The sequence below is a fragment of the Phacochoerus africanus genome, chromosome 11 (assembly GCF_016906955.1).
Source record: "Phacochoerus africanus isolate WHEZ1 chromosome 11, ROS_Pafr_v1, whole genome shotgun sequence".
NCBI classification, from domain to species: Eukaryota; Metazoa; Chordata; class Mammalia; order Artiodactyla; family Suidae; genus Phacochoerus; species Phacochoerus africanus.
This window is the reverse complement of record NC_062554.1, coordinates 51,513,123-51,582,858: the sequence shown is the minus strand read 5'-3', so window position 1 is coordinate 51,582,858 and position 69,736 is coordinate 51,513,123. Positions and strand designations below refer to the sequence as shown.

Below are 69,736 nucleotides of genomic sequence, written 5' to 3'. Positions count from 1 at the left end.
GGGTGCCAGGTGAGATTTCCCCAGATCTCACAACACAGTGGGTTATCCAGATTTTTTTTCTCTGCCAATCTGACAGGAAAAAAATGACATCTTCTGATAGTTTTAATTTGTATTTCTCATATACAAGTGAGATTGGGAATATTTTATTTATTCAAGAGCCAATTGTATTTTTTCCGCTGAAACTGACTACGTTTGCCATTTTCCATTTGTTTTATAGGCATGGCCAAGCATCTCTGAGCACACACATGAGCATCAGCTAGAACACATATGTGTTGGTAGTCGGATACGATTCTGGGACAGGCTGTCTTGAGTCTCTGCACTCAAAACTTCCTTATATACCCTGGTTTGGTCTGGCTGAGGCCACAGACTCCTCCTTTGGGAAAGGCCAGTGGCATGAGACCATGATGAGCTCAAAGGGACCACATGGATCTCTAGCTGGAGAAGACCTCAGTTTCTAGATATTTTTTCCCCAAATTTTGCTGCCTCCAGAAGAGAAAGTCACACAAGTAGAAGAGACTCCTGAGTCCTAAGTCTGGAAGGACTGAGATGCCTTCAGTTTCTTTAAAGGGGCTTAAGGAGGACTGATTATAAAGAGAGCCCTGTTTATGTGTTGTGATGGATTTGTGTAGTTTGTGGGCCCTGCTGTACAGAGTTCTGCATTGAGGTAGAACCTGTGTTTGAGTCTAGTGACCTTGGGCAGGTAGAAGATGTCTTCCCTTCACCTCACTTTCTTTGCCTGTAAAATAAGGGTGATGTTACCTGTTTAGAAACTCAAATGTGGAGTTCCATCGTGGCTCAGTGGTTAAGGTACCTGACTAGTATCCATGAGGAAGCAGGTTCGATTCCTGGCCTCACTCAGTGGGTTAAGGATGTGGCATTGCCATGAGCTGTGGTGTAGGCCAGTGGCCACAGCTCTGATCTGACCCCTAGACTGGGAACCTCCACACGCCACGGGTGCAGCCCTAAAAAGAAAAAAAAAAAGTTAAAAATAAATAAATAAATGTATTTAAAAACAAAAAACAGAAAAACAACAAAAAAAAAACCTCAAATGTGAAAGCACTTTGCAAAGGTAAGTTGCACAAACATCTGACACTCTGATGTTCTCTAGAGATGCTGGCAACCATCCAGGATCAAATGGGTATCGTAGGATCTAATGCAGACTGTGGAAATTCAGTGGTTCTAAACCATCATTGCCGGTAGGGCACCACTGTTTCTCTCAACATGAGATACTGAATAATGTTGCCTAATGTCTTCTCCTGCCACTGTTAGAGCCAACTGAGATTAAGTGCACAGACTCCACACTACCAAGTGTGCCCGAGACTTCAGGCACCAACTGCAAGTTCAGGGATCCTTAGGGACACCCTCTCTTCGGACCAGCTGTCTACACATTAGGAAGCTCCCATGACCACTTTCACATTCAATACTCTGATAGGATGCCTCACAGAACTCAGGATTTATGATTCAAGTTTTATCATAGTAAAAGGATACAAATTAGAACCAGCCGAAGGAAGAGATATGTATTGCAGGATGTAGAACTCAGAAGGTTCCCAAAGCACACCGTGTGGTAATTAGGCAGACTGTCACCACCCAAGAGCTCATTCACATGCTTTGTGTACTTAAGAAACAGGAAGAAGCCAGTGTGACTGGAATTAGGGGACAGCAGTAGGAGATGAGCTCAGAGAGGCAGGTAGATGGAAGCAGAAAGACCACTTAAGCCGTTCTCTAAATAATCTGGGCAAGAGATAATGGTGACTTGGAACTAATACTATTGATATATTACTATTCACTTATGTCTGTGATTTACAGTAGGATTGGCTCTTTGTGCTGTAACTTTATATGGATTTTGGCAAATGTATGTCATATATCCATGCGTGTATGTCAGTATCAAACTGAATAGTTTCATTGTCCTAAAAATACCCTGTGTTCCACCTCCCCATCCCTCCCTCTCTGCCCAATCTCTGGATACCACTGATCTTTTTTATTATCTCCATAGTTTTGCCTTTTCCAAAATAGTTGGAATCACACAGTGTGTAGCCTTTCAGACCAGCTGCTCTCTCTGAACCATAAGCATTCCTTCATGCCTTTTCATGGCCAGATAACTCATTTCCTTTATTCACTGAATAATATTCCATTGTGTGGCTGTACCACAGTTTGTTTTTCCATTAACCTACTGAGGGACTTTCTGGTTCCATCCTATTTTTGGCAATTATGAATAAAGCTGTTATACATACTCACATGCAGGTTTTTGTGTTGACATAAGCACCATTGCTGGATTCTGTGGTAAGACCATGCTTAGCTTTGTAAGTGGTTGACCTGTTTTGTATTCCCACCAGCAGTGAATCTGAGTTCCTGTTGCTCCACAACCTTGTTAGTATTTGCTGTTATCAGCATTTTAGATTTTAGCCACTTCTAATAGGTGTGTAGTGGTATGTCATTTTTGTTTCAATTTGTAATTCCTCAGTAACATATGACATTAAGCATATTTTCCATTCATATATCTTCTGTAGTGAGGTATCCTTTCAGATCATGTGCCCTTTTTCTAATTGGGGTGTTTTCTTATTGTTGAGTTTTAAGTGCTCATTGTGTATTTTAGATATGATTCCTTTATCAGGTGTTTGTTTTACAGATATTTTCTCCTGGTCTATGGCTTGCCATTTTATTCTCTTAAGTCTATTACTTTTGATTTAAAAAATATTGTGAACATCTCTCTAATTCATTTACTACATCATATTTCTTGTCAGCATAATATTTCATGGAATGAATATAGCAGTGTTCATTTAACCAATATCTTACTGCTGGATTAATAGATCCATTCTAGTTGTTGGTATTGCACACAATGTAGAGGTGAAGCATCTCATAACTGAATCTTCATGTGCAGTCTTATTTTCTCAATATACATTTCTCAAAGTGAAATAGCTAGATCAAGGGGTTCTTATGTTTTTTAAGCCTTCGTTATTTACTAAAATTTTTCTGCAGAAAATTTCTCCCAGTTTACATTCTTATTAGCAGTAGAGAGAGAGTACCTGTCTCCCCAATCTCTTAAGTAGGTATTATAAAAATGTTTTAGAAATGGAAATAGCTTTCTTTTTCTTCTGAATCAAAATAACTCATGCTTATGCTTATGCTATCATTTAAAACTACTTGCAAGTTGAAAGTTTAAAAATAGTATTTCATTCTTCTAATTTGTATTTCTTTGCTAACGAAGTTAAACATTTTGTTGGAAAAATATATTATCTTTAGTCCCACTTAAATGACATTAATATAAGGGATATGTCAGGAATTCCCGTCGTGGCTCAGTAGTTAGCGAATCCGACTAGGAACCATGAGGTAGCGGGTTCAATCCCTGGCCTCACTCAGTGGGTTAAGGATCCGGCATTGCCATAAGCTGTGGTGTAGGTTGCATACGCGGCTCAGATCCAGCGTTGCTGTGGCTCTGGTGTAGGTCGGCAGCTATGGCTCCGATTCTACCCCTAGCCTGGGAACCTCCATATATGTGGGAGCGGCCCTAGAAAAGTCAAAAAGACAAAAAATATACATATTTTTATATATAAGGGATATGTAATAAATGTGTCATGATAATATTCGTAAAACATCGCTTGAATATTTAGTATTCAACCTGGTACTTTGCTGAGTGTTAACATAAACACAGATAGAAGGATCAATCCTTAACCACTAAGAAAACACAGTCCAAGAGAGTCAATGGCCAGTCAAGTTTATTGAGTGCCTACTATTTGCCTGGAACTTTTTTTTTTTTTTTCTTCAGGGCTACCTGAGGCATATGGAAATTCCCAGGCTAAGGGTGAATCAGAGCTGCAGCTGCCGGCCTACGCTACAGTCATGGCAACACCAGATCTGAGTGGTGTCTTGGATCTACACTGCAGCTCATGGCAACACTGGATCCTTAACCCATTGAGTGAAGCCAGGGATCAAACCCACATTCTCATGGATACTAGTGGGCTCCTTAACCCACTGAGCCACAAAGGAACTCCTGGAACTATGTTTTTATAATAAGTTAACTGAGGTATTAGTAACGTACAATGAACTGTACATATTTAAGTGTACCATGTGATAATCTCTAACATATGCATGCACCTGTGAAACCATCACCACCATCACCTTGTTTGTTTCCCATCTCAGATTCACTGTCCTTTATTTTCCGAAATCCTTTGTCTTGAAAACCATTGTTTCATATCTTTTGTCTGGTTTCCTAATTATTCCAGGTAGGAGGGTATATCCAGTCCCTGCTGCTGCATCTTGGTTGATGATAAAAGACTGCCTGGTGCTATTCTAAGTGCTGGGTCTATTAGAAGGGAACAAATCGAGAAAATCTTTGGCTTCAAACAACCTACATTCTCAAGGTGAGGGATAGCAAACAATAACTACATGAAAGCAAATTAAATTTTCTTTTCTTTTCTTTTCTTTTTTTGTCTTCTTGCCTTTTCTAGGGCCACTCCCTCGGCATATGGAGGTTCCCAGGCTAGGGGTCAAATTGGAGCTGCAGCTGCTGGCCTAACCAGAGCTACAGCAATGCAGGATCTGAGCCACATCTTCGACCTACACCACAACTCATGGCAACACCAGATCCTTAACCCACTGATCGAGGTCATGGATCGAACCTGCAACCTCATGGCTCCTAGTCGGATTCGTTAACCACTGAGCCACGATGGGAACTCCTAAATTTTCATAAATAAATGATTTCAGAAATGTGTGTCAATAAAATAAGATGGTAATGTGATAGAGATGCAGTAAAGGCTTTCTCTGGGGAGGTGACATTTGAGGTGATGACTTATGAAAAAGAGGCTGTTACTTGAAGAGCTAAGATAAGGGTGTTCTAAAATAAGGACGAAAGACAAGTCCAAGGCCCCAAAGCAGAAATAAGCTTGGCTTGTTTGATAGAACAGATATGAGGTGAGAGTTGCTGTAGGGTATTTGAGGTGGGAGATGAAGTTTGTGTGGTAGGTAGGTTGAGCTTAGGGTGAAAAGTGTCTTGAAGATCAACTATCAATCCAACTAATTGCTGCATAACAAAACACCCTCAAAGGTAGTGGCATAGAACAACAGAAGTCGTGAACTTTACTCATGAATCTGGAGGTGACTGGGGTCAGCTATGCAGCTCTTGCTGTCTCTTGTAAGGTTGCAATCAGATGATGGCTGGGGCTGGGGTCATCTCAAAGCTTCTTCATTCCCATGTCTAGAGCCTATGCTGTTTATTTTACATAAATAACTGGAGGCTGGAACATTTCTGGCTTCTTGTCTATCTTTCTCTCTGTGTGTAGGGAATCTCCACATGGACTTACGGCAGCCCAAGTTCTTACACAGTGGCTAAAGATCTTCAGAGCAATTATATCAGGAGAGACTGGTAGAAGCTTCAGGGTATTTTCTATTCTAGCCTTGTAGTCACACAATGTCACTCCCACCACATTTGGTTCATCAAGGTGGTCACAAAGATTCACCCAGGTGGGAGGGGAAGGAACATAAATTCAACTTCTTGCTGGAAGAGCGTCAAACAATGTGCGGATAGGTTTTCACTTTGTTGTTGTGGTGTAGGGCTGTACCTGCACCATATGGAAGTTCCATGCTAGGGGTTGAATCTGAGCTGCAGCTGCTGTCCTACGCCACAGCCACACCAATGCCAGATGCAAGCCGCGTCTGCAAACTACACCACAGCCCACGGCAACGCTGGATTCCCCAACCCACTGAGCAAGGCCAGGGATCGAACCCTCAACCTCATGGTTCCTAGTCAGATTTGTTAACCACTGAACCTCGACAGAAACTCCCAGATAGGCTTTTAAATCACCACACTCACAGTGAAGAGTTTGGATCATATTTTTACAATGGGAAGACATTGGTGGGTTTTTAACAAGGGAAGGATCAAGAATAGCAAACTACTCTTGAACAAGAAGGAGGAAGAAAAGAAAGAGGAGGAAGGCTTTTTTTAATTAAATTATAGTTGATTTACAATATTGTGTTAGTTTTAAGTGTGTAGCAAAGTGATTAAATATATATATTTCAGATTATTTTCAATTAGAGGTTATTACAAGATACTGAATATACTTCCCTGTGCTATATAGTAAGTCCTTGTTGTTTATCTATTTTATTTATAGTATTTTTTATCTGTGAATCCCATACTCTTTATTTATCCCTGCTACCTCCTTTCTTGTTTGGTAATCATAAGTTTGTTTTCTACATCTCTGAGTCTGTTTCTTTCTTTCTTTCCTTTTCTTTTTTTGCTTTTTAGGGCTGCACTTGCGGCATATGGAGGTTCCCAGGCTAAGGGTCAAATCAGAGCTAAAGCTGCCAGCCTACGCCAGAGCCACAGCAATTGTGGCCAGATCCAAGCCGCATCTGCAACCTACACCACAGCTCATGGCAACGCCAGATCCTTAACCCACTGAGCAAGGCCAGGGATCGAACCCAAAACCCCATGGCTCCTAGTCAGATTCCTTTCCACTGAGCCACGACAGTAACTCTGTGAGTCTGTTTCTGCTTGTATATAGATTCATTTGAATTTTTAGATTCCACAAATAAGTGATATCATATAGTACTTGTCTTTTTCTGTCTGACTTCACTAAGTATAATATTCTCTAGGTCCATCCATATTTTGGCGAATGGCAATATTTCATTCTTTTTCATGGTTAAGTAATATTCCATTGTATATCTACACATATATATATGTATATATACTACATCTTTAACCAATCATCTGTTAATGGGCATTTGGGTTGTTTCCACGTTTTGGCTATTGTAAATAGTGCTGCTGTGAACACTGAAGTGCATGTACCTTTTCCAATTAGAGATTTCATTTTTTTCAGATATGTACCCAGGAATGGGATTCCTGAATCATATGGTAGCTCTATTTTTAGTTTTTTAAGGAATGCTCATACTATGTTCCATAGTGGCTGCACCAATTTACATTTGAGGAGGAACTTTCTGTACCTAATATGACTTAATATAAAGCTGGTGTGACCCACTTAAGGCAGTGTGATAGTACCACAAGGAACACAAATAGAAAAACAGGTAAATAGACTGATGTAATAGAAGAGCCCAGAAATAGACCCATGTACATATGGACGCTTGATTGCAAGCGAGGGAAGGACAGGAAAGGACAGTCTTTTCAGTAAATGGAATTGGAGTAATTGTGTATCCACATGGAAAGAAGGGAGAAAAGAAGGGAGGGGGAGGTATATACTCTGCAGAGATACTTGCACATACGCACTGGGAGACATGTACAAGAATGTTTACAGCAGCATTATTCATAAAATCCTAATTTAGAAACAACCCAAAGATTCAACAATAGGAGGATAAATAAAATAGGAGATATTCATAAAACAGTATTTTACAGCAACAAAAATGAATAACTGCAGCCTCATACAGATGAATCTTAATTAAAACATAATACTGAATGAAAGAAGCCAGACCCAGAATACATGCGATTTCATTTCCAAAAAATTCAAAACTTTTCGTGACATATAATAAAGTGATAAAAACTACAAGAAAGGCAAGTCAAGATAGCGGATATCTTAAGGGAGCTAAGGGATAATGTTGGTAAGGGATTGTAGGGCAAAGCTTCTAGAGTTCTGGCTACATTCTATTTTCTGACTTGGGTGGTGGTTATACAGGATTTGCTTTATAATAATTCACATAGTAGTTGTACATGAATGTTTTATGTACTCTTACATAGGCATGTTATAGTTCACAAGAAAAAAGTTTTAAAATACCAGTTTCACTTTGGCTACAGTGTAAGCAGGCAAGTATGTAAGCTGCAAGTCCAGTTGTCCAGTAAAGACATGAGGGAGGCTGGGACCAGGGTTGGGAAGTAGTCAAATTTAGGAAATAGTTTAGAGGCTGAGGTAACAGGACTTAATATGGAATGTGAAAGGAAAAAAGATAAAGCAACAAACATACTGATAGTCATAAAACACAGTGAAAGAGTCTGCAAAAGAATTAACAAAGCTTTTGAGATAGAAAATATTAACATGAAGGGCTAAGTTGTATGAATGTATTAGATAGAGGTGTTCTGTCCAACTGACTGGGGAGGCTTCATATAAAACCTGGTAAAACAAACTTGATACAGATTGTGGAGGAAATCGATGAGGGGAAGATACAGTTAAAGGGAGTACTGGATAGTTTACAGGTGGAATATTTGTATTGTTCTGTACTCTCTTGGAACATTTCATATGTTATCTTTCAAGTAAGTTTTTTTGTTTTGTCTTGTTTTTTTGGCTGCCTAGTGGCATATGGAGTTCCCAGGCTAGGGATGGAATCCCAGTCGGAGTTTCCACCTAAGCCACAGCTGAGGCAACACCAGGTCCTTAATCCATTGCAGCTGGCAGGGGATCCAACCTGCATCCCTGCCACTGCAGACACCCTTTGATCCTGTTGAACCACAGCAGGAACTCCTCAAGTAAGTTTTTAATCTAATTATGACTACCATTTGGATCCACAGTAAAAGGTGTAGCACATTATTCTGAACACAGTAGCCATTCCATAAGTCCAGTTTGAACAAAGTCATCACACAACTCCTGGAATCCAGGATCATCCACTGTAGTAAGCCAACACCATGACCCCATGATCCTGGCCCACCCAGCAGTGCTTCTATACCTTGTAACACACTTAATAGCTTATACATTATTTGGCTTTGTTTTAACTTCAGGATGTTGCTGGAAATTTTATTTTTGATACAAACTTTTCTCATAGGGTAGACTGATAGGGGACATATAGAAATAATGTCTAGAAACAGAAGTTTGTGGGAAGGGAGACTTTCCAATCAACCCACTTTACCTAGGAAGGCTTCCTGGATGAGTCAGAGTTGACTTGAGAATCATCCAGAAGTAACAATAGAAGGAGGGAGGATTTTTTTTGAGATCTTCGTGGATTCAACTCCTAGCCTGGGAACTTCCATAGGCCGCAGGTGCAGCCCTAAAAAGCAAAAAAAGAAAAAAGAAATGAGAACTGAAAACCAGAGGTGTAGAGAAAGTAACAAAGGGAAGATTATATATCAACTAGAGTTCAAATAAAGTAGATAACAGCAAATGCTCAACATATTTACATGATCCAAGTACCATTCTATACCTGTATAGAATGGGCTATAGCTGTATTAATTCATTTATTCTCCCAACAATGCTGTGAGATCATCCTTATTTCACAGGTGAAGAAATCAAGGCACTGAGAAGTTGGCTAAGGTTGCAGAACTAGAATTTGAAGCCAGGCATTCTGACTCTAGAATTCATACTTTTAATGGAGGAGCTAGACTATATCTTTTTCTTAGAAAAAGAGGAAGAGATGGCATAAATGTTGCAATTCCTTTCTTTTTTTCTTTTTCTTTTTCTTTTTTTTTTTTTTTAAGGGCTGTACCTGAGGCATATGGAAGTTCCCAGGCTAGGGATCGAATAGGACCTGCAGCTGCTGGCCTATGCCACAGCCACAGGTTTACCAACGCAGGATCCCAGCCTCATCTGGGACCTACACCATGGTTCACCATAAAGCTGGTGTTGTGCAAATGCAGATGGAACGGGAATAGTTGGTTTGTAATCTGCTGGGCCACAACGGGGACCTCCTCTTTATGTGTCTGCATACTGCTAACTTAATAAGTCATGGTGGCATTTTAATATGACATATGACAACGTTTATCTTCTCTACTTCATCCCTATTGCTTATTCTTTTGGCTTTCCATTGACAACCATGTCATCCTCTGGTGTGATTCTGAGTTAAAAATGTAGCTGCCCTCAGCTCTATTTAAAAAAAAACACACATATATCTGCTATTTAAAAAAAATTGCATAGCCTATTCATATTTGAAGAAAAAAAAAAGGGAGCTGGGGCTTTTAAGTTAAAGATCAAGATAAACAATTAGATTTTTGGTTTTGAAGAATACTGAAATACCTTACAGCGATGTATTGGATTTGGTGTGTTAATGTTCATTAAATTGAAGCACTTTATGGAGCAATCAGGACGGATTACCCCTAATTACCAGAGGTCACTAGAGCTGTCATAATTGACAGTCGCTTTTTAGTCTCCTTACACTCTAGCGTATAAACCCTGAGGGAATAACATGCAACTGCCAAGTTGGGAGGATGGAGAATGGTATTGCAAAGTAACTTTGCCGCAGAGCCCGGAGTTGCTTGAAGCTACTGTGCAAGCGCAATAGACATTTAACTATTCTACAAACTGTCACACCCACTCAGACTAACTGGAAAATAGATCGTAACTGGAATCAGAGTTGCTCTTCAAATAATACGCTTGGGTTTCTTGAAAAGCTACAGCGTACGAACGCTAACTCTGGTTCCCAAATATTTTTTATCTCTCCCTGGAGCTTCAGCGCCTTCCTGGATGTACCCTGCGCAGAGTTCCCCAACCTCCTCCTGGGACATCAGCCTCAGAACCCCGAGGCTACTTCCGAGCCGGGAGAGACAGAGAGGAGGGAGAGGAGAGCGAGCGAGCGAAATGGTCAAGTCCTCCTTAACTCCGGGCCCCCTCACGGGCCTCACCCCTCCTCCCGGGGGCTGAGATTGGAGAGGAAGTGGGAAGGCTCCAATCTGTTCTTCACACCAGCGCCCTCATGCCCCCACCCTTCTCCTCGGCTCGGGGCTTCGGCTCGCCTCATCCCCGCCTCTCGCCCAGGGAGAGGAGCGGGGGGCGCGGCAGGGCTCGCGGAGAAAGACAGAGGTCCGCAGAAGGCCTCCGCGCGTCAGCCGGAGCCCACACCCGCCAGTCTGCAGGCGAGGCAGGCCCGAGGGCAGCCCCGGAGTCCGCGGCGGCCGGATGCGCGGACGCGTCACTTCCGGGCGGTGCAGCGGCGGCCGCTTGGAAGATGGCTGCGCCCTGTGGCTCGGAGCTGCCCGCCAACTCGCCGCTAAAAATCCCGAAGATGGAGGTGCTATCCCCGGCTTCTCCTGGTGGCCTGAGCGACGGAAATCCCTCGCTGTCCGACCCTTCCACGCCTCGGGGTGCCTCCCCGCTCGGGCCAGGCGGTGCAGCGGGCTCGGGGGCAGCGGCGTCCGGGGGTCTCGGGCTGGGGCTGGGGGGCCGCAGCGCCGCCTCGTCCTCGGTCTCCTTCTCCCCTGGTGGCGGCGGTGGCGGGGCTGCGGCAGCCGCCGCCGCCGCCTGCCGGGGCATGTCGTGGACGCCAGCCGAGACGAACGCGCTCATCGCAGTGTGGGGCAACGAGCGGCTGGTGGAGGCGCGGTACCAGCAGCTGGAGGGAGCCGGCACGGTGTTCGGCAGCAAGGCCCCCGGGCCAGCCATGTACGAGCGCGTGTCCCGGGCCCTGGCCGAGCTGGGCTACGAGCGGACCCCGTCCCAGTGCCGGGAGCGCATCAAGGTAACCGGCCGCCCGGCCTGGGGCAGCGAACCAGAGGCAGAGAGAAGGCGGGGAAGCGGGCCTCGGGGGCGGGGGCCGGTCTGAGCGCAGGGCTCCCCTCCGGGGCCCGGTGGGCGATTCGCATCTCCTCCGCCTTTTTCTTCTCTCCCTGGGAAGGGGGCTTTTTTCCAGATGGCCGCCAGCCCGTAGGTTTCCTGAGTTTGAAGTTGGGCGTGCCTGCCGCCGCCCCTCTTTCTTGCCAATTGAGGATGTTCCTGCGCTCTGAAGTTGGTTGTTTCCTCATTGTGCGCCGGGCGGCAGTCCCCGTACCGCCGGCGCTTCTCGCCCCCGCCGCCGGGGCCTCTCGCTTTGTTCCAGGCCAGGGGCTCCCAGGCAGAGGCTTACCAGCCGGGCGGGATGGAGAAAGGGTGAAGAGGGGGCCGCTGAGCCCCCAGTTTAGGAATTTTCGAGCGAGTGGCAGTGGTAGAACCTCACGAAAAGCGCCTTCGGACCACTGGCCTTTGTGTCACTTGTCTTCAGACTTGAGCTTGTTTCTAACTCAAAAGACGAGTAGGTCTTGAGATGCTTTGGAGAATTGGAAAGGTTTGATTGTAGCCAGATAGTGGATTGTTTTCGCGGAGTTAGTGGCACAGTTAAAAGTTTGCCTGGCTGGTAGTTGGTCTGGAGCTTGGAGTGTGATGCTTCCAGAGTTAGAATGGCTTGCCCTGCTGTGTTTCTGACTACGCTCTTTCGTGAAAGCCAGTTTTCCCCTGCTTTAGGTATTGTGCCGGATGTGGTGGTAAGTAAAGCTCTTATGGTGCATCTGGCTCTCCTTGTGCATCTGAATGTTTAAATACAGAGGCTTCATTTGGGCTGGAAATTTTACCACCAGCCGGGTTATTGTTTTGCTCTTCCTACTGACTTTTAATCCAGGAGTTCAGCTTTGTATTATTGGCAGACATGGAGTTGTTTTTTAGGTAAGCAGAGTCCCTCTTCACAGTGTCTGCTAAGATTCTGGTAGGATTCTTTATCCCAGTTTTCACGGAACCACTTCTTGTTCAGAATCTGTGTACTTCTTTTCTGACAGGGATGACAGGAGTTTTTTGGGAACTCCTTGAGGGGTAAAAACCCAGTAGGAACTACCATAATTGAACTAGAGAAAGGCGATTGCTCCAAAGTTCGGCATATCTTGGTTCAGTTAATGTTCATCTGAGGACGTCATTGCTTGGAAAATTTGGTGCAGAAACGAAGATATTTCAGACCTATTAACTATTGTTCTGGGAATTTGGCACTCCTTTCTCAGTTGCAAAATTAAATTGGCTTACCTGATAACATGTTCTTTTGGATTTCCCCCCACCCCCTCTTGAACAAGGATGTCGTTAGTCATTAACGTAGTAGCTTATAGACAGGGTTAAAGTAGTAGCTAAGAGTAGCCACTATCCTCTGAATCTCATTCGTTGTTCTGTTCAAGGTTGTTAAAGTTAAGTTTGGGGGAGAGTTTTTGTATTGTGCTGCTTAGCATCTATCCATGAACTTTTATTCAGTTTAAAGTGCAGTTTAGGCATTTGTAATTGTTTTAGCTTGATTGACTTTTGTCCAAGGAAATTTCCCACTCAGAAGGGAAAAGTGGGAGTTCCCCTGGAGGCGCAGCAGAAACGAATCCGATTAGAAACCGTGAGGATGCGGGTTCTATTCCTGGCCAATTAGTGGGCTGGGGATCCAGAGTTGCTGCGTAGGCAGGCAGCTGTAGCTCTGACTGGACCCCTAGCCTGGGAACTTCCAGATGCCACAGGTGTGGCCCTAAAAAGCCAAAAAAAGAAAAATTATGTCATCAAAACCTCATTGATTATAAATCTCACTGGTTGTAAAATTGTTTCTCAAATGACCAGGAGATCTCTAAGTTGGGTTGCATCTTTGCCCATTTATGAGAAGCATAATCTAAAGCAAAGAAAGGAATTTGAGCTTCTCTGAAGAATTTTTAAAAGAGGATCACTCTTCTGTCTCCAAGCAGTTAAGACCAAATTGACCTCTTAAAATATTTTGAGGATAGATGATGATGGTGGATTCTCCAATCCACAGTAGCAGTTGGTGAGAAAGGCAGATAACAGCTTTTTTTTTTTTTTTTTTTAAATGCTCTTTTCCTTAAGTGATTTCAACCAAGGAACCAGACTTCTTCATTAACGATGTTGGTCTTTCCTGCCAGAATTATAACCTGTAAGGACAGGTTTTGGTCTCTCTTCATCAAAGTCTAGAAGGAGAATTTTGGAAAGTATAAAAATCTAGAACAGTGTTACTGCAACTTTAGATTTTGAAACATAGACTTTGAAACCCAAATACTGCATTAAAAACTAAGCTCAGTTCCCCTTAGGAGACTTAATATGAAAATATAATCTTAAGCATAGAAGCACACGTGGTGACTGAAATCATAGTCTTACACAATTATAAGGTGGATGGCCAAGTAATCCAGATTATAAAAATAAAAATACCACTTTAGAAAATTCTCAGGGAATCCCAAACCCTCCTAGTTTCAGAAATGCCAATTTAGAACAAATAATTCAGAAATCTCTTTCACTTTACCATGGTAGTGAGAACTTCAGAAAGAAATTCAGTAATCCCTTTTAAAAGCTTTAGAATTTGCAAAATAGAAACAAAGTATTGCAGTAAGATACTGACCTAAAGGAACATCTTGTACAGAGGAAGGTAGCCCACTTAATTGTAAACTCATGTCAGGCTCACAGGGAAAGAACACCATGTGAGTCAATTACGTTTCTGGTCTAATGTTTTTTAAATATTGATCAGAATTCAATTATGAAGACTCAGTAAATAATTTCTTCTAAGTTTGAAAGGAAGGAAGATACGTAATAACTAGTTTTTCCCTGAAACTTTCCCTTAATCATAGCTTTAGCATATTGATGCTGCAGACTTCACCTCATCATACAAGGCAACGGAAAGCTGAGTCCTGTCCCAGTCTTTTTCCTCACCACCTTCCTGAGTAACCTTAAAATTGAGTTAGCAGGAGTTCCCACTGTGGTTGGAGTTCCCACCTGTGTTGGATTCTAGGCCTGGGTTAAGGATCTGGCATTGCTACAGCTGTGATGTAAGTCACAGCTAGGGCTTGGATTTGATCGATCCCTGGCCTGAGAACTTGCATATGCCTCAGGTGTGGCCAACAACAACAAAAACTGAGTTAAGGACTCTTGGATTTTGCTGCTAAAGTACTACTTTAAAATACTATCCCGGAGTTCCTGTTGTGGCCCGTTGTTGGTATTTGTTCAGTGGAAATTAATCTGACTAGGAACCAGGAGGTTTCGGGTTGGATCCCTGGCTTCACTCAGTAGGTTAAGGATCCAGTGTTGCCGTGTAGGTTGCAGATGCGGCTGGGATCCTGCGTTGTTGTGGCTGTGGCGTAGGCCGGTGGCTACAGCTCTTATTAGACCCCTAGCCCTGGAAACTCCATATGCTGCAAGTGTGGCCCTAAAAAAAAGAGCAAAAAAAAAAAAAACCAAAAAACTATCCAAGTGAATATACATGCTTCTTAGTGCACAGGATTTTAACTTAAAAACAGATATGAACATTTTTTATTGCTGCAAAGATTTTTCATTTTGAAGTCTGACATGGCCCGTTGTTGGTATTTGTTCAGTCATTTGGATAAAATAGGGGTCTTTGAGACTGCCTTGTTACACATTATTGTTTAGTTCTAGAGTTTTGTTCCTTTTTGTTTGCCAGAAGAAAATTAGTCTGCTAGCAATTCCAACCTAATTTTGGAGTCAGAAAAACAAATAGGTGCTTTTCTGTTCAGTCATTGCATGACTTTTCTCCTTTTCTGTAGGCCTTGTCTTCAGATCTCCATTCACCAAATACTTGAGTGTCTACTATCTGCTGGATGTTAGGGTGAAGAAAAGAACTGTAATAATACACATCCAAGAGCTTACAGAGCTTAAGTCTGTATATGTACATCCAAGAGTTAAAAAGCTGTACAAGACCACCTGGGAGATGGTAGGCAGTGTAGTACTTGATTAAGTGTGGAATGACACAAGCACACAATAAGTATGATGACTTCAAAGGAGGGAGAGATCTCAGCACAGTCCACACTGTAGTAGTTGAAAGATCTATCTAGACTTCGAATTCATGAAAGCATTCACTTCTGAGCCAGATGCTGTATTCACACTTCACTCAGTTAATCTGATGCACTGCAAAACTCATTCTCAAGTCCCATATTTTTGGGTGTTCTCCAAAAATTTGCCTCTTGAGAGTTGGCTTTATGTCTTTGAAACAGATGTGTACTTCTAGCTCTGCCTCAAGAAGAAATGCAAGGTGATTATATGACCTAAAAAACTTGTCTTGGCTGGATCAATGCTAGTTGCTCATCAGATAAATTTAAAAGCCATAGGGAGTCTTCTGCATAGCAAGCAAGATGATTACTTTTTAAGGGACATTCCTTATAACTGTTCTTCAGTAATTCATCATAATCTTTGGAACAAATATTGTACTTGCAGACAAATCACAGGATGGTATATTTGGTCTTTCATTTTAGCTATGAAGACTTGTCATTAATTGTCTGTGAAAACCAGTAATGCAAAGATAACTTAGAGCCAAAAGATAACGGTCCCTGTATAAGCATTTTAAGACTCTCCCTATCTCTGAGGACTTTTTTCTGGCGTTTGTAGACAAGACTTACCTTCTGCATCATTGTTGAAAGATTTTCAAGAAATATGGTATAGCACTCAAAGTGTTCCTAAGAATGATTTAGTCAGATTCGTTTCCTTCCGTTTCTGTTGTTCCCAAGCCATTCCCACCCGAAAGCTTTTGTGTTCCAGTTTGCTTGTCTGCTTGTGAATCTGACAGAGGTTTGATATGTATCCTAGTAGACCATCCTAGACTACCAGCCATACATTTATATTTAAACATTCAGTTTTAAAGGTAAGAAATCTAACAAGCAAACGTTAAAACTGTGGCTGAATAGGCATCTGAATTTATTTCCTGGCATCTTGGGAAATCTGCTGACAAGCGGAGTAAAATACTGTGGATTCCTCACTAAGGGAATATGTAAAAGGGAAACAATGTTTAGAAAAGTACAAAACAGTGCTATTCAAGAAAACTTTCCGTAATGATGGAAATATTCTCATCTACTGCATTTCACTGTGATGCCAGCAGCCACTTGTGGCTGTGGAGCTTTTGGAATTTGGTTAGTGTGCTTGTGGAACTGAGTTTTTAATTATATTTCATTTTAATTAAATTTTAAATTACAAATAGCTGCACGTGCCTAGTGGCTACCATATTGAACAATGTAGGTAAAAAGTTGTCACTCATAGAGTTCCCTTGCGGTGCAGTAGAAGTATCTGGCATTGTCACTGCAGGGGCTTGGGTTGCTGCTGTGGCACAGGTTCGATCCCTAACGAGGGAACTTCCATATGCCATGGGCACTGCCAAAAACAAAAACAAAAACTTTGTTAGTCATTATTTTATGAAAGGATTCTCTTGGCTACACACTCAAACTTCCAGGGGGAGCCCAAAGTTCCTTCTTCTTGCCCTCCCTGTCCTTTTACCCCTGAGTAGGAGGAACTTTGATAGAAGTCAGGAAATATGGTCCATCATTCTAGGAGAAGGAGCTTTTCGTGTAAGAAATGAAGTATTATAACCTCAGTTGGCTGGGCCAAACCATGTCATATTCTTGGTTCTCTAGGACAGTGCTGTCCAGTAAAACTTTCTGTGCTGACATGAGTGTTCCATATGTACACTGTCCAAAAGCCACTGGCCACAGGTGGTAACCTAACACTTGAAATGTGGCTAATGTGACTGTGAAACTGAATTTTTAATATTTTAATTAATGTAAATAGCCATATGTGGTTAGCTAGTGGCTGTTGTATTGGCCAGAACAGCTTTGGAATAATGGTGTTCAAGCTTTTTTGCTTATGTACTACTAAAAGAATTTTGGAATCTTTGCTCTCTCCTGAACATTTTTAAGCTGACATTAAAATTTCTTCATAATATGTTTGAAAGTTTACAGGAAGCTAACAGGGTATAAGACATATTAAATCTAGTATAAGATGAAGATGGGCTGTAAATTTTACTGAATAATTAATACTTTGAATCTAAAAATTTCATCCCAAATTTGTATAAGTTTTATTAAATGTATCAGATAATATCCCACTTACATTTAAATGAACAATATCACTTAACCAATATTGCTTTGGCTATTGTAAATTCAGTGGCCAGGCTTCATGGCTAAAAAATACAAGACTGGAAATGATAAGAATTCCTAAGGTTTAAGGCGCCTTGATCAATCATTAAAGAAGGTGTATAGGTACCACAATTAAAGACCCCTGCTTTAGAACTTTGAGCATCTTTTCAATATCTTTCTTGGCTGATGTAGTAGGCCTGGGCCCTTGAAATCACTGCCTATGGGAAACAGGAGACAGGTGTGGACCTTAATTTTTGGCTAAGCCCAAGCATCTGTGGGAGGATTTGGGAATCTTGCCCACTCCTTTTCATCAGACTCATCTGAAGATTCATCACAGGCTTTCTTTAAATATTAGGGTATGAAATATGGCCTTCATCTTTAAATTGTTTATCGAAAAATATTTGAATGCTTCCTGTCGCAGACCCTGGAAATACAGCAGTGTACTATTTACTGTCAAGGTGTCCACCTTCCAGTGAACAAGTCAAGCTACTAAAGCACCAGTTGCAGTACTGTGAGCATGGTTTGTGTATTATGAGGACATTAAGCTCATGGTGTGGCAGGCACTCAGATGTACAGGAAAAACGTGTCAATTCAGGCTTTGGAAGTGGATCCTGAAGGTGAGGAAGGGAGTAGAGGTAGATCTGCAGTTGGGGTAGAAAACTCAGCAGCTGAATAACCTAGAATGGTGCAAATACAGTAAGATATATTTCGTCCAAGAATCCAAAACTGGGGGAGTTCCTGTCGTGGCCCAGTGGAAATGAATCCGACTAGGAACCATGAGGTTGCAGGTTTGATCCCTGTCCTTGCTCAGTGGGTTAAGGATCCAGTGTTGCTCTGAGCTGTGGTGTAGGTCACAGACTCGACTCAGACCTGATGTTGTTCCAGCCGTGGTGTAGGCTGGCAGCTGTAGCTCAGATTAGATGCCTAGCCTGGGAACCTCCATATGCCGTGAGTGCAGCCCTAAAAAGCAAAAAAAAAAAAAAAAGGAATCCAAAGCTGGAAGCATCCAAGTAATTCAGTTGTTCCAAAATTTTAAGTGATGAGGTATTTAAATAGTCGTGCCTTTTGAAGTTCCTGCTTTGGCACAGCGGGTTAGTAATCCGACTGGAGCCGTTCCGGTCACTGTGGAGATGCAGGCTTGATCCCCGGCCTGGTGCGCTGGGTTAAAGAGTCTGGTGTTGCTGCACCTGGCTGGAAACTTCCATGTACCATGGGTGTTACCATTTAAAAAAAAAAAAAGTTCTGCTGTGGCTCAGCAGGTTACAAATACAACTAAGTATCCATGAGGAGGCAGGTTTGATCCCTGGCCTCACTCAGTGGGTTAAGGATCTTACGTTGCTATGAGCTGTGGTGTAGGCTGCAGATGCAGCTCAGATATTATGTTGCTGTGGTTGTGGTGTAGCCTGGCTGCTGCAGCTACAATTCAACCCCTAGCCTGGGAACTTCCATAAGTTTTGAGGGCAATGCAGCCCTCAAAAAAAGAAAAGTCATTTGTTTTAATTGAAGAACACTTTGCCATAATGCTTGAAGGTATGCCTTAGATGGTGTCATCAAGGACCATATAAACAGGTGGAGCAAATAGTTTAGGGATAACAATATAGTGGACATACAATTCTAGAAGTTGATCTGTTTTGATAAATAACTTTTTTATAGTTTGAAATCAGTTATGCAATATCCATTATATGTCATATTCCTTTATATAATGGAAAGAAAAACCAAAGCAGTGCATCTTTTTGAACATACAAGAAGAAATATGTTTTACCCTGTGGCCTAGTATTCACATAACATATATATGAAACAAATTTCACAAAATAATAATGCTTATATAGCATTTACTATGTGTCATGCACTGTTCTGAGTGCTTTACAAATATTAACTTATTTAACCCACATAATGACACTATACTTAATTATCTATGGGCAGTACACTTTGGTATATTTGAATATAGGTCTTCTAGCCCCAGCACCTCACTCGAAAGCACCCAGCAGGTGCCTGCACCTGGCAGGTCCTCTTTTTCCAGCCCCCTCCCCACATCCTCCTGCTCCACCCCAGTGCTTTTCAGCATTGCCTCCCCTGGTACCCCAGCCCCTCTGGTACCTCAGCTTTCCTCTACCCCAGACACACTCTCCGTTGTCTCCAGAAGTTCCCTCACCTAGAACTGGTGCAAAGAACACCTGGGAGGATGGGGGTGACCGCACCCACTGGTACTGGGCAGTGGGCTTACTCCTTGGGGACTGGCAGCTCAGGGTCACATTGGTCCCCACACGGGGCACACCCTGGAGGTGGCAGGATGGAGGAGCTGGAGGCACTAGGGGAAAGGAGACAGGTTGAAAACTCACATCCAGGGGGCCAGTGGCAGCCCCTCCCTGCTCCCACACACTGACCCCCTGCCCCCTCCCCCAACCTTCGCACGCAGGCATTTGGGGAGAGACCTGCCTGACCTCCCTCCCATGGAGGCCTCCCACTTACCCAGCACATTGAGTTCTAAAGTATTGGTGCTGTGACCTCTGTCAGTGCCTTGGCTGTCCTGCACGTTCACAGAACAGAGGTAGGACCCAGAGTCTTTCTCCTGGAGGCCCTGCAGCCGCAGTGACACATTCCGGGAGGGCATGGAGTAGACCAGGGACACGCCAGGCTTGCTGGATGTGGCTTCACTGATGTATGGCAACACTTGGTGCGGGGCAGTTAGATAAAAGAGGAATAGAAGATAATGAGGTGAGATCAAGTTTTTTCCATTATCGTGCTACTTTGGACTTAAAGTGTCAAAATTCCAGAAACATTCATTTGAAACAGGTCATGTCCCAGATTTCTGGTGAAATGTTTTACACTATATAGTTCTGGATAGCTAGAGCCTGGGGTTTGAGGGAAAGGGTGAAAGGAGGTGGGAAGTGGTAAGAAATGAGATGGAGACATAAACAAGAGGTCAGATGATGGGCTAAGGAGTTTGGACTTTATCCTAAATTATCAAAGAATTTTCAGTTGGAGTGTGACATGGTAAGTCTTCGGTTCTAGAACTGGCTGTAAGATGGAAAAGGAATTGGAGATAGTGAGACTGGAAGCACAAAGATAATTTGGAGGCTCCTTGCATGGAAGTAGACAGGAAGCAAAATAAAACAGTGTTAGTGAAAGTGAAGGAACGAGAACAGATTTCAGATATATCAACATTAGTGGGGCTATTTGGGAGAATCTGAAATTTCTAATTTATAGGATTATTAGATCTTAGCCCAGCACACAACTCACTATGTACTTCTCTACCAGTTTACACAGAGTATTCGTAGTGTAGTCCTTACAGATCATCACAGTACTTCATAGCTTACGTTTGTAAAATGAGATCCAACTAAAATACGTTTTAGGACAGCCTTGTCTGTGTTACTTCCAGGATGTACTCTATGCAGACTCTTATATTCTGCTCCCCAGGCTTCAGAAGTGATGATGCTGCCTTCTCTTTTTCTAACATTACCAGAAGACAGGAACTAAACTTCAGACCTAAAAACTGAAATGTTAATTTTCATCCCAACAATCTGAAGTATGCTCATTATGACAAGATGAGGTAGAATAGCAGCACCCCCTCCACCTTTGGTTGGTTATATCTGTGTAATGTTTTTAAAATATCAAAAGCAAAAAGGGAGAAAAAACTTCTTGAGTTTCAAAAACAAAGACCAGTACCATAAAAAGCTTTAGAATTTAGACGATTGTTAGTATTGCCTATTGATTATTAGGTACCCTTTAATTTTATTTCTGTCGTGGGGTTTATGCAATGTGTTGTTCTGTCTACTATTTACCATTGCAGAAACTTCATTCAGTGTTCAAAATGAATGCTTCATGAATTTGTGCTTCATATACTGCATATGTTACAAATTATCTGGAGTTTGTAATCTATGCGGAGTCTTCCCCCTATTGTTCTGAATAATTGAGAACTGTCTGCATATTGGGATAATACATGTATTTAAATCTGTATAAATCTTACCCATTTGTAGTTGAGAGAATCCTTGAGAACCAATGGAAATACTTCTTTTTCTTGGCACCAATCAAGTGGGTGTTACCTTGTCACTTAGTGGGTGGGATGTGGTGTTATTACTTAATAAAATACAGATCTGTTTTTATTCTCAGACTAACAGCCACCATCTTATTTTCATATATGTGTCCTTGGCTGTATTCACAAATTACATTTTTTGAGCTACCAAATAATACTTCATTCAATATAAAGTGGTACAGTAGAATGGAAGTTTTTTACCTAGATATGTTTTCTAGTTGCATTTTCTCAACCTATGTAAGATCATTTTGTTGTAACATCCTGAATTTTTGAAACTCACAATGTTGTTTCTCTAGTATCTACCTTCAGATTACTTCATTTATCCAAATAAGTCAATTATGTGTGTACTTGATATTAATAAAACCAGAATAAAGTTCATATCTACCAAAATCTGCTTTTATCATTATTATTTAAAATTTACAGATACTTTTCTCTAAATGGATAGAGCTGGTTTATGATTTAGAAAGAAGAGTGTGATAGATCAGAAAGTACCTTTGATCTCTCAACTGCCACATACAGTCTTAAGGAATTTTCACTCATTCATTCATTCATTCATTTATTCATTTAACTAAACTCTCTTGAGCCACTTCTGCATGCCAGGTGTTGATTTAGGTGCTGGGGATACTTCACTGAATAAAAATGAAAAAAAAAACCAGAAAGCCTGTCTTCAAAGAGCTTATATTCTGGTAGAAAAAATAATGGTATTTTAAATATGTCAATTCAAAAGCACCCAATTAGAAAACCCTTTGAATATGATATCAGCTCATTGACCTTATTAGAAAGTGTGAGCTCTCTACTGTTCACTGTGCATAAGAAATAGAAGTTCATTTGCCTTGGCTTTATTAAGAATGATTTACATGATTTCATATTATGCCTTTTTACTGTTAGGTCCAGTTGTCACTGAGGTTTACCCCTCCAAGCAGGAAGGTGCCATACAGTGGGTATTCATGCAGTTCTTAGATAATGAGCACCCTTGTGCTGGGTCCTGAAGGTACCGTCTTCAGCAGAAATAGGTAATGTTCCTTCTCTCTTGTGCAAATTAGGAAACATGGTTAGTAGGAATTGAGAAATCATGGAGTTGTGCCAATTAAAATTATATAAAATATTCTTTCTAAAAATTGTATAAACCATATTACAAAATTAAGAGGGAAAATTAACTTCTTCACTATAGCCGTAACTGTGTATCTATGAAATGTGTATTTTTCAAGAAGTGATGGTGAATCTTATTTTAATTCCAGTAAATTTCTGTGCACCAAAAAAGAAATGAGAGGTCTGTATGCTTTTTGTTTTATCAAAGTTGGAGAAAATATATAGGTCATTCATACTTCTTGATCCATGCCTTCTTCCTACTTCTTACACACAGGTTGCCCAGTGAGTGAGGCCAAATCCTCACCCTGGATGGGTAGTTAAGATTCCTTTTTTCTCCATTGGTTTATATGTCAGTGTATTAGTCACCATATAGCAAGTTATATTCTTGCTAAGACTATAAACCTTTGAAAAATGATTAAGTGATTGGCTTTTTATCTATAAAAGAACAAATACAAGCAAGAAGTTGAGGAATCTATGATGATATAGCCAGGTGTTTCTGCAACTTGAATAATGTATGAACAAAAACATTTGTCTATAACAATGTTACTTTACATGTAACAAACCTAAATCTAGGTATAAATTCCTTTTACTTATAGATTTCACATGTTATCAAACAAAAACAACTTCATAAATCACTTTACGTACTAATAAAACAAAATAAACCAAGTGAGCATTCCTTTAATATTGAATGACGTAATAAAAACCAAGTGAGCATTCCTTTAATATTGACTGATGTAATATAGCTGAAACTTTCCTTTCCTTTCCAAACAAGATTTTGATACTGACTGCTAAGTAAGGTTCTTTTGAGTGTGTTATTCCTACCATGTGCTTTGTGATAAAACTTTGCTGCTTTTTTTCTCTACTTGAACTAATGTCTACTCATAAGGCACCTTGGTTTCCAAATGGTGTGGCTATCATTTTTGTAATAACAATAGCTAATGTTTATTGAGTACAAACTATTGAGCAGATATTGTCTTAAATGCTATACTTCTGTTTTTTTATTTAACACAACAAATCTATGATGGAGGTACTGTTATTAGCCCCATTTTACAGATGGGGAAATTGAGGCAAAGTGAAATTAATTTGTCTAATGTCTCAAAGCTAACAGGTGGTGAAGCTAGACTAAACCATCTGATTCCATGCTCTTAACCACTTGGTTATATTGTCTCCTTATGAATTAGCAGCCCATCTTTATTACAGTTTGACAGATGAAATAATGTTTTGCTACAATGAGGTCATAAACAGTCATGAACACAATACCAAAATCACAGCAGCACCCAGATGGACATCATTATGCTCATACATGTTTCCTGTCATAGAAGTGAAAACACAAATTTTTAAAATTCTCACAGATAATTCATGATGTCCTAAGACTATAAACACAATGAGAAACGTTGATTTGGAAGTTCCAAGGAAGAATTTAAAACATGTTGAAACATAAATCAGACTTTTATTGTAGAAGACTTATTCAGTCATTTGTTCAAGCCTTTATGTAAGTCATGGTATATTTATAGGACTACCAACTCCTCATAAAGGAAGTAAGTTTGACATAGAAGGAGAAACATTTGCAAAGTAGAATTCCTTTTTGACAGTAAAAGCAGATAAGGATGTGGCTTACCGAAGGAGGCCATGGAGTGTCTGTCACTTTATGCCTGCCATTGTTCACCTAATGTGTAAATGATTTGGTTTCCCTTCATAGAGATGACGAGGATGAAAGGGACTATTACGTATAATATAAATATATCCCCCCAAAGAGATGCATATGGAGAAAGCTAAAAATAGAATCAGAAAATGAGAAATCAGGGCAGGGGGTAAAGTGGTAATCCAGGTATATAAACTCAGTATTAAAATGAGCTATGAACTTCTGGAAGCCATGGCAAAAAGGTAAATACAATGACTCTATACTTCTCAATGTCTGCATAAGAGAAGCATACCAGGTCCTAGTTTTGAAACCTAAGATGAACTTGCATTAAAGATACTCTGATAGTGACCTTGGATAAGCCTTACCTTTCTTTTATGTGTGATATACTCCCCAGGCCCCTCCTCCAGGAATAAGACTAGTGGTTGAGACACTAGTGGGTCCCCACCAGCTGTCTGGAGTGCTGATTGATGATGGCTTCTGGTTGGATTCCTCCCAGGAAATTCCTGTTACCCAAGGTTAGGCTCCCTCTTCTGGGGCAGCCTGAACTCAGTGACTGGTCAGTACTCCAATACAAAGGTACAGACAACCTACTTGCCTCAATTCAGGGCAACAGGGTCATCCAGGTTTCAAATTCACTTTAGGATTTGTCGAGGCCTCCATTGTAACCGAATTGCTTCAACTCCTTTCTCTTCCCTGCCCTACTCCTCTCCTTCACTCATGAGTGCTGTTCTAAAGAGCCCTCCCCTGCCAACCTTCTGCACAGCCCCCTCAGGGTCTGCTTCCTAGGACCTTCTGCAGCCTTATTGTAAAAACTAGGAATAATAAATGTAACTGCTTACCCCAAATCTCAGCACATGGTAGGGGCAAGAAAAATGGTGGTTAGGGTTTACTTTCAGTACATGTGACATTGAGAAAATGATTTTTTTAGAAGGTCCAGGCATCTTTTCATATGGTGATTGCTTTTAGCAATCCTCATAAAGGTAAGAATAAAATATAAAAATGCTACCAAATGAGCTGTAAAAAATGTATAGCTTCCTAACAGCTTCCTAAATAAGTTCAGGTTGCCCAAGGATACGTGCATAAATTTAAAACATGCTTATTTTTAGATTTTTTTATGGAAAAGGAATGTGTCAGGATATAAAGATATATTCTTTTCACACATTTATCACCTCTCGTTTATACTGTGTAAATGCAAGAAATATTTTGAAATAATATTTACCTGGCTTAAACAATTAAATGATTTTTGACCTAATGTTTGTACCCAGATATCTTGATCATTTCTAATAACCCTTTTAGATGATTTTATGTAGATGTCTAAATTCTTTCCTTTTTTTCATAACAAATACGTAAAATTTACTAGTGGAGAAAAATCTATGTTGTAGGTTGTCTTTGCATCAAAGATGGTAGTTTTTAGTAAGAAAATAACTGCACAACTGTGAGAGTCACATGGTCACCATACAAAAGGAATCAAGTGGCCCATTTCAGGGAGGTGCCTGCTCTACATAAACACTGGTCTCCTGAGGAGAAGAAAGTACCTTTGTGTTTGGGATACAATACATTGTTGTAACAATAAAGCTGTGTGAGATTTTTGGAATGTGTATACACATGTACATGTGTGGTGCTTAGCTTTAGGCACTGTTGATTATGGAACAAATAGTACATAAAGCAAGATGTTTGTGTGGGAGGCCTTAACGAGTGATTCTCCTTGCTATCCTTTTTTTTTTTTTTTTTTTTTTTAGTTATCACTTAGTAATAAAAGTTAACACTTTTAATATCATCCAAATACTTTTAGGTGGTGCCCTAGGGTGTGAAGGACTGAGAAAACATTCCAAAGAGATGCTAAGGTAGCAATGTCAGAGGTGGTATAAGAGGTCAGATGAAGATAACCTCTAATCCAAGCCATTGCTTTACCAAACAACTGATTTTTTTCCCTTTTAGGTGGAGAGGAAGTTCTAGATATATAGTGTTATCTGACTATCTTTGATGGCTGTAACTACTGTTGCTGCTTATGTCTGAAATAGTTAAGTAGTCTATTATACCCTAATTTTGTGACCTGTCTTATTGTATTAGAGAAGCCTTTGAGGATTCCATATCTAGAAGGATTCTTGTATCTCCCTTAACCATGACCATGCATGCTAGGTATGCCTTATCTAGTATTGCTGCCAGTATGAGATTTTGTATGATTTACATACGATGTAGAGTTAAAAGCTTTATGGTCGCTTGAGTACAGTTGGCTTGAGCAATGAAGAATGTCTGGTTTTGACAATTAGTATTGTCCTCCTCGAGGGCCTTTTTCTTCATAATCTGAATGAGTAAGATCCTCCACTGCTAGGATGGAGACAGCTAGGAAGCTTAGTATGTGGTACTCATTGAGAATGAACATTTCCTGAATGATTTGTTCTATGCAACAATCTCTCCCTCATGAAGACATACTGACCAGATATAGACACAAAAGTGAGTCGTTGATAGCCAGATTCGGGATGAAGTGCAGCTGATAGAATTCAGTGCTGGGCAATCCCCCACAAAGACTGAGGCTCCAGAGAGGTAAGAGCGCTTGGTTTCTGGTGGTCTTTCTTCTATTTGACCCTACTGAAACCCAGGAAACAATTGATCTTTTTTCCTTTTCTATCTTTGACAGAACTGCTTTATATTCTTGAATATTTTATTTGTAAGGCATAAGAAATAGTAAAATTTAGACAGGATTACAGAGTTCCATTTGAGGTAATCCCTCCCTGCCACCAAAGGAAAGTATAACAAGAATGGTGGATATTTAAAAATTGCCTTGTGTTTGCTGTTAGGCCTCCTTTGTTACAAAGAAATTAATTTGCTTTACCAATTATAGCTGTATCTATGCTTTCTACCTTTGCTGCTCCTGCTTTTTTCAGAAGATTTTAGGAGCCCTACCTACCTTGGATTTATTGATTTTTTAATAAATATAATCCACCACTGTGGTTAAACAATGAGCTTCCTGATTTTCTTCTTGCTAGTGATTTATTACTTTAAAGTTACCTTAATTCATTTACTTAATAGATATATATTGAACAATCCTTATGTGATAGGCACTGTTTTGGGCTCTGGGATGCAGCAGATAAGATAGACATTATCCTTACCTCATGGAGTTTACAATCCAGTGGAATAGCTCTCTTAGGATACATTAACATTTTGTTAGTGGCATTTGGTAATTTTTATATAGCAAATCCCTTTTGAAGGAATATTTACTCATCTTAAGGCCTTGGCTCCTCATTTGTTAAATGAGGAAGTTGGGCTAGATGATCTCTAAGTTATCTTCCTTCAAAATTTTCATGTTTTGGAAGTTGGAACTGGTTTGCCCTCAGAGCCTTGGGCAGCTCCACACACTCCCATCAATCAGTATATTAGAGAAAGTTTTACAAAAGAGGCATTTGGCAAGGATAGTGACACAGGTAGATAGTGAAGAGTATGAAGTGCAGGAAACTCAGATGAGTTAAGGACAAAGTTTGAGGACCATTGCAACCATAGTATGAATAGCTTCAGCAGAGTAATAGATCAGACTTTATCCCATGGGGTTAAGGATTGAATTTGTGTAGACATTGCCTACTCCTTTGAGTCCCTTCAGTCTTCAGGCCATGTTAAAATGGGGAGATGTTAGCCATTGTCTATGAAGGAAGGGAGTCAAGACTTAACTTTCCTATACTTGTTTCTAGGTATGTGAATTTCCCTGTTCTAAATTGTTACCTTAGGAGTTCCCTTCCTGGCATAGCGGAAACAAATCCTACTAGGAACCATGAGGTTTTGGGTTTCATCCCTGGCCTTGCTTTGTGGGTTAAGGATCCAGCGCTGCTGTGAGCTGTGGTATATAGGTCGCAGAGGTGGCTTGGATCTGGCGTTGCTGTGGCTGTGGTGTAGGTCGGCAGCTATAGCTCCTATTAGACCCCTAGCCTGGGTACCTCCATATACCGTGGGTGCAGCCCTAAAAAAGACAAAAAAAAATTTAAAAAACAGTTATCTCAAGTAATTTATCTAGCATCTATATTGATAAATTAATCATAGTGAATGATCAAGGACTATGTGATACAATTGGAACATTTCAGCATAGCTTATGAATCATTTATTATTGCTTAATTGCCACTTCGGAAAAAGATTTCTTCTCCCTCAGGTAGAAAAAAGTGCTATATCTTTGTGAAGAGTAAATTGATACCCTTGTATGCTTTTACTGATGGGTATTGTTTCTTGCATGAAACTAGGATTTTGCTAATTTACCTCTTAAAGGAAGTATTGATGCTGTTTTAACTAAATAAGCAGGTTACTGAGGAAACTGGAGAAATTGTGCTTGAACTGGTCCCAATCTTCAGACTTTCCTGTAAAACCTAAGACACAAAGTCTACACAAAGTCTAATAAATACCTATTATTTTACCTATTGCATTCTTTTACCTATTATATTCTAATATAATAGGTATATTCTAATACCTATTGTATTCTTTTACGGGAGAAACAACCACATAGTATAGAGCAGAGTTTCTTAATCCAAGGCTCTTGGAATGAGCTCTTCAGAGAGGCCATGTTCCCCTTGTCATTGTACAGATTTGTATGTGCGTTCTTCCAGGGAGGGGATTGAGGACCCAGACGAGTTAAGAACCTCTGCTCTGGAGAGGAAAAGGAAGAGAATCTTAAGAATAAAAATGTTTCTTACTTGTCAAATATTCTGTAGCACTAAGAACTGGAGCATATGAAACAAGTGCTGTTTTGAGTTTTGGTTTTCTTTTGTTGGGGCTTTTGGTTGGTTGTTTTTAAAGGATTAGGTGATTGGCAAGTCAGTTTGCCAGATTTTAATGTACAGAAAAACTTAAGAAAGTAGGTAGTAAAGGTTCTACTGGCCCAAATGGATTTTGCCTTAAGTGACTGCCTTGTCATTAGTTACATCTCTGTATGTTCTTAATATCCCTCTTACTGTGTGCAGAAATGTTTTTATTGATGTCTGCCATTTCGTATTTTTTTCTCCTGCCTTTGTGCTCACAGTAAGAAAATATAACTGATTTAAGAAATTTTGAATCTTCTTTAGAGATACTGAAATATACTCAGCTATTCTGTTGTCTCAGTTAACCAAGAGCAACTAGTTTTAACACGTACAATAAAGCAGTAGCTTTAATTTAAAGGAAGAAGATCTAGTTCACAAAAACTTCTTTTGCTTTACAATGCAATCTGCTTAGGCCGAAGTATTGTTTTTAACACTTTTATAAACAGTCACTGGAGATTTGCTCCCAGTGTAATTTCTGCTGTCTCTTGTGGAATATAATATGTGATTTTTTAAGACTTTGTTTGTAAATAAGTATATTCTTTATTTAATAATATGGGTTAAAAAATCTTAAATTTATCGTATTTAGTTGGCAGAGGGTTAAGATATACTATGTAATCCATTTCTAGTGTGGCCAGTTTGACAACTGCATTTGAAAATCTGTTTCGCTGCTTGTTTTTTCTTATAACATTGTTTCCTGCTATTATAACTAAGCTGTCCTCCCTACAGTTTGACTGTTTTTCATCTGACATCTTAGACTGATCATGCCAGTGTTTTCAAAACAACACATTTATATGGCAATTATGCCTTATTTCTATTCCTCCCTGTTTTATACCCTGATCCACCTATAGTCAGTTCTGTTAGAACAGTGGTTTGGTTATGGTGATGATTTTATGATTGTATGAAATGGGGCAAATTTTGAGAAAATAATTGAGCCAGTAGCAGAATTGGTTGGCATATGCCCATATGATTTATTTTGCTTGCTTCCTATTTTGCCATACCAGGGAAGAATTCTATTCTTCCTACTCCTGAAAGTCAAAGGAGGGATTGGAGGACACTGAAACAAAAGAAACATTATTTTTACCCCAAAAGTAGCTTATATAATGTCAGGAAGGGCTTTGATGAAACTACTGGCCCTACTTATAGATCTTATTTTCCAAGCCTTTCATTATTTTATTTGCCCTTTTCTGAACTCTACAATTTCCCTCTCTTGTAGCTGGTTCGATGCCCAGAACTGAATGCTGTGCTCCAGCTGTGGCCTCACCGGTGCTGAATAGAGAGGAAGAGCCACCTTCATAGCTTACATGTGATTCCTCTGCTTATACAACCCAATACTGGATTTACTTACTTTGGCAAGATAGCTGCATTGTGCACTGTATTTAATGTTACGTGTACTGTAACCCTGGGTCTTTCTCTGCATTGCTACCGTTAAACCCCCAATCCTGCCAATCTAAAAACTCCTGCCTTTGTTTACCTGCCCCCCAACCCCCAGACTCCCCTTACATCCATCCACAATGAATGTCATCTTTATTCTCTCATATACTTCCACTGTAATCTTAAACTTTGGCAAGACTTTCCCTCTGTCTATAAATTGTCAGTTGTCAGCCATCTTATTTTTCTCCCTGCTTTGGTAATGGGACATCTTTCACATCTTTTCCCTGGTTCTTTTCCTTTTGTAGTCTTTGAACACTTGGCACAGTGGATTTACCAAGCATTCACTTGGCATTTCTTCCAAATCAAATACCTTTGAATTCCTCTGATTTGACCACCTGGTAAAGTTGTTTCCTATACTTTAGTTCTCTCCAGACTTTCTTGACTCCTGACCTCTGTCCCTCTGACTTCACTTAAGATATAGTTTTATCCTCACAGCTCTTGTCCCAGGGGAGAGGCAGTAGTATCGATTTGCTATGGACATTTCTAACAATAAGGAAATGGTTATTCTTCTTAATTGTGAATGGACTGATCTTTAATTATTTTAAGCAAATTCTTTCCCCCCTGAGATCTTAATTTTTTTTAAAAAATGCTAGAGCTAAGTGACTATGATTTTCTAAGATAAACAAGGTAAAGGAAGAAGGAAGGGAAACAGGGTTTTTGTGTTGAACAGGAAATGGTCCTCCAAGGAAGCCAAATTCAAGTTCTTGTTGGGTTTGTTATAACTGCCCCAAATGGGAGACGAAACTTCATTTTAGATTCCAGAGCATTATCTTAATCTCAGATTTATAGTAGATGTTTAGTTGGTTTATTAGGACTATTGACACAGACACACAATCACTTAATTGTATACTTTGGTTAATCATTTAGAGTGTGGCAAGTGTAACCTTTTCTGACTTATTATGGATGATAAGAATTGGAAGGTCTTCATATGTCCTTTTTATCCATTTCTGAAGTCCCTGTAGCTTAACTAAATCCCACTGCTTCTTATAGTAGTGTCAAGCTGATGTTTAAGTTTTTACTTGTTTTCTATCCTAGTTGCTATGTGCTATTTAAACAGCCTCTCCTTGGATCTGTGGTCTTTACTGAACCCAGAAGTAACTTCTTTGTATATTTATGTCTTGAGAGAGTTAAAAATCAATTTGGAAATCTTTTAAACATTATTTCAATACATCAGATTCCTATCATATGGATTTAGGAGTTACCAACATTTTTTCATTCAGACTCCTAATAAATATTTTACATATCACCATTACACTATTAAAGTATATTTCAAAAGTACACCACAAAGTAAGGGGTGGCAAGATCTGTTAGGCTTTGCTGAAATAGAAAATATATCATCTGACTGTTCTTCCACAGCTAGACCCCTTAGATATTGCTAGTTTCCTTATGCATAATTATATAAGCCAAGTGAAATGTTAAGCTCAATTTGGTGGTTTCGAAGAAAGTAAATCTTTTCTGTGGTTTTCCACCATGTATATTGTCAAAGACTGGTGGCTTTGCTTACAGTTCTGTCACATCCTGATAAATGTGGCACCTGCCTTCAAAGGAATGTTAGTTTTATTCCTTGACTTCTGAAACAACCCACAGTGACAGATATGTTTGGGCTCCTCTGTGTGCTGAATGCCTTTCTCTAGGCTGCCAGTAAGTAGTGAGCAGTGGCATGGTTTCCATTTCCATATATGGCCTTGGAAGGGTGAAAGGGACATGGCTGGGACTGTCCATTTACGGTCCTTGGAGGAGTGAAAAGAGTGGTTGGGGTGTTCTTGGAAGCAGAAACTAGACCTTGTGAGATAAAAATAAATTGGCAGGAGATGTTTGCAATTCAAATTCCAGTCCCTGCCAGGAGGGCAGAGGGCACTGGGAAAGGGGAGGGTGCAGAAAGTCACAGTCCGCTTCAGGCATTTGTCTCCTTCCCTTGGAAGAGTTGCGCATGACACATTTCCCAAGTTCATTTCTGATTTGTAATAGAAAGTTGTGTTAGTTACTTGTGACTATCCTTTACAAGAGAAAGAAGGAGCACCTTTACAGATTGTATGATCAGAAACCTCCCTTCTTTAAGGCATTATGTGAGATACCGGAAGAGACCTCCAGAAGGGGAGAGTGAGGCAGGTGCCTATGCAAGGGATAGGCGGACTGGTTTTAGAATGGGGTGACTCTAATCACTGCCCTGTTTTTTTGTCGGAGGAATATCACTGTGTCATGCTTTTATTACTCCATTTACCCAGCTAGATTTCCAGCCTCCAGGGACAGATCTGCAAAGTATTTGATAGTGCCTTTCGGTACTTTGTCACCTGAGACTTAAAGGTACTGCACTTTCATGGAGGCTCTATAAGATTATTCAGAGTTGTTTTAGCTTGGTGAGAATAGATGACCTATATTGGCTTATGGAAAGTCATTTCACATTCAGGAGAAATTTATAGTCTGGCTAATGTGTGTAAATTAAGTCTGAGGTGGACTGGTTTGGCACAGTTGAGTTAGAAAGTATTTGGGAGCCACCAGAAGAAAAAAAAAAAAAGGGTTTTGTCTGTCATGAGAATTCTCAGAGTAAAACCCAGTAAAGTAGAAAAAGAGATTAGAAGGAACAAAAAGGAGGCAGAGATGGGATAGAAACTGAATGTAACTAAACTAAATTTGGAACTAAGACACAAAGACTGGGACTAGGTCCTTGAATTATCTTTTAGATATCATGTATGATAGCATAAGAGGTACCATTCAACTAAGGAAGCTGGGTTAATTGTCAGATATATCATTAGTAGACGATAAAGCAAATTGAAGGGTTGTACAAGATAATACAATTATCTAGGTTTTTATCCATGGACTTGCATAATGATACTATTTGCAGTGTGCCACGAGGCAGAAAAAGGAGTGAAATAACACCCTTCCACCTCACTTTCCTCCCAAAAAAGAAATTATTGGGTTTATTTGTTGGTTTGTTTGGCTGGCTGTTTGAGTTGGTAGAATAGCCTAGTGTTATTATTGGCTAATTTTTAGACATAGGTATTAGTGTATTGTTTCTTGATAATTGATATTTGAGACTGGGAATTGGTAGCATTATTGATTTGCTCTCTTTTAGATTTTAGCAACTTCCCCAAAGACAGAGTGAGTTAGTAAGGAATACGGATTATGTAAGTAATATGTTTTACTAGCTAATTCATGTAGGCAATTGTTTTACCCTGTATTCCTTCTTAATCAAGAGTAAGGAAGGTTATATTCTTTGCTTTGGGAAATTCTTCTTTCTGTCCTCCCTCCCTTCACTTTTTCCAAATTCTGGGCACAATAGCAGCTCTTTCTTTTCTGTGGCAGGTGTGCATCCTATTGGCTGGCTGGTATTTCTTGTTTTCTTTTTTTTTTTCTTATTCTTTTAAAATGGGGGTGGGGGTATAAAATATGTGTATGGGATACATGCAAATAATGTTGTAATGTTTCTTGTTGTTTAATGGATAATTGCAAAATAATTGTTTGAATTATAACATGTTTGAGTAAATGCTAAATTAGTATTTTTTCTAATATAATAATGAATTTGAAATCTAGCATTCCTGTAACAATGTGTCTTTGTTTGTCTGTCCGTGTCTGTCTAATAGTAATTAATATCTGTGGTCCGTACCTGGAAGAGGAAGTACAGCTTTAAAGGAATAACAAAAGACTTTGTGTCTTAGACCCTTCGCAGGTGTTACAGTCGGGTGAAAGAACATGGTGTTGGGAAAAGAAAGAGCAGTTACACATTTGAACAGTTGGAACAGGTGTTTGGTCAGGGAGGATGGGATGCTCAGCCCTGCCAGCCTGTACTTATTAACAGTAGTGGCTTGTACCAGGAGCTGGAGTCAGATGGCAGCACTATGGAGGAGTATTCACAGGAGGACTGGGGAAACCACAGTCAGGATCTCCATGGCTATCCAACAGATCAGGAATTGGGTAAGAAAGCCAATATCTGATTCATGCGCACGTGCGCACGCGTGTGTGTGTGTGTGTGTGTGTGTGTGTGTGTGTGTGTACATACCTTTATATGTGCATGGGTGCTTAATACCTGTAATATCTTCTTGTACCATTCTCACTGACAGCACAATGCATGTAGCCAGTCTATTTGGGGCAATTTGCGCATCCTTGGCTTAGCCTTAAACTACCCACTAGTGTTTGGTGATTCGGGTTCCACAAAATTCCTAAAGACACAGAAGAATTCCTAATTCTGAGCTGCACAAAGCAGCTCAGTGACAGAATCCTATGCAATTTAAAATGTCCTGTGCATCTCCTAGTTCTCAGATGACTGGAGTATTGACCCTTGGCTCAACTGATATAAATATAACTGTCTTTTCCTTCCTTTACTCCAAATACTTTTTTTTTCCTGTTTTTCATTTGGAAAAAGCTCCCTTTCCAGGCTTCAGTCTGGAACAGTAAATGAAGGAAAGCCTTGGGTTGAAAGAAGCTGGTATTTGAGCTTTATTAGGTAGGGATCATACTCTTTCAGACTTTATAAAGGATCCCATCCCAACAATAGCTGGAATGATTTATTCATAGTCTTCACAATTATAAAGGGAAAATTACCAAAAAAAAAAAAAAAAGGAGTTCTTGTTGTGGCTCAGCAGGTTAAGAACTTGACACCATCTCCATGAGGATGCAATCCCTGCCCCGCCCCCCAGCTCAGTGGGTTAAGGATCTGGCGTTGCCATGAGCTGCAGCATAGGTTGCAGAGGTGGCTCAGATCTGGCATTGCCATGGCTGTGGCGTAGGCCGGCCGCTCTAGCTCCAGTTTGACCCCTAGCCTGGGAACTTCCGTATGCTGCAGGTGTAGCCCTAAAAGGAAAATAAAACTTCTGGCTATTAGATCTAAACTCGTAAGTCCTAATTAAGAGGGCATATGTAGTTGTAGTTTTTCCATTTCTTTTTTTCAGTAAATGCTTCAATTTTAGTTTTCCTCATTTAAAAATACTAATCGAGTTTCTGCTACAGCCGTTGTATATTAATAGCAAGCTGGGCACTGAGCACTCACTGATAGGTAAATGTTCTTACTCTCCATGGAGAGAGTAAGGCAACCCTCAAGGAAGTATAAGTAGAATTGGCACTATAAATGTGCCTCCCTACCTTAAGATAAAAGTCCAGGAGTTCCCGTCGTGGCGCAGTGGTTAACGAATCCGACTAGGAACCATGAGGTTGCGGGTTCGGTCCCTGCTCTTGCTCAGTGGGTTAACGATCCAGCGTTGCTGTGAGCTGTGGTGTAGGTTGCAGACGAGGCTCGGATCCCGCGTTGCTGTGGCTCTGGCGTAGGCCGGTGGCTACAGCTCCAATTGGACCCCCAGTCTAGGAACCTCCATATGCTGCAGGTGTGGCCCTAAAAAGACAAAAAGACAAAAAAAAAAAAGGGCACTATTTCACAGAACTGATGCTAGAGAAATGCTAATTTGAAAGAAAAAGCATTAAATGTTGATATTTCTTACGAATGCTGTTTCAAAAAAACAAAAAACCTCAAATATCGGAAGAGAGAGGGAGCAAAGAAAGAAGTTATAAAACTAAGACTAATACAGTGTCAGAGACCTAATGATTGGAAGAATAAGACAGGCAGATGCTAAGTGATCACTACCTCAAATTCAAAATGGTAATAAGATCTAAATCACTTTGGCATCCTTATAACTCTGGTTTTGCTGGAGAGAATTAAGTCACCCAAACCTTTGGGAAAAAGTAACATGCAGAATGTATTGACCTTGATATTGGGGAAATAATTGCTCTGTAAAGCCTACATAGAAAATCTAAATAGAACAGAGTTATTTTTATTCTTGTTCCTTTAAAATCATGTTTGCAGTGAAATTAAGCTTTAAGCTCCTAGCTAGAAATCCACTGGTGACCTTGAAGAATTTCATACTTGTAGAGCTGGGTTCTGATCTTGCATATAAATGTATGCATCTCATTATGTAAGAGTTATATTTATAAATCTGGCACTGGACAGTGTTTGACGCTAGAATTAAGTTCTCGCATTGGAAAATATGGAAAAACAGTAAACATATAGCTACTTATCTACATAAATGTATGCCACCATTAGGAAAATATAATTTTTTTCAAAAACCCTGTTTTTCAGATGAAATACCTGTCACAAAGAGAACATTAAAAATAAAACAAGAGTCTTCTGAAGAGGCACAGTAAGTAGATGATCCACCTTTCTACAAAGTGTATTTGTTTACCTAGGTGTAGTGACTGTTGGGAAACCCAGAAAGTGTTGCTGTAATTCAACATGCTATGAGAGTTACAGCCATGCCACTGAGGAAGCATGCCTGGTTGTTCTTTCTCATCTTCTTAGCTTACATTTTCCAGTGGTTAATCTAAAATGATGAGAATTTTATATTCAACAAGAAGAAAGAAATACATCACATGAATGAAGCATATTTATGGCATTTGCCTATGTGTGGATGTGGATATTTGGAAGTTTACATATGGCACAAAGTTGAGTCGTATGGCCCTGAGTTTGTCTGGGGTTAGGTGAAATGATAGGAGGGCCAGAGGGACACTTAAATTCCTTGTAATATTCCATTTTGGGAATCAAAAAAGCATGCTCCTAGGAACCTCAGGGGAGGCTCAGTTGGTGTAACTGGGATGAAATCAAACTTCACAGAATTGGTGTTACCGACCTCAGACTCCTTGAACTTTCCACATGGTTAGAACTTAAGAAATAGAGAAATACAGCAGACAGTTCTCAAGAAGTGTTTAAATAACTGGGTCTAGTTCTCATTGTGCTCCATAGCTTTGAGAAGCTGGTATGGAACTTGAGCCCAGGAAACATCAGGCTAAGACCAGATATGTGAGAGCAGAAAACTGGCAGGCTCTGCAGAAATGTTCAGCCTTGCTGCCTCTTCTCCAGGTTTCAGCTCACAGGGTGAGAGGTTACAAATGGACAATTCATTTTCCAATGCAGCAGTTTCCTCAGAACTCTTCCTCATTGATGATTGAGGGCTATGACAGTGCTGAATAAAATAACCTTATTTGGGCATTGGATTTTTTTATTCTTGGTATAGGTGGGATTAGTCTGAACTAGCAGATATATCCTATGGTAAAATACACCATCCTTCACCCATGAAGAGTCACCACTTATTTATCAGGTATCTTACTGTAAGTCAGGTACTGGGATATAGCAGTGAGCAAAACAGACAAAAACTTTGCCCTCCATCCCAAATCTTAGCCTAATCCCCCTTGAGATCAGTAAAATATTTAAAAAGAGGACAAGGAAGGATATGGCTATGAAAGGTCATTTTTTTTAAAGCATTGACCCATGCAGAAATATGTCCTATATCTTAGCCTCACAAGCACCACAACGTAAATATTAGCAAAGCAATTTCCCATCCTGGCTCAGTGGTTAACGAATCCAACTAGGAACCATGAGGTTGCAGGTTCGGTCCCTGGCCTTGCTCAGTGGGTTAAGGATCCAGCGTTGCCATGAGCTGTGGTGTAGGTCGCAGACGCGGCTGGGATCCCGTGTTGCTGTGGCTGTGGCGTAGGCCGGCGGCTACAGCTCTGATTTGACCCCTAGCCTGGGAACCTCCATATGCTGCGGGTGCGGCCCTAGAAAATACAAAAAAAAAGGAAAAAAAAGAAAACCAGTTTACTCTGAGAAGAGGAACAATTCTCCGGAAATGCAGTGATTTCATCTGAATGGCCACTCAGATACTTGAGTAGCTTTCAAGACAAACTAAAGTATGGAGAATAAGTCCAGGGCAGTCTTTGGATCAAGAAGCAACTGATAACAGGAGTTCCCATCGTGGCTCAGCAGATAGAGAACCCGACTAGCATCTGTGAGGACTCGGGTCTGATCCTTGGCCTCACTCAGTGGGTTAAGGATCCAGCGTTGCCATAAGCTGTGGGATAGGTCGCAGACACGGCTCGGATCCTGCTTTGCTGTGGCTCTGGTGTAGGCCGGTGGCTACAGCTCCAATTGGACCCCCAGTCTAGGAACCTCCATATGCTGCAGGTGTGGCCCTAAAAAGACAAAAAGACCAAAAAAAAAAAAAGAAGAAGAAGCAACTGATAACAAAATATTAACTCTCTGTCATCTTGAAAAGAAAGTCAAGGAAAGAGGAAAAACTGAGAATAACTGTGTGGAAGATTCCCTAGTTTTTCCCAAAAACTTTTCCTAATGAGAATTTAAGAGGAGAGTTTCCAGGATTTGTTTCCTGCCAAGAAGCTGTTAGCAAACCATTATATTACACCCTCTTTTCTTGCCTGCTTTTGATTGTATGTGAATGTGATAGTTGAGTATTTTTGTAGCCGAAACCTATGATTGATACAGAGTGTAATCGTCTGTTGCTAAGTTAATATTGCACAAACTTCAACCTTCCAATATCAAAGTTTTGCTCTACCTGAGAAACAAATTTCCTCATATATATACACATCATAAAAGAGGACAAGGAAGGATATGGCTATGAAAGGTCACGAATTAAGCAGCATGTGAAACAAAAATTTCCCTGCACTTTGTCTTATTCTGTTAACTGTCCAAATCAAAATTGAAATAATTTCTATACTTTTACTTCCCTTAATAAAATATATTTTAGAACAATCTCAATTCATTATTTGGAATTTGTCTCGTAAAACCGAGGCTTCATATAGACCTTTTCCATCTGAATTCTCAGATCTTAGTTCTGTGCTAAACCAACAGTTCTTTTTATTTTATTTTTTTTTGTCTTTTTGCCTTTTCTAGGGCTGCACCCACTGCATATGGAGGTTCCCAGGCTAGGGGTCTAATTGGAGCTGTAGCCACCAGCCTATGCCAGGGCCACAGCAACAGGGAATCCAAGCCGCGCCTGCAACCCACACCACAGCTCACGGCAACGCTGGATCCTCAACCCACTGAGCAAGGTCAGGGATCGAACCTGCAACCTCATGGTTCCTAGTCGGATTCGTTAACCACTGCGCCATGATGGGAACTCCTAAACCAACAGTTCTTTTAAAGTTAGGAGTAGTAATGTATCTCAGTCAAATAGAAGAAAATGTCATTTTTTCCACATTTTTGTATTAGATCAGTTGCCATAATCAGTTGTATGTTTTCCTACGGCCAGCATATATGGTACTTTCAGAATTTTCAAGTTAGAAATTAATCTGTTCATTCTTTTAAGTGATACTCATTACCTCTCTGAATACAACATCCTTCACCTGCTTTTGGTAGTTAGGTCTGAAAGCCATCATGTGCACCATAAGAGCCACTTAAAAAAATACATGAACTTTCTGAAATCCTAGGGTCTTATGTATCAATAGTTATTAAATGTAATAGAGCCAGAGTATAGAAGTAATGGAAAGCAGTTTAGCATTAGTTCCTAGAAACTTCTTAGGGGTGAGCATTTCTCATATTTTAATATTTTGCTTGCACTGTCCAGTTTGGTAGCCGCTAGTCACCTGTTGCTATTTAAATGCAATTTTAAATCAATTAAATATTTAATACCTCACACTACCTACATTTTAAGTGCAATTGCTAACATACTGGACAGCACAGATAAAGAATATGTCACCGTTGCAGAAAGTTCTACTGGACAGTGCTCATCTAGACACCTTGAGGAATCTTTTATTTCTCTCCCTAGGAAAAGAGACATCATGCAGAATATCGTACAGATTTTGGAATCAGTACAGTTGAAATGGGAACTGTTTCAGAGCTGGACAGACTTTTCAAGGCTTCATCTTTCTAATAAACTGGCCATTTTTGGAATTGGTTACAACACCCGCTGGAAAGAAGATATCCGTTACCATTATGCTGAGATCAGCTCCCAGGTGCCCCTCGGCAAGCGGCTCCGGGAGTACTTCAATTCGGAGAAACCTGAGGGACGGATCATCATGACCCGAGTGCAGAAGATGAACTGGAAAAATGTTTACTACAAGTTTTTGGAGATTACTATCAGTGAAGCTCGGTGCCTAGAGCTGCACATGGAAATTGACTGGATACCGATTGCCCATTCCAAACCAACCGGGGGCAACGTTGTTCAGTATTTACTGCCAGGAGGTATTCCCAAAAGCCCAGGCCTTTATGCCATTGGCTATGAAGAGTGCATTGAGAGGCCCCCCTCACCCCACCTGGAGCGACATTCCCTGGACCCAGGGAAGGAGGGCCGGGTTGACTTGGAAAGCCTTTCAGCACAAGCCTCCTTACAGGTGGAAACAGAACCCACCCGAATTACCTATTGCTACCTCGGGATCGCTGAGGTCAGGACTCTGCAACAATGCTTATTTTTACATTTCCAAGCAAATACCAAAACCTTCAGCAAAGATTGGGTTGGTATTAATGGGTTTTTGTCTCAGAACTGCATTGTGGATCCTGGAGTTTCCCCCAAATCCATCTATATCAAATTTGTAGAAGTAGAGAGGGATTTTCTTTCCGCAGGCTCTTTAGTTGAGTGCCTGGAAAAAGCCATTGGATATCCCTTAAAATTTAACAACTGAGTGTCATCCTTCATAAGGATTTGGGCTCTTACCTCCCTCTTCTCTACTCACTTCCCATTACCCAGACTGTGTCCCATCCAGATGCTGCCATCAGACTCTTCATGGAAACTCTTTCCACAATCGGGCCAGTACAACTAAGGAATCATAGTAGACTTTGGGCAGAAAAAACAGACCTCACCTGAAAGTGCTCATTTTGAGCAAGCAAGCTATTCAACGGACTTGCATGGTGGGTCAGTTGTTTCTTTTTTAAAAAAACAAAAAACAATTTTTAAATGGATTTTAGAGCCCTAATGTAAACAAATGTAGGTACATTCCATATTGGACAAAACTTATACTTTTGAGTTTCATATGAAATTGAAAAATTGTATTTTTTTCACAATGTTTCATTTTTACACATCTCTATGTCTCTATATAAGTATTATTTACAACCTTGAATAAATAAGCAATAGATAATGGCAAGTTAAATCTTGAGTCACAGTAAATAAGACTGTTTTTCAATAGCTACTATTGTATATAATTTTAGAGTTTCATTTTTTTCACCAATCAAGTGTTTTGCTATTCCCAAATCAGTGTTGCCTGCAAAGACCTTTGTTTCTGTGATGTACCAACTTTATGGTTGTGTTGCCATTTAAACTTTACAAAAAAAAAATTAAAGTAATTCCTGGCCTCTTGGCGTATTAGTTGAGCTTTTTGTAGCAGAGTCTGGTCGCACTGGCAGTGGGACTGTGCTCTGACTTTGCTGCTAGGGAAGCACAGAAGAGACAGAGAAGGACAGCCTCACTTCCTTTCACTCTCTGTACCCCACTGACCAGTGTCATAACTTCTTGTCAGAGTACCAAAGTCATTAGACATTTCATTTTGATTTCCTTTTTTTTTTTTTTTGCTTTTTAGGGCCGCACCCACGGCATATGGAGGTCCCAAGCTAGGGGTTGAATCGAAGCTACAACTGCTGGCCTACGCCAGAACCACAGCAACATCAGATCCGAGCTTCATCTGTGACCTGCACCACAGCTCACGGCAACGCCATATCTTTAACCCACTGAGCAAGGCCGGGGATCAAACCCTCAACCTCATGGTTCCTAGTCAGATTTGTTTCTGCTGTGCCACGATGGGAACTCCTTGATTTACTTTTTTAAAAGTCCCAAAAGGATATTCCTTTTGGCCCTAAGTACATAAACTTGTAAGAGGCTTTCGTTCCCCATCTTTATACTCGGTAATCAGAGGCAGCTCCCTCAGGAGTACAGGTGGAGAACTTATATCATCATACTGCCTCTGAAAAAGAGGAGAGAAGATCTAACGGAAACATCCAGCAAAACTTAAGTGATCTATAGGATAGAAGATCATAAGGTATCTGTCCGTTAGGAAGGTACTGTCACGTTTAGATACACCATTCAGAGATTCTGTGAGGCAACTAACATTCCACTTAGAGGTTAGTACTCTTGGCTTACTAGTAGGGTAGAAGAAGATCACTTTGATCTCATGGCAGAGACTTGTTAGACTGGTTATTTATCTTTAATGATTTTCCCCAACATCTCTCAGGTGCACTACTTTAAATGGACTACAAATCCAGGTAAGAGCTATAATTCTCCCCATTTTTCTATACTATTGAAGATAAAATTGCATATTGATTTTTTTTAAAAAAGGTTATCTTCTTTCCTACAATCTGAATGGTCTTAAGTCAGTGATTTTTCTCATTCTGATACTTCATGGGTTGTTGATGCTTATTTATTTTTCTAATGGCTAGAGAGTTTATAATCAATGGGCTGACTTTTATTAATGTCATTTGAGTCTGAGTTTATGGAGTAGTCTGTTTTCTGGATACAAGCTGCTAAAAGTGGGTACTAGTTCAGGGAGAGTACAAATACCTGGGATGTTTGAGTGCAGCACCTCTTCTCCCCAGGCACGGTCTTTAGGTTTGGGCCTCCAGAAAGTCTCAGGAGTTTGCTCTTGTTTGGAACTCAGAATTGCAGTCCTAAAGGCTGAGTCTCCATTGACTGTTTTGTAGCAACAGTCTCATAATATTAGTGCTGAGTGCTGCAGGAAAAGCACTATTAGTAGGACTAGTACATGGCGCCCCCTGAACTGTGCCACTGACCAACCTTAAAACCAACATTACACTTGGTTTTTTCCTCTGCTGTTTCTTTCTTTTTTTTTTTTTTAATTGTTTCGCATAGCTTTATTTTATTTTATTTTTTGTCTTTCTAGGACTGCACCCACTGCATATGGAGGTTCACAGGCTAGGGGTCGAATCGGAGCTGTAGCCACTGGCCTATGCCACAGCCACAGCAACGCCAGATCTGAGCCTTGTCTGTGACCTACACCGCTCATGGCAACGCCAGGTCCTTAACCCACTGAGCAAGGCCAGGGATCGAACCCGCAACCTCAACGGGAACTCCTCTCTGTCCTATTTCTCACTGCTGTTAGTTACTTAGCAGGGCCAGAACATTTGGGGAACATTTAGTGAGGATGTTTTAGATCTACCTAACATTACCGAGACTGGGGCATTGCTAGACCGCTATGAGCAGCGTGGAGAATAGGGCAAAGACTGATCAAGCATGTGGTTTCACCATGTGTCTTGGGATGGGTGAGGGGTAGGGGCAAGAGGACAAAGCTGAGCATTGGGGAATGGAGACTTGGAAAGAAAGCACCTTGCTGATACTGAGTATCCATTCTCTTTGGCCAGAACCATCTAGAAAAGACAGCAGTGTGTCAGATTACTATATGAGCATTCCTAAAAATTAAAAGTGGACTATTTAGACCTTAATGAAACCTTATAACTGACTCAAGGGAGATGGAGACACTATATTCAAATGTAAGAATCAGCATTAGAAAATACTGTAGAGATAAAAGATGTATAATTGGGAGAAACACCAGTGACCTGCAAGTCTCCTAACAAAGGAAACTATGGACTTAGCTTTTGCACACAACCTGTTTATGCCAGCAGTTCTGAGGCCACTCACAGATCATCTGTGCTAACGTTCCTGTTATACACATGGGTAGGGAACAATGTTCACCTTAACATTTTTTTGCATCGTGGCAAAAACTTGCAGAAAGTAATGGAGCTGTTCTAACTTCTACCACCTGACTGCCTCAAGGTCAGCAGGAAAAAATGATTGGAATAAAATATAGTGTAGAAAATTTTTTGATTGGGTGAGAGCATTGAAAGAGCCCCAAAGGGACCGCTCTCATGTCAAATGGAGAGAGTCACTGCCTATAAATCTTTGGCTGTCGCTTTAGTTTTGACGTTGTAAATTATTGGGATGCAAATTGTGAAAAGTTAGCCTGATGAGAGTGAATGTTAAGGCTCTACCTAATATGTTGCTTGATAGGGATGAGCACAGCCTGCCCAATTAGACACTTTGGTGTTCCTGGGGTACAACCAAGACCTTTGTACTGCCCTTCCTGGAAGGAATTACTTATTTGGGGTACCCTGGTCTTGATCTGGAAATGAGGGATGTTCACAAGAGGTCCTTTGCAGTGAAGACTAAAGTAAAAATAAATAAATTTGAGTGTGATAGAATAGAAAAACCAAACCAACAGCACACTCCCCCCATATATTCAGACCACAAAATCTACTTGACAATTCCAAGTTTGTAGGTCCCCCTACGAAGGAATGAGACTGGCAGTTAGCTATTACTGTTGCTGTCACTGAGTATTAGATCCCAGGCGCTGCATGAGTAGTCTAGTGTTTGCATAGGCAAACCCACTGCATGGCAGGTATTTAAAGAGCAGCCAGGCAGGTCACACGAAGAAGAAGCAGCTGAGAGGCTCTGTGGGGTGCTGTGTAGAAAAAGACCTTGGGCAATGCAGGCTCAAGGACCATAGTCAGTATTAAAACAGCAGAACTCCGTGGCATAAAAGGCATCCAGGAGGCCTGGCTGCTTTTCTTCTCAGTTAACTGCCACCCAGAGCAGGTGGCGCCAGGGATTTGTTGTTATGTTTTCTGTCCTCGGTGACCTTTGCTCCGTGGGTTGACCCATACCCGGATGTTCGAAGCATCTTTATTTTGGCTGTTGGACTGGGAAGGCAGAACAGGTGCGTGCCTTTCTGTTAGGGATCTGTGGCCGCCAGAGGGCGCAGAGGTGCCTTTGACGGACTGGCGGGGAGAGGGACGGTTAAATTAAATTTCACAGCGAACAAGATCTATTCCCGGGAATTAAAGGATCAGATCAGGCGTGAGGTGGGATGGGAGGCAGCGAAGATGGGATAAATAAATGGTACTTTGTCCAGTCTACCTTCCCGCAGCGGCTTTTCAGAGTTGAGCGGGGAACTAGGCACCTGTTTCCTCAGTTTCCTGCTCAGCTCCTGGGGTTTCCTTGAGTCAGTCATTTCCCTGCTCGGGTTTGCAGCAGCAAGCCCCGGGTGACCTTCGGGCTGCGTTTTAGAGCACCTCTGAGAACCTGAGAGAGGCCCCCTTCTCCGCCCACTGGTGAACACTGTCCTAGCGTCCACAGCTGATGCAGCCTCGGGTGGGCGGGGCTCAGGAAGGGATGTGGCACGTGCAGGGGTGGGCGCGTGCGGGCGGGGCCTCATCCTTTCCCCAGCCGCTCCCGAAGTCCGTCCTGCCCCCGGCTCCGGGAAACTGGTAGTTTCGGACAGCAAAACCTAGCCCGCGATGCCAGCACGTTGGCCTCTTCCTGCCGTTCCGACCCCCATTGGCAGACCCCCAGTGGTCCCGGGAAAACGCGGCCCCCCTCCTCCCCTCTTAGGCTGAGGACGCGGAACTCCCAAGCCCCGGCTGTTTAGGGTTTGGGTCCGGGTAGCCCCTGGACGTGGGATAATGCGCAAACCTCCCTTCCTTCTTGGCTCCTCTTTCTGTCCCACGCGGGCAGAAGGGCACGGTGCAGTACGATAGTTCAGGATCCTTCTCTTCGGCCCTCGCCTCCAGCTGGCTGTCAGGGCGCCGCGACTCACCTGACATCACTCTGCGTCCCGACCCGTTGGAGGCCGCGGGATCCGGCCGTCGAAGCGTGAGGAGCGCCCCCCTGCGGCGGGTCACCGGCGCACCCGGCCCAGGAGGACAGCGACCTCTCCGCCCCCTCGAATGCCCCGCCCCCGAGTCCCCGATGGTCCCCACCCCGCCACCGGCACACACACGCCCAGACTCTGGCCAGAGCTGCACTTGGTGTCAGTGGCCCGGCTCCTGCGTCCGATCCTGCTGTCGTGCAGCCTCAGCACCTGTCGGTCGGTGTGTCTCGGAGCCGGTACCCCTGACTCCATCCGGGCCAGGGAAGGCCATGGTTTCCCTGCCCGGGTCCCCCGCGACCAACTTACTGCAGTTTTTGTTCCTGGGGCTGACTACTCTTGGTGAGTGAAACCCTGAACCTGGAAAGGACCTGAGGTGGGAGATGAGGTGAATCCGACCCTGGGGGAGGTGGTTTTGGGCACTGATGAGGAACTGGGTGGGCTGGGATTCCTGTCTTAGACGCTTTCCCTACCCCCACTGCTATTTTCCACCACACAGGGTATCACTGGGTACTGCTGACTTCTGTCCCTGTTGTGTCGGCAAACAGCCACCACTTTGGGCACAGTGTGTGTGGTGAGGGAGAGGGTAGGACTCAGGACCATTCCTCACCCCCACTGCCCACCTCCACCCAGCAGAGCCGGATGAGCTGAGCTGCTAGATGAGACACTGGCTAAAGAGCTTAAGGACTTAACTCCAGTCCCCCTCCCATCCGTCCCCCCCCCCCCCCACCAGCTCAAGCTGATGTGCAAGAGCCCCTAGGGAATTCCCTGGTCTCTGAGCTTGACACACCACTTCATGTCAATTCCCCAGCCCAGATCCTCCCTCTTGCCCCCTCCTCCTGCTTCCTGCCCTGGGAATCCAGGGAGGTGCCCCCAAAAGCATGACCGTGAGGTCATTTGGGACACAGGAAATGGAGGAGGGGTTCGAATGCCTGGAGGAGCACAATTGTGACACCATCCCCCCCAGAGGTCCACCACCCCTAATCAGTTCCCAGAGCCAAAGGACAAAGGAGTCCCAGGGGAAGGGCGCCTCCTTGGAGCAAGTGCTTGAGGAGTGTTGAAGGTGCCCAGGAGCACCCAGAAGCTGGAGGTGGCCCAGTGCAACATCTGGGGAGAAAAGGCCCCTTGGAAACTTAGCTGTTTCACATGCTGCCTCCCAGGCTTTCTTGCCATCCTTCTTCAGGGATTCCTGAATGGGGGTGAAGGGTGGGTTTGTCTGGTGCAGCTATAACTCCCACTTTCAGGCTGGAAGCCACCAGGGCAAGTAAAGCTTGGAAAGATGTAGAGAAAAATTCAACCACAGTGATGGGGACTGAGATGGGAATCACCTAACTCATCTGAGTCCCCTTTAGCCCAGTCTGCTGCAAGGGCATTAGGGGATGAAGTACCGCAGACAAAGTGGGGTTCAAGACCAGCCACAAAAAAGCAGAGACACCTTCCTGCCCCCTAGTCTTGGTGGGCCTGCTCCAGGATCCCTTGACTTCTTAGGCCCCCTCTCCCAAGGACCCCCTCTCCCTTCAACCTCAAGGCCTCTTTCCTTTGGCATTCCACTCCCAAATTCCCTACCCCCCTGTTGGGGATCTTGAAACAAGGGAGAAAATTTCAACTTTGTGGCCAGGGCATCATCCTTATCTATCCTGCAACCCATCTTCTTTCTATCCTAACTCTGAGCCTCAGTTTTCATACTGAACCCAGGCTTCAAGGGCCCTACCGGCTGCCCTAGGGGTTGCCGAGCTCCCACCAGCCCTTTGAGGGTTAAATGGCCCCAGGTGGGCAACTGCGGCAGGCAGGCACTGTCCAGGCTCGGTTTTGCCCTATGGAACTATCAGGGCTTTTCTGCCCTCCTGCTCCTCGGTGGCTCAGTGCTGCTGCCCCTGGGGCGTGAGAAGCCCGTGGGGGGAGTTTCTCAGAGAAAGAAGGAGACTAAAAATAGTAGCCCTGGGGAGCAGGCCCATTTTCGCTATCCCTTACTCTTGCCTGCTTCCTCACTCTAGTCTGGAATGGGCCAGAAGGGTCCTTTTCCTGGGCTGCTCCTGACTCTTTTACTCAGACCCAACCACCCCCTTTCCCTCTCCCTATGGCACTGGGGACCAAAAGGGGGCCAAATAGTTGAGGGGCTTCTGCTTCAGCAGACTTCCAAGACCCAGGGCGGCCCATGGGTTTTCTTTGGGGGCGCAGGACAGGGAGCCTTTGCCCAGACTCCAGTGCATCCGGTTACTATGGATTCCCCCCACCCTCCCAACAGACACACCTTTTGCCAAGTGAAATGACAAATGCAGGGCCTGAAGGAGGTCTCTCAGGGCATCAAGGGCAGAGGCAGCTCGCCCCATTCCCGGGACCCAGGCAGATTTCCAGGCGGGAATCCTGTCGGGCCTCTGGGAGTGAGCTGCAGAAAGGCCGAGCCTAGTCGGCACCACCCACAGGCCCGTCCAGCGGCGCCCTCCTCATTGTCTTCTGGCTTATCACCGGGCACAAGTTTCCTGTGCGGCCTGTGGGGACCGGCCAGGAAATTGGAAGGGGGGGTGCTAAGAAGGCCAAGGAACAAGGGTGGGGGTTCAGTAAAGACGCAAAGCCAGGAAGCAGTGGGGGTGGCGTGCATCCTGGCCGGTTCCGCTCCTGGCCCCTTAGAAGCCTTCCGCTGAGCTCTAGGAGGTGTAAAGCTAGGCCTGTGTGCGGCCTCTGTCGCACGTTGGCCCTTGATCGCCATGAAGATGTGGCATCTCAGACTCTACTGTAGTGTTGAGGCTGAGGACTCAGGTCCTCAGTGAGAGCAGGGCCAAGGTCTAGCGTGGCCAACTTCCTCAGGCCCTGCTGGGGACAAGCCCAAGTTTATTCCCCCAAAGGGCTTTGACTCTGCTCCTCCTTTGCCTCTCATAAGGGCAGTAAGTGAGTGTTCCTGGACACCATGATGCGAGCTTGATTCAGCTGTCCCTTCCTCGTACCAACACCCCAGGCCAACTCCTGAAGGCCAGATGCAGGCAGACACAAGCTCTGTACTTGATTGTTTAGTACTAGATTGTCAGGGGACCTTTATTCTCTTCCTAGCTCTGCCATGATTCCCTGCAACCTCAGAGGACTGGCCCAGATCTCCTGGGGTCCAAAAGGTCCCTTGGGGGCTTTCCTGGGGAAGCCCATGATTGGGGACCCAATGGGAGGCTAGAGAGCACCAGTCCCTGAGCCAGGTTGGGCACTGGGCTGCTGTCAAGTAGTTCAGGAGCCGCGGGGTTAAATTGGTAACCAATTAACCCTCCCACCCCACTCCTCTATCTGGTTGGGAACACAGGGGTGATGGAGATGCTGTTGATCCTGACCAGCATCCCCCCCTCTTGGCTCTAGCCCCCAAGGAAATTGGGGGATCAAGTGGCCCAGGTAGAGTGTACATCAAAAGTATGATATCTGTCTTTCCTCTTGAATGTCTTAACCCTTCGCTGGAAATCTGCCTCCTCTTCTCCGTACTGGGACATCTGTGCCTCTGGATACAAATGAATGCCATAGACACGTGTCCCCATCCCGGCTAAAAGCCGCGAGCTAAGGTTGGGGAGAATAAACTCTGATAAAAATGACAGCTGGATCCCAGGCCAGCGGTTCCTAGTTAGCCTTCGAGACCTACAGCGAGGGAACCCAGCGAGCTTCATCTTCTCCTCCCGGCTGTGTGGGGGGCAGGTCCACAGGCTCCACGCTTACCCTCCTCGTTCTCATCCCCAGCGTCCCCCTCGCGGGCCCAGTTGGAGCTGCACGTCCCCGCCGGCCTCACCAAGTTGCAGGCAGTAGAGGGAGCGGAAGTGGTGCTCCCGGCCTGGTACACCCTGCAAGGGGAGGTGTCTTCAACCAAGCCCAAGCCGTGGGAGGTGCTCACCGTGATGTGGTTCATAAAGGAAGGGAATGGTCTGAACCAGGTGAGGGAGGAGGTGTCTGGGCTAGAGGCTAGCTCCGCCCAGCGGGGGGCAAAGGGACCAGCCGGCAAAGGTGGGGGAGGTGGGGGAGGTGGGGGAGGTGGGGGAGGTGGTAGGGGTTGGGGGGGAGGCGGGGAATGGCGGGGAATGGTGGTTGTTCAGGAGTTTCAAGGAAAAGCAAGGTCTTCCTCATCGGTTCAATTTTTGTTTTGCTCTTGGAGGCTTCCCAAAAGAATTCGCTTTCCCTAGGTTTCTCTAGAAATCCAGAACACCAAATATTGACAGGCATTTCACTGCTGGATGAGGGGGAAAGTGAGGTTTGATGGTATAGGAAACGCCAAGGGTTAGAGCAAGAATCACACAACTTAAAAGTTGCTCATCTTTGTGTTTTCACCTTATGTGTGCTTTGGACATTGTCACAGGCCACTTCTCTTCCCAAATGATTTCTCTCCCACTGCCCCTTTATAACCTTCTTGGAGAGGCAAGGAGCAATCTGCTCCTACAATCTCCCACCTACGCTCCTTCCTGACATCAGACAGACTCAGAGGCAAAGTTACCCAGAAGCCAAAGAAATGCCATTTTCAGAGCCTCTTTCTTGTACTGGCTCCTTGCAAGGTCCTAGAAAGTGTGTTTAGAAGGTCATTTGATAAGTAGGGGGTATGTATGAAAGAAACTTAGATTGAAGGGTAGATCCAGTTTCCAGAGGGCCTGGACTTATACATTGGGGGTGGGGGGGAATAAAAGATTTTAAAGGATATTTTTTTTCCTTGGATCTACCTCTGCAGTCTGAGTTTCCTTCATACACCCCCCTATTTACATTATCCCTCACCCATGATACCACTTTCTAAACACCCCAAGTAAGAGATGAAGAGACAGTGGATAGGGGAACAGGAACTATTCTGGTCAAGAGAACCAGGCAGTGAGAGGGTGGCTAGGGAGACAGGGGCTGAATGGAGAGCTGGTACAGGCTAGAGGGAATGGGTGAAGGGGAGGGGCATCAGAAGACACCCCGTTTCAGGGAGGGGATAGCTGAACCCTGGGCCCAGAGCAGGCATGGAATAAAGGGAGGGGGGTGTCGTGCCCCGCACCAGGTGTTGTCATACATCGGTGGAGCCACATCCAGCAAGCCTGGCGTGTCCCTGGTCTACTCCATGCCCTCCCGGAATGTGTCACTGCGGCTGCAGGGCCTCCAGGAGAAAGACTCTGGGTCCTACCTCTGTTCTGTGAACGTGCAGGACAGCCAAGGCACTGACAGAGGTCACAGCACCAATACTTTAGAACTCAATGTGCTGGGTAAGTGGGAGGCCTCCATGGGAGGGAGGTCAGGCAGGTCTCTCCCCAAATGCCTGCGTGCGAAGGTTGGGGGAGGGGGCAGGGGGTCAGTGTGTGGGAGCAGGGAGGGGCTGCCACTGGCCCCCTGGATGTGAGTTTTCAACCTGTCTCCTTTCCCCTAGTGCCTCCAGCTCCTCCATCCTGCCACCTCCAGGGTGTGCCCCGTGTGGGGACCAATGTGACCCTGAGCTGCCAGTCCCCAAGGAGTAAGCCCACTGCCCAGTACCAGTGGGTGCGGTCACCCCCATCCTCCCAGGTGTTCTTTGCACCAGTTCTAGGTGAGGGAACTTCTGGAGACAACGGAGAGTGTGTCTGGGGTAGAGGAAAGCTGAGGTACCAGAGGGGCTGGGGTACCAGGGGAGGCAATGCTGAAAAGCACTGGGGTGGAGCAGGAGGATGTGGGGAGGGGGCTGGAAAAAGAGGACCTGCCAGGTGCAGGCACCTGCTGGGTGCTTTCGAGTGAGGTGCTGGGGCTAGAAGAAGACTTGCAGTTCACTAGGTGTGTGACTTTATGCCTCTATTTCCTCATCTGTAAAATGTGAATATCAATAGGCCTGATTTGAATATACCAGCTGTTAAAGACATTTGAGGGCACTTAGGGCTTTTTTCTTCAATTTTTCTGAGTTAATTGATGAAACATTTGAAATATGGAGTACTAGATGCTTTTTAAAAAAATTATTTTTAATTTATCAAGTATGGTAATGGTATCAAGGTTTTGTGGGACAATGTCCTTATTTTTTGGAGTTTCATGTTGAAGCAGTTATTTTTATTTATTTATTTATTTATTTATTTATTGTCTTTTTGTTGTTGTTGTTGTTATTGTTGTTGTTGTTGTTGTTGCTATTTCTTGGGCCGCTCCCGCGGCATATGGAGGTTCCCAGGCTAGGGGTCTAATCGGAGCTGTAGCCACCGGCCTACGCCAGAGCCACAGCAATGCGGGATCCGAGCCGCGTCTGCAACCTACACCACAGCTCACGGCAACGCCGGATCGTTAACCCACTGAGCAAGGGCAGGGACCGAACCCGCAACCTCATGGTTCCCAGTCGGATTTGTCAACCACTGCGCCACGACGGGAACTCCTATTTTTATTTTTTATGGCAAAATTAAAAGCAACTTTTTTTTTAATGGGTGGGGACACATGTTTATTAGGATGGGCACCTGTGAAAAGAATAGGACCTTGCAGGACATTTGGTCTTCTCCAAAATGTCCGTGGGACATTTGGTCCATGCCAAAAGGTCCTTGAAACTGGGTTCCGTCCAAAACATCCATAAACATGTTTGGTCCATGCCCCATGGTTTTTGACAGTACTAGATTTCAAGGACTTTTGGGCATAGACCAGATGTCTCCATGGACTTTTTTTTTTAAACTGCTTAATCTTATTACATTTATAGGTGTACAACAATCATCACAACTAGATTTTATAGCATTTCCACCCCAAACCCTCAGTGCATCCCCCCACCCCGCAACCTGTCTCATTTGGAAACCATAAGTTTTTCAAAGTCTGTGAGTCAGTCTCTGTTCTGCAAAGAAGTTTATTGTGTCCTTTTTTTAGATTCCACATGTAAGCAATAGCATTTGATGTTGGTGTCTCATTGTCTGACTGACTTCACTTAGCATGATAATTTCTGGATCCGTCCATGTTGCTGCAAATGCCATTATTTCTTTCCTTTTAAGGACTGAGTGATCTTCCATCGTGTACATGTACCACATCTTCTTTATCCACTCCTCTGTCGGTGGACATTTAGGTTGCTTACACATCTTGGCTATTGTATATAGTGCTGCAATGAACACTGGAGTACATGTGTCTTTTCGAGTCATGGTTTTCTCTGGATAGATGCCCAGGAGTGGGATTGCTGGATCCAATGGTAGTTCTTTTTTTTTTTTTTTTGGTCTTTTTGCTATTTCTTTGGGCCGCTCCCGCGGCATATGGAGGTTCCCAGGCTAGGGGTTGAATCGGAGCTGTAGCCACCGGCCTACACCAGAGCCACAGCAACGCGGGATCCGAGCCGCGTCTGCAACCTACACCACAGCTCACGGCAACGCCGGATCGTTAACCCACTGAGCAAGGGCAGGGACCGAACCCGCAACCTCATGGTTCCTAGTCGGATTCGTTAACCACTGCGCCACAACGGGAACTCCCAATGGTAGTTCTATTTTTAGTTTTCTGAGGAATCTCCATACTGTTTTCCACAGTGGTTGCACCAATTTACATTCCCACCAACAGTGTACTAGGGTTCCCTTTTCTCCACACCCTCTCCAGCACTTATTGTTTGTAGACTTTTTGATGATGGGCATTCTGGCCAGTGTAAGGTAGTATCTCATAGTGGTTTTGACTTGCATTTCTCTAATAATTAGTGATGTTGAACATCTTTTTGTGGTTTTTTTGGCTGAAGCATTTATTTTTAAATGTCTCAGAAAAAAAGAAAAACAAATGAAATAAGTATAGCAAAACATTAGCAGTTGTTGAGTCTAGGTTGTGGGTATATTAATTTTCATTTTGTCCCTCTTTCTACTTTTTCTTGACCATTTTTATAATAAAAGTTTTATTTTTTTTTTACATAGTGCTTATCTCATAGGTTTGTTGTGAAACTTTTATAAGTTAGTACAGGTAAAAAACTTAGTTTTTGGAGTTCTCTTGTGGCAAAGCGGGTTAAGGATCCAGTATTGTCACTGCAGCAGATCTGGTCACTGCTGTGGTGCACGTTCAAGCCCTGGCCGGGTAATTTCCACATGCTGTGGATGTGGCCAAAAAAGAAAAAAAAAAAATAGCAGTTAGTCTTTGGTGTGGAATAAGCAGCTAATAAACTTTAACTGTTAAAATAATTAGATTATTTCATATAATTTTTTCAACACCATCAAGTAGGTCATACTACTCCATTTTACAGATGAAGAAATTAGGACTCAGGGATACTAGTAACTTCCTTAAAGTCACAGGGCCTATTTTGGAGCCCAGGTTTTCTAACACCTCACCCAGTGTTCTTTCTCTCTCACCACTCTGCCATTCAGAAATAAGAGTAGAAATCGTGTTTTGGTTTTTCTAGGCATCACTTCCTCTTTAGCCTCAGATATCACCTGGGGATACCAAGTGGTGGAATGGATCAGGGGGTTGAGCTAGTAGTTGGGCCGCTGGGAGCAGAACCCACATTTCCCCTCCATCAGGGAACAGACAGCAGAGTCTCCCAGAGAGTCCAAAAGGACATTCCAGAGAAGGGGGCAGGATATATTTTATGGGAAGGAGGATCCTTGGACTGATGGCTAAATTGTGTCCACAGATGCTATCCATGGGTCTTTAAGCCTTAAAAACCTTTCTACTTCCATGTCTGGAGTGTATATCTGCAAGGCCCACAATGAGGTGGGCAGTGCCCAGTGCAATGTGACCCTGGAAGTGAGCACAGGTCAGTTAGGGGTAAGTGTGGTGAAGGAGAAGACTGGTCCATGGTGGGAGTGGGATTCAAGAGGGGAGGAGGCCTGTCTGCCGAGGTCCCTTGTTATAACAGGACAAAGAGCTTGTCTTGGTCAAATGTTCGTGTAAGTTTTGGTCAGTGACCACTTTCGGCTTGACAGTCACCTTCTTCTTAACAAAGAAAGAAAATGTGTATGGGGGCAGTGGGGCAGTGGGATTGGAAGGGGCCGGGGAATAGCTGGGAGTCCCTCTCTGACAGCAAGGTTTTTCCAGGCCCTGGGGCTACAGTGGTTGCTGGAGCTGTTGTGGGTACCCTGGTTGGACTGGGGCTGCTGGCTGGGTCAGTCCTCTTGTACCACCACCGTGTCAAGGCCCTAGAGGAGCCGGCGAATGATATCAAGTAAGTGTCCCTGGTCTCTGCCAAGATGTGGGCTCTCTCAGCTCTTCTTACAAAAGCTGGGCATTCCGGGAGCTCTCATCTAAGGAAGGATGTGGTGAAAACATCATTCTAATGAGCAGATTTTGAGGGAGAGGAGAATTGAAGTAGAGGGAAGATGGAAGACAAAGCATGGGAAAACTCTCCCTTCTTCCTGCTCCCAGCTTCTGACCTCTTCTCACTTTTTTGATGACTAGGGAGGACGCCATCGCTCCCCGGACCCTACCCTGGCCCAAGGGCTCAGACACAATCTCCAAAAATGGAACCCTTTCCTCTGTTACTTCGGCGCGAGCCCTCCGGCCACCCCAAGGCCCTTCCAGGCCTGGTGCACTGACCCCCACATCCAGCCTCTCCAGTCAGGTCCTGCCTTCACCAAGGCTGCCCAGGATGGATGGGGCCCACCCTCAGCCAATATCCCCCAGCCCTGGGGGGGTCTCATCCTCTGCTCTGAGCCGCATGGGTGCTGTCCCTGTAATGGTGCCCGCCCAGAGTCAGGCTGGGTCTCTGGTGTGATGGTTGAGCCACTCACTGGCTAAGCTATCTGGTTTCTCTCCTTCCTACAGGGGTCACCCCTAGCACAGAGGCCAGGGTCTTGGGAGAGTCTTCCAGACCTCTGGTCCTCTGCCCCCGCCTTTATTTACTAAGGGAAAACTGAGTCTCAGTTAAGACCCAAACTTCCAGGAGGTAGAAGGAGAAGGAGAAGCGGACCTGGGATTAGGAAGAGCCTCCACTCCCTCTTGGGCCTCTCTAGGACTGCAGCAGGCTGCTGCTGAGATGGCAACCATCCCCACCCCCATCCTCAGGGCCTGGTAGGGACTGCCAGTCCACCAGTCCTCCGGGCCCCCTTGGTCTGTACCCCACCCCATCTAACATCATCCTTCACTCCCATTCCAGCTCCCTGCATTAAGGTAACCTGTCCTGCTGGCTTGGTTGGGTTTTGTTGGGGCAGGGGATAAGGAAGATATTTTTTAAACTAACTTGAAATGCATGGTTTTGTTTTTATTTTGCAAATTTCAATAAAGATACGTTGTGTTTGTATGGAAAGTGAGAGTCAAAAGGCCTTTTCAAACTTGGAATTCCCAAGAAAAGCTCAGGATGATGCAGAGAGGACTATCCTGTCTGAGGACCCAGAAGGGCTTCCCCACACAGCCTCCAGCTTGGCTTACTGGCTCAGGGTAACTCCTCTAGAGCCCTTAAAAAAAGGGCATTTGCTGTCAGGCATTGGTGGAGAGGCACAAAGAGCCTGAGGCTGGGGAGGCCCTAACTCACTTTGAGCAGCAAGAGGACGAAATGGGTGACCTTCTGCTGGAGCTTGAGTGCCCATGGCTGGTTGTACCTGCACTTAATCTCCTGCTTTCTCCCCAAGGGCAAAGGAAAGGAACCTGACTCTTGCTCCCCTCCCCCAGACCACTGGTTCCTTACCCATCTGCCCATCCAGCAGTGATGATCCCCTGTGTACGGAGGGCAAGCCTGGCACAGGATGGGATGCCTGTGTCTGCTCCAATCCTGCCACACCCTTTCCTATTGGGGAGGGGGGGGATTTCCTCCAGATCTCAGTTTCTCAGGCCATGAAATGGGGTGGCTCTGGGGGTGGAGAGAGATTGTCGTTTCCATGGATACTCTGGCTCCAGTAAGTGGTAATAAAAGTGTCAAAGAAGGAATCTCAGAGGAGAAAAGAAGAGGGGCTCAGAAGGAACCAGAAGGGGTTGGATAGAGTCTTGGCTTGGGATTCCAGCACACAGTGTGAGGCCCCAAAGCAGTGACATCATCTGCCAGCCCTCAGATTAGCAGATGCCTCCCTCTTCCTCTAGGGTCACTTTTTCCCACAATTACAGTTCTGACCCCCCTCCCCTGAGGTGGGGCCCTCCTCCCCCATGAGCCCAGCCCTTTCCCCAGGACTGCTTCAGAAATTGGGGGGGAAGGGGACAAAAGAAGGGAGTAAGGCTAGAACATTCCTGTATTGGGCCTAGAGGAGGGAGGAGCACTTCCTTACCTGAGGGCCAGCCTCTCCCCTTGTTTGCTCTGAGATAGCCGGTCTTGCTGGGGCCCAGTACCAGGAGGCTGCCCTGTGGGCACTCCCTTCCTTCTCCCAGACCCAGACACCCAGCCGGACCAACAGTTGGCAGGACATGACCATGGCCTGGCTCCCGGGGTCCTTCCTCTGCGGAGCCCTGCTGGGCTGGGTCTGCTTAAGTGGTGAGTGAGGAGGGGACCGGCGGACCGCGGTGAAAGCTGGAGGGCAGAAGCTGGGCTCCCTGGGAGGGCCAGGAGCGGCTGGGGCGACACCGGGGAGGGCGACGTCGAAGGCCTGGAGGGTCCAGGATAGAGGGCGGCAGAGGTTGGGCCTCTCCAGCGGGTTTAACCACAACGCGGGTATTGTTTTCTTTCCGCCCCCTGACAAACACCCTCAGATCGGGCCCGCCTGGGTTCTTTCACCCACGAACCCGGCGGGATCGGGGGTTCCTCCCTCCCTTCGGTAAGGGAGGGAGGGAGGGAGGGAGCCAAAGGACCTGAGCCCCAGGGCCCGGGGAGGGAGGCGTCCCGGCCGGGGTCTCCTGAGCCCTTCTCCCGCCGGCCTCTCTCGGCGCCCCCAGTCCCCGGGCTGGCGGTGGAGGTGAAGGTGCCCGCCGAGCCCCTGAGCGCGCCCGTGGGCAAGACGGCCGAGCTGATCTGCAGCTACAGCACGTCCGTGGGGGACAACTTCGCCCTGGAGTGGAGCTTCGTGCAGCCCGGGAGGCCCATCTCAGCGTCCCAACCCGTAAGCTGAGGGCACCTGGGCTTGGGTCGGGGGCGGCTCCTGTTTTTTGGCGGGCTTGGCCAGGAGAGGCAGGGAAAGAGGACCCACCTTAGAGCGCCCCATAGGAGAGGGTGCCTTGCAGATCGGTATGCTTGGATGAAGAAAATCAGTGGGCTCCTTCTAGATCTTAGGACTGCAGTCTGCGTGACTTTATACCACATACACAGCCCTGTATATCCAATTTCCTACCCCATGGTTCCTACATGCAGCTCCCCTATGGTTGGGCAGCTGCGGTGTCAGTGAATAAATCCATGAAGGCTAAGCTGTTGTGATTAAAAACAGGATAAAATGCTGCCTCTTCCAGGAATATTTGCTCCCCTCCCCCCCATGGGGAGCATGCTTAGTCAACAGCAATGAAAGCAATGCATCTAGTTCATTTAGCACCTAGAAAGGCATGGTATTTGGGGACAAAAAAAATCCTTCATGGTTCTGGCTACAGAGTATCAGCTTCCCTGGCTGTTGTAAGGGAGGGGCCTCTTATACTCGCTTTGGAGGTATGTAGAGTTGATGCCAGGCAGCAAAAGGCACATATGTATATCTTCTGCTTCTCACCAGATCCTGTACTTCACCAATGGCCAGCTGTATCCAACTGGTTCTAAGTCAGAGAGGGCCAGCCTTCTTCAGAACCCCCCCACAGGAGGAGTGGCCACCCTGAAACTGACTGATGTCCGCCCCTCAGACACTGGAACCTACCTCTGTCATGTTAACAACCCTCCAGATTTCTACACCAATGGGTTGGGGCTAATCAACCTTACTGTGCTGGGTAAGGCAGGCTGGGAACCCATCAGCCAACCCTGTACCCTCAAAGATTGTACCAGCCCTACTAAACCCTGCCATATCCCAAGTTCCAGCCCAAGGTCACAAGTGCACTGGGGACCCCAAGGGAAAATTTTAAGGGAAAATTCCCCCTTCCCAAAATTTTCTAATCATACCCCTGCCTCACCCTCCCCAAAGAGTGGCTCTTCCCTTGGTCCCTAGTAAGGGTTTGAGGGAAAGCCCTTCCCATGGAAAGGAATCGGAGTCACAGTCCCAACAGTTCCATCTTTGCAGGAACCTCCCATTTGTGGTTCAGATTCTGTCCCTTTCTAAGTTGGCAGCAGGGAGGGCTAGTGACCATTAGAGGAACAAGGGGCCTGACCACTAAGCACTAACTTTGTGTTCAGAGTGCCATCTCACCCCAAACTAGAGCCTACTTGGAGATGAGCAAACAGAAAAAACTATTTAAAAGGACGGGGATGTTTAGATGGAAAAGAGAAGACCTAGGAGGTGGTATATGCCAACTGCATTCAAATATCTGAAGGGGCTGCCCTGTGGAGGAGAGGTTTTTCATTTCTCTTTGTGGACCCAGAGGGGAGGAACTAGGACCAATGTGTGGCTATTACATTAGCACAGATTTTGGCTCAACATGAGGAAGAATTTTCTAACAATCAGAATTTCCAATAGTGGACATCATTTCCTGGGGATGCAGTGGTATGTGAACCAGAAGTGGACCGCTATGTGGTAGGAGTATCGAAGCAGGAAATTTAGCACTTTATGGGGGTGAAGTTTGGAAATAGCTAAGGAACTTCCTGTGATTTTTGCAGTGCCCCCCAGTAGTCCCTTGTGCAGTCAGAGTGGTCAAACCTTCGTGGGGGGCTCTGCTGCATTGAGATGCAGCTCTTCCGAGGGAGCCCCCAGGCCAGTGTACAACTGGGTCCGCCTTGGATCTTCTCCTACACCTTCTCCTGGCAGCATGGTGCAAGGTAAGGGCCCAGGACCTCAAAGAATGGACTCGGGACCTGGGCAAATCTGGTCTCTAAACTACACACACCCACATTACAAGTTCCAAGCCTGCAGGTAGGAGACAAACCGCTGTATATACCTTTTCCCTGCTTCTTCCTTGCCTTCCTTTTATTGACCCTTCCTGTCTTCCTGTACAGTCTGTGGCTGCGTGGTCCTGGAGCATTTCTCAAGCTAAATGTACTCCTGATATCCTGGAAGGAAGGGAGCATTCTGTGATTCTCACGTGTCTATTTTGGAGGGATTCCTTTAGATCTGTTAAGGATCATGAATCATTTCCAAATTTCCTAGAGAGGAAGCTGAGGCAGAGGAGCATGGACTGGCTTGAATTATTTAGCCAGTTTCTTTGGAGGAACCATAGAGCTGTCTAGGAGTCTTGGCTTCTCAGGCTCCTCATGCTAGCTCCAATGCCCTGGCAGGTACAACATTCAGTCCCAGCCCTAACCCCAGCCAAACCCTTTATCAAACCAAAGAGCTCCCCAGATCACCTCCTGACATGTACTCTTCCTTCTAAAGGGAAGGTAAGCAGCTTAGAAGAGCATTTGGGTCAGCTTAGAGCCACTCCAAAGAACATGTTGCCAGTAATCAAGGCTTTTTCCCCCAACCAGAAGCCAGTAGGCACACCACCCCTATTGCATTGCATTTCTGAACACCTCATGTGTGTGCAACCCCCACCTCCCCTGAAAAGGCAGTTGTGTAGGGTTGGGAAGAACACAGGAGTTGCAGCGGTTTTGCCACCTCCTCTCTGGCCACCTCTGAGCCAGTTTCCACTCATAGAATGAGGTTAGTCCCTTCTTCACAGGATCGCTATAAGGATGAAATGAAATGTGCTCACTGTGAGTTGATGGGATGCTTCCTCTTTACCCTCTAGATGAGGTGTCTGGCCAGCTCATTCTCACCAATCTTTCCCTGGCCTCCTCGGGCACTTACCGCTGTGTGGCCACCAACCAGATGGGCAGTGCGTCCTGTGAGCTGACCCTCTCAGTGACTGGTAAGGGATACTAGGCAAACGCTGGGCTGGCAGGTGGGTTCTATGAAGCTACTTGAGGTACCAAGGAAGGGCTACACCTGAGGGGCCTGTGTTTCCTTAGACTCTTCCAAAGGCCGAGTGGCCGGGGCTGTGATCGGAGTGCTCCTGGGTATGCTGTTCCTGTCAGTTGCTGTGTTCTGCCTGATAAGGTTCCAGAAAGAGAGAAGGAAGAAGCCCAAGGAAATATATGGGGGCAGTGACCTACGGTGAGCAGGAAGGCTGAGGGATGGTGCAGGGTGGGAGGAAAGGGTTTGGATTAAGTTGGTGACTTTGCACATTAAGGGGTGTTTCAAGGCAGAAGGCTGCCCAGCACTGGGCTTTGGAGGTGGGGGTGGCAGTACAGCAGATGTATTTGAGCATGTGAGTGAAATGTACATGGTGGAGGACTTGTTTTTTATGAGCTGCCCTCAGGTCTTTTATCAGTCAACAGGTTGTGGAGGGCAGGAGTTGAGTTTGTCCTGAGCATTCAGCTGAATTGAGTTCTTCTGGTGGGGAAGTAAGGAAAGGAGAGGCAAAAGCTGCCTGCCATCCACTTTAGCTGTCAGTCGTGGCGTCCAGAATAGGGATCAGAGCAGTGTCTCTCCAAGTGTGGCCCTCAGATACCTGAACAGAAATCACCAGGAGCTCATTAAACATTTAGATTCAGGCCACTTCCTATCCCTTCTGAAGCAGAATCTGTGTGTATGTGTGTGCTGGGGGATGATGGGGCCTGGAATCATTTCAACCAGTTCCATGATAATCCATGTGTATAGTAAAAACGAAAAGTCCTTGGTTAGTGGATGGGCGTATTCTGACAGGTGCTACCAGCCTTCACTAAGAAATGCCTATATCTATCAGGGAGGATGCCGTCGCACCTGGGATTTCGGAGCAAACGTCTGTGAGGGGGGATTCTAACAATGGACTCCTGGAGAGGGCCCCCTCTGCCAGCACGGTGACGACCGCCAAGTCCAAGATCCCTATGTTTGTGTGATTTCTCTCCCAATCCCCGAGGATGATTATCAATAATTAAAGACTTTGGGTACAATATTGTCTCCCTCTTCTGCTAATATAACAAATTCCTTAGGCGGCCCGAAGAGTATAATGGGTAAGGGAAAGAGCCGGCTTGATGCCCTGGAGGGGATGCTGTGGGTGGGAAGTTTTGTTGGTTCCAAGGATATGTTCTAACCTAGGTCCTTCTCCCTTCCCCCTCTCCACCCCCACTTTTTGGCTTGGTCAAAGGAAACTTGTTCAGAATTCGAGCGGTGGCCTCGTGTACACCAACCCCCTCCCCTCTGGCACCCTCTGAACACTTGGACATTCCTCTTTATTGTTCACATTCCAACCCAGCACAGTCACATGCACACGCGGATAAAAAACCTCACGGCCACAGCCCCAGGAGCCCGGTGGGGGCGGGGCCAGCCGGAGCAGGGGCGGGGCCGCGGAAGACTCCTCCTGTCGAGCCTCCCCCGCGCTCGGCGTTTGCATAAACAAGCAGAGAGCTGGAGAGGCGGCTCTCCGGCTGCACTGGCGAGAGGGGAGGGTAGATTACAGGCAGGTGTGGGGTTGGGGTATGAAATAGGGACTTGTGATCACAGCAAGGGGTATGTGACACCATAAAAACCCTCCTCCCCTCTCTCCTCGTACCGGATCCCAAGTTCTGGGGCCTGGCTTGGGCGTGAACAGCACGGAGACGCACGGCGCCCCCTTTAGCTGCGCTCAGAACGAAAGGACTTTTTTTTAAAATGTGTCCTTGGGCAACGCGTAGGGCGCCCTCCGCAGTGAGCGACGGGAAGCGCACGGAGGCTGCGGAGGCAGAGCTGCATGCAGGTGCGGGGAGAAGTGGGCGAGAAGCTAAAGAAGGAAGATTTAGGAGCGCGGGGACTGGGGTTAGGGTGGGGAGGATGAGCGAATGGGTACCATACTAGACTGGAGAACTAACTAAAAGGGCGTGGACATAGCGACTCCTCGACGGAGTCAGCCTGGTAGAGGGAGTCTCTGGGGACGCAGAGAGGGCTCCTGAAGCTGGCAGGTTGGTCGGAAGTAGAGGATCACAAACACGGCAGGGAAGTCTCGTCACTGCGAAAGGGACGCGGCATCCATCTCTGTTCGGGAACTGAGGAGAGAGAAGGTCTGAGCACCGCCCCCCCCCCCCCCCCCCCGCAAATACGTCCTCTCCCCCTTCCGTCCTGAACCAGAACTAGGGCGGGGAGCACTGGGGAGTCCCGGGCAGCCGGAACCGTCCGCCCGCTTTCACTGCACTGAAACGAGCCTGAGGCCGGTACTTGTGTGAGCCGCAGGGTGTTTATGGGCCCCCGCCGGGGTTGTGTAGTCAAATGGGAGTGACTGCGAATCTGTGTCGGTCTAGGTGTGTCCCAGTGACAGCCTCAGTCATCTCCAAGTGTCAGAAAACCCGCTGGCGCAGGTGCATTTTCCCTGGCTGGGAGGGGATGAGGGCGGGCGGAAGGAAAAGGGTTGAGGATTTGGTCCTTTTCTCCCACTCGGGGGTCCCACCCTGCTGCTTCGAAGTCGTATTCATTACCTTCGAAAATGCTCAGTTCTTCAGTCCAGGGTGGGGCAGGACGGAGGGTGGAGAGAAACAGGTGAGCTCTTGAACACGCAGCACCCTCAGCCTCCTCCCACCCACCCACCGCACATCTCGGATTTCTAGGACCCCATCCTCAGCTCCCCCTACACCCCTTTCCACCCCCAGCCTCCCTTAATTTTCCTTGCTCCTTCGGAGGACTAGGGGAGCCGCTCTGAGGGGTCCTGGGTCGGGAAGGAGCCAGCAGCCCGAGGCGCCCCACCCACCTCACCTGGCCTAGTCTCCGCTGGGGCCGCCGCCCGCGCCTCCCCGGGCGCCCCCGGCTCCGCCCGGCCCCCCGGAGCCAGGGCCCTTCCGGCCGCGCTCTCCGCTCTTTATCTTCTTCCGCGCCATGTGGCCCCGGAAACTCGCCTGGATTTTGGCGGCGGCAGCGTTGGCACCTGGATCGTCCAGCGGGATGTCTAGAATGTCGTCATCCGGCTTGGAGCAGGCGCTCTCCTGGGGGCGGGGCAGGGGGTTGCTTGTGGGGTGACTGGGCCGAGATCCCGCGACCGTGGGGTCGGAGGAGAGCGTTGGGGGATTGAAACAAGGGCGACGAGGGAGTGGGAAGTGCAGAGAAGGGAGCCACTGGGGTGTGTGTTTGTGTGGGCATGCATGGCGCATGTCCCTCCTGGGCAGCGGTGGACAAAAAGGAAGGATCATGGTCAAGTGGACTCAGCTGTGTTCCCAACTGAGGCAAGAGAAGTGCACGGGTAGGTGGGATACAGCCAGGTAGCCCTGAGTGAGGGAAGCACCATCACCACCAGCCAGTTAGAGGAGCTGCTCAACTGACGAGTGTGAGTTTGGAGGTGCAGAGTAAACCACAGCTGGGACTCATGCATGTGGTTGCCTTTCCTCTTGCCCTCAGAAAGGTCCCTTCTGAATCCAGGATTCCTGGGAGAAGGTTTAGAAGAATCAACAGAACAGTTCCTTGGCAAGAAAAATCACACTGGAGCTCAAAGCTGGGAGAGGTGTGAAGATGGACATTACCTCTCAGTGAGGCAGTCTCCCTCCACCCACGGGGAGAGGCCAGGAGCTATTTTCCCTTGGACTCTCCATTTTGCATCTCCTCAGGATGTACTCAAACACGGAAGAGAGGAGATGGTCTGAGAGAAGTTACAGGGACAAGGCTTCACTCCAGAATAGGACAAAGGAAAGATAAGCAGGAGCAAGAAGCCCTTTCCACACTCAAGAGGAAGAATTGTCAATAGCCTACCATTTGACCATTGCCCTTGCTCAGGCATAGTAACATTGTTTTACAGATGTTATTCTTTCTTAGTCCTGACAACAAAGCTATGTCATCTCTTTTATTGTTATTCCAGTTTATCCCTAATAAAAATGATGATTAGAGTTTTAAAAACCTGGATTCCCATTGTGGTGCAGCAGAAACTAATCTGACTAGGAACCATCCCTAGGTTCGATCCCTGGCCTTGCTCAGTGGGTTAAGGATCCGGCGTTGCCATGAACTGTGGTGCAGGTGGAAGATGCGGCTGGGATCTGGTGTTGCTGTGACTGTGGCATAGGCCGGCAGCTGCAGCTCTGATTAGACCCCTAGCCTGGGAACCTCCACATGCTACGGGTGCAGCCACTTATTGGTGGACCAAAGATTCAAACCCTTGTAGGTCAGGGTCCAGAGTACATTTTTAACCTCTACTCTGCAGGATAAGCAAAGGTAGTCAAGAAAATGAACCAAGCTCTACCACTTGCTGAGTAGTCTTGGGCAAGTTTTCTAATCTTCTATCTCAGTTCCTTCATCTGAAATCAGATACTTAATATCTACCTCCTGGGGAAGAATAAACAATGTGAAATGCAGGAAGTTTCTGGCACAGTCTAGTTGCTCACTTAATGGTAGTGATCATGATTCCTTTAAATAATAAAGTTGATCCCGAATAGTTGTTTTTGTAAGTTAAAGTGGTCGGACTAAAAGCACTAAGACCCACCCCCAGGCTCCAGGTTTCTGTTTTTCCTGCAGCCTGCCCTAGTTAAGGATAGCAAGAATTAGGGAATTGCTGGTACTGATTTCAGAGGCAAGGCCCTGGAATGGAGAGGGCCTCAGCTCCCCACCCCCTAGCCCCTTTGTTGCTCAACTTTTGTGGCAGCCCCTTTGAATCACTCAAGGTGATGATGCAAGGTAGGAAGTAGAAGGTTACTGTGGAGTTAGAAAGGCATTTCTCCTTTGAACTGACCCTCTGTCCTCTAGGAATTTTCTCTCTCTCTTTTCTTCCTGAGGATTTCTACTGCTTTCACTGTGTTTTGCTTCTCCAGCATGAGATGACCAAGGTCTCATGTAGTAATAGTAATTCAGTCCTATTCCTTTCCCCTCCCTCCATCACCCAATCCTGAAGTGGGATGCCTGTGAGTGGGGCTTCAGTGGTCACTGCTCCAACCAGGTCCTGCCCGTGGAGACTCTGGTTTAAATTCCAGATCCCTAAGCCCAGGTTTACAAATGGCTTTCTCTCATCATGGTTCCCAAGGCTGTCTTCATTTCCTAGACTTTATAGAGTTCTTCAGTTTGTGCTCAAGGTGTCCACAATTAATTTAAATGCTGTTAAAAGGAGTTAAAAAGGGCTAATATGGCTGCGGAGGGGCCCAACACACTCTTTGTCTTTCCTGGGTCTAGCACGCTCTCCTTGACTTTTATCCTCGCCTATAACAGAAATGACTCTTTTGGGATCCTTGGTTGTCAGGGCTCAAGCCTTTCTTGGGATATTCTTAGGGAACAGTGAAGCTTCTTCTCAAAAGAGGACAATGATCAAAAGAACATTCTCGACCCCCTCTCCTCAGCTAGCAGCTGTAGAGGTTGAGCGGAAGAAGGGGTATCTTCTCCCAAACATGCTAAGACCCACCTGCTGTCACCACCCACTGCAGCTGGATCCAGAATGGAACAACAGGCAGAGCCACCCCCAACACTCTACGCCTCCCTGGAGTCAGCTCCCTTCTCCCTCCAGCCAAATTCTCAGGGCAGAGGTGGAGGAACAGTAAAAGGAAGCCAGGAGGGGTCACGGTGCCTGGGCTGGTGCCTTCCAAATCCAAGATCTGGTAATGTGTGCCTGAGAGGTTTGCACCAACTGGGTGGGTGGGTGGGGGGCTTCTGGGAAGGGGGAGGCAGAGGTGGACATTGCACTGGTGGGTGAAACACAAGCCATGGCTTGTGATCCCATATGGGCACATTCCTTCACTTCTGAGGGTCTCAGTATCTTCATCCACAACTAGAACTTGGTCTAGATGAATAAAGTATTCCTCAGCTTCCAAATCCTGAAAGCTTTGAGAATTATCCCTGCCTACTGCTTGTTATATGCTGCGCCCTGTGCCAAGTGCCTCGCACACATTACCTCATTGAATCACCATTTTAGTGGTCAAGAAACATCGAGACATTTTGTAACTTACCCAAGGTCACAGGGCTGACAAATAGTGATGAGATTCAGAAACCTGTGCAGTTAACCACTGCTTCAGGGCAGGCAATTAATTATTTCTAGGCATTCAGCTGGACCAAGTCAACTAGATTAGCCAGGAAAAAAAAAAAGAAAGAAAAAAAGGAAGAAGATCCAAAAAAATGTTTCCTTGCCTTTTTATATTAATTCAGGAAAGTCAGATATATGTGACTATGGAAATTGGCAACTGGTACATGTGAATCAACAGCTCCTGCTCTTAAAAAAAAGAAGCAGATCTGTTTGCTTCTCCTCATTTATATTTGAGTGTCTGTATGGAGGAGAAAGAAGGAAATAAGGCAGGACTAGGTGTCACCCAAGCACCAGATCAGACAGTCTGCAAGGAGAGTCCCAGAATGGAAGGTAAAGAGGGACCTGTCCCTTGCCGCCCAGATGCATGTCCTAGCTTCCTCCCAGCACTAAGCGCAGCCCTCCACAGAATGGGGATGGGTAGGAAGATGCTCAGTCCCAGCTCTGTCCCAACCCTCTGCCCCTGTTATCTCTTCTTGACCCCCTGCACAGTCTGACAATGGTGCTCTCTCCTGCTCCGACCTAGGACAGGACCTGAAGGGGGAAGGCTCCTGTGTACAGAATGCACTGGAGGAGGTGACCCAGGGCGCTGGGCCACTGGGATAATTGTGTATTTACCTATTCTGTACTGATTGGGTGGGTAGCTTCTCCCTTTTTTTTTAGGGGGCACTTATTCCAACCATGTTTACCAACCCCTCAACATGCCTCATGGGCACTCAAGAGCATTGTCCAGGGCAAACCAGAGCCTACGGGGCAGGGACCTGACATTTTACTCTAATTAGTCCTGCGGGAACCAGCAGAGAGGAGCTACATTCCTTCGCTAGCTTCTCGGATTCTTCACTCTCTCACCTCTTTCCTCTGCCTTCCTTCCCTTCTGCATCATTCTTACCATCTCAGCAGTATTTCCTCTCCCCTGCATTCATATCCAGAACCCACCATCCATTTATTTTCCCTACTTTGTAAAACACGGCTGGGGGTGAGGAATCTGGAACCTCCATTAAGAGCCCATTCCTCCTTTCACAACCCAAACCTGCTTCTTGAAGAATAACAAATGGAGGGGAAAGGCTGGAAGAAAATATGCTCTTTCTCCAAGGGATGGGATTGTAGATGATTGACATGTTTCTTTTTTTATACTTTAGTTTTTAAAATTTTCTGTTATGAGCATATTACCTTTATAATGAGGAAATGTAGTAAATATTTATAGGAGAGGTTAAAGTACAGCTATTGGAATCAAAGAAAGCTAGTGTTCTGCCTCCACACTTAGAAGCCCTGCCTCCTTGGACAAATCATTTAATCTTTCTAAATCTCAGACTGCACATCTGTAAGATGGGGAAAATATCTACCTCTCAGGATTGCTGTGATGGTTAAATATAAAGCGTTAGGTACATGACAAGAATTCACAAGTTGACAACTATTATTTGTATTAGTAAGAGTTAAAATCACAACACCACAACCGCTTGCCCCTAAGTTCTTTCTTCCTCTTGGTACCCAGACCTAGGGAAGTCTCACCTCTTCTAAACTAGGCTATTGTCTCCTTCCAAATCTTGTTTTTCCTTTTGTAATCCATAGAGTGGAGGGTGGGGGGAAGACAAACTCATAACCTCTTGTATCATTCGCTGGGATGACCAACCAGTTGAGAGTATAAGGACTTTATAGAGTAGGGTTTTCTCCATATGTAGGGGCTAAAAATAATAAGGAAATAAACAAATAAATTGTATGTATGTATGATTATTGTACTCCTCTAGTGCCAGGAGCCGGATCCTCTGCCAGGCGCTTTCATACCCAAGTACCTTAACAGCAACCTGCTTTGACGTTAGGTCTCCGTGTGGGCGCTGACAAATTGCAGACACTTCCTTCCCTCGCCAGCAGGGCTCTCTCGCGGTCACTTCACCCAGCCCCCTCCAGGTCTAGAAGGTGTTGGAGGCTGGGCCAATCCCTCCCAGAACCGCACGGACTAGGCTCTTTTGCTGCCCACCATCACAACTAAGCTCGTCAATATGAACTGACTATTTCACCCGACACTGTACAGGACGCGAGGGTCCCGAGGGTCATCCTGTCCGCCCACCGACGGCGGCAACAGTGGGATGGAAAATGGGGTGGGGGCCGAAAGCCAGGGCAAAGGATTCGGAAAGGAGTGGCGGCAGCTTCTCTAGGCGAGGTTTCCAGCGTCTCCTGGGGGGAAGTTCCTCTTCTCCTCTAACCTGCAGCTTCCCTGCTGCAAAGCCTTGCTGAGCTCCCAGTCCATCTCAGATTGCCTGGCGGATGGGCGCCCAGACGCCCCCGCGAGTTAGGGAGCATTTTTCCTGGCTTCCAAGTCAGGCGGACGCCTTCCATCACCCACCACCCTGTGTCTCAGCAGGCACCCTTATTTCTCTTAGGTCTTCTGCACCCTCTTTCACCCTTCACTCGCTCTCCAGGGGCTTCTCGGGCGCCCCTTCCCCTAGACCAAGCTGGGTGCGGGTCCCCCAGGCCCTCGAACTTACGGTGCAGCAGTCCATGCTGGTGTCAGTGGTCCTTGGCTGGAACGGAGGCTGGTGCAGGGCGGGAGTGGGGGGTCTATGAGGTGCCAGGTGCGGACTCTAAAGCGGTGGAGAGCCCGCAGACCCGCGCTGAACCAGCCGCTCAGCTCTCGGGTCCTCTCTCCCGCGCTCCGCTCTGCTGGAGAAAGTAACCTGAGCTCTGCGGCAGAGAAGCCAATCAGGAGAAGCTTTTGGCCGGGTGGGTGGGGAGATTAGGGGGACCACGCCCCCTCTCTGCTCCCTCCGCCTCGCTCCAGCTCCTGCCCCAACCCCTCTGCCTACACATTTCCATCCATTCCTCCTACACATTGCATCCTCCCAAACTCACCCCCTTGCTTGCTGAGGCGGCAGACTGCCAGGCAGATGTATGCCGGCGCAGGCAGAAGGAGGACCCCGACATCCCGTGCACAAATACACTCGCATCTGGGCACAACAACATTCCAACCCACACAGAGAAAACCACGCACCCCTCACCCCATACTTCCACAACCTAGGCTACGGTCCCAGATATGGCGCCCTCTACCTTCCCTCCCCCTCAGTCCTCAAAGAAATGCCCTCCTAAGACTTGTTGAAAAGTACGGTTATCACTGCTGTGGAATAGAGAAGGTGTCAGCACGCAACCAGGTGGTGGGCACATTTAAACAAAAAAGCTCTCGGCACGAGCCCCACCTGCCCATATATGCTACTCCCCAGGCTTACTAAAACGAGCACTTCTTC

General features: G+C 44.9%; 4 protein-coding genes across 12 annotated transcripts; 3 read left to right on the top strand and 1 right to left on the bottom strand.

Moving 5' to 3' along the window:
- The first annotated feature begins 10,444 nt into the window (after positions 1-10,444).
- On the top strand, positions 10,445-41,514 carry MSANTD2 (Myb/SANT DNA binding domain containing 2). Of its 7 annotated transcripts, XM_047752149.1 has the most exons (5): positions 24,634-24,799; positions 30,232-30,321; positions 34,262-34,361; positions 36,514-36,574; positions 39,995-41,514. In XM_047752149.1, exons 3-5 carry the CDS (start codon positions 34,286-34,288, stop codon positions 40,845-40,847), a joined length of 990 nt encoding a protein of 329 aa, XP_047608105.1. In that variant the 5' UTR covers positions 24,634-24,799; positions 30,232-30,321; positions 34,262-34,285; the 3' UTR covers positions 40,848-41,514. The 7 variants fall into 7 exon arrangements, 6 of the variants coding, with proteins under 6 accessions (XP_047608106.1, XP_047608107.1, XP_047608108.1 ...); XR_007130690.1 differs by lacking the exons at positions 34,262-34,361; positions 36,514-36,574; positions 39,995-41,514 and adding exons at positions 10,445-11,319; positions 22,401-22,525 and having other exon boundaries at positions 24,638-24,799; positions 30,232-30,324; XM_047752148.1 differs by lacking the exons at positions 24,634-24,799; positions 30,232-30,321 and adding an exon at positions 10,511-11,319.
- A 4,414-nt stretch (positions 41,515-45,928) lies between these two features.
- On the top strand, positions 45,929-55,920 carry ESAM (endothelial cell adhesion molecule). Its single transcript, XM_047752239.1, has 7 exons — positions 45,929-46,154; positions 49,518-49,708; positions 50,797-50,998; positions 51,160-51,315; positions 54,310-54,432; positions 54,714-54,840; positions 55,074-55,920. The coding sequence occupies exons 1-7, from the start codon at positions 46,085-46,087 to the stop codon at positions 55,387-55,389; spliced, it is 1,185 nt and encodes a 394-aa protein (XP_047608195.1). The 5' UTR covers positions 45,929-46,084; the 3' UTR covers positions 55,390-55,920.
- Positions 55,921-55,983: 63 nt separating this feature from the next.
- On the top strand, positions 55,984-61,506 carry VSIG2 (V-set and immunoglobulin domain containing 2). Of its 2 annotated transcripts, XM_047752240.1 has the most exons (7): positions 55,984-57,072; positions 57,471-57,634; positions 58,229-58,436; positions 59,257-59,415; positions 60,324-60,443; positions 60,544-60,688; positions 61,320-61,506. In XM_047752240.1, exons 1-7 carry the CDS (start codon positions 57,006-57,008, stop codon positions 61,450-61,452), a joined length of 996 nt encoding a protein of 331 aa, XP_047608196.1. In that variant the 5' UTR covers positions 55,984-57,005; the 3' UTR covers positions 61,453-61,506. The 2 variants fall into 2 exon arrangements, with proteins under 2 accessions (XP_047608196.1, XP_047608197.1); XM_047752241.1 differs by lacking the exon at positions 59,257-59,415.
- Positions 61,507-61,764: 258 nt separating this feature from the next.
- Positions 61,765-69,167, bottom strand: NRGN (neurogranin). 2 transcript variants are annotated; one of them, XM_047752243.1, is made up of 4 exons: positions 68,984-69,167; positions 63,275-63,501; positions 63,001-63,018; positions 61,765-62,574 (listed from the first exon to the last, which is right to left on the bottom strand). In XM_047752243.1, exons 1-2 carry the CDS (start codon positions 68,996-68,998, stop codon positions 63,280-63,282), a joined length of 237 nt encoding a protein of 78 aa, XP_047608199.1. In that variant the 5' UTR covers positions 68,999-69,167; the 3' UTR covers positions 61,765-62,574; positions 63,001-63,018; positions 63,275-63,279. The 2 variants fall into 2 exon arrangements, with proteins under 2 accessions (XP_047608199.1, XP_047608200.1); XM_047752244.1 differs by lacking the exon at positions 63,001-63,018.
- Between the last annotated feature and the right edge of the window lie 569 nt (positions 69,168-69,736).

Coding starts and splice junctions, on each gene's coding strand:
- MSANTD2 (XM_047752147.1), top strand. CDS start 10,558: ATGCCCCCACCCTTCTCCTCGGCTCGGGGCTTCGGCTCGCCTCATCCC. Junction 11,320..34,105: donor AGTGCCGGGAGCGCATCAAG/GTAACCGGCCGC, acceptor TTTGTGTCTTAG/ACCCTTCGCAGGTGTTACAG. Junction 36,575..39,994: donor GAGTCTTCTGAAGAGGCACA/GTAAGTAGATGA, acceptor TTCTCTCCCTAG/GAAAAGAGACATCATGCAGA.
- ESAM (XM_047752239.1), top strand. CDS start 46,085: ATGGTTTCCCTGCCCGGGTCCCCCGCGACCAACTTACTGCAGTTTTTG. Junction 50,999..51,159: donor TTTAGAACTCAATGTGCTGG/GTAAGTGGGAGG, acceptor CCTTTCCCCTAG/TGCCTCCAGCTCCTCCATCC. Junction 54,841..55,073: donor GAGCCGGCGAATGATATCAA/GTAAGTGTCCCT, acceptor TTTGATGACTAG/GGAGGACGCCATCGCTCCCC.
- VSIG2 (XM_047752240.1), top strand. CDS start 57,006: ATGACCATGGCCTGGCTCCCGGGGTCCTTCCTCTGCGGAGCCCTGCTG. Junction 57,073..57,470: donor GGGCTGGGTCTGCTTAAGTG/GTGAGTGAGGAG, acceptor CGGCGCCCCCAG/TCCCCGGGCTGGCGGTGGAG. Junction 57,635..58,228: donor CCATCTCAGCGTCCCAACCC/GTAAGCTGAGGG, acceptor GCTTCTCACCAG/ATCCTGTACTTCACCAATGG.